At 34.3% G+C, this 72089-nt stretch overlaps 3 protein-coding genes across 5 annotated transcripts; 1 reads left to right on the forward strand and 2 right to left on the reverse strand.

Annotated features, from left to right (window-relative positions):
- Positions 1-16604: 16604 nt before the first annotated feature.
- LOC132308886 (expansin-B3) lies at positions 16605-19948 on the reverse strand. Of its 2 annotated transcripts, XM_059807163.1 has the most exons (5): positions 19580-19948; positions 19151-19451; positions 18532-18594; positions 18182-18311; positions 16605-17248 (listed from the first exon to the last, which is right to left on the reverse strand). In XM_059807163.1, exons 1-5 carry the CDS (start codon positions 19737-19739, stop codon positions 17051-17053), a joined length of 852 nt encoding a protein of 283 aa, XP_059663146.1. In that variant the 5' UTR covers positions 19740-19948; the 3' UTR covers positions 16605-17050. The 2 variants fall into 2 exon arrangements, with proteins under 2 accessions (XP_059663146.1, XP_059663148.1); XM_059807165.1 differs by lacking the exon at positions 18532-18594 and having other exon boundaries at positions 19580-19943.
- A 23703-nt stretch (positions 19949-43651) lies between these two features.
- LOC132310045 (protein ACCELERATED CELL DEATH 6-like) lies at positions 43652-46351 on the forward strand. The gene is made up of 3 exons (XM_059808286.1): positions 43652-44387; positions 44892-45424; positions 45737-46351. The coding sequence occupies exons 1-3, from the start codon at positions 43652-43654 to the stop codon at positions 46349-46351; spliced, it is 1884 nt and encodes a 627-aa protein (XP_059664269.1).
- A 1096-nt stretch (positions 46352-47447) lies between these two features.
- Positions 47448-50574, reverse strand: LOC132308887 (protein ACCELERATED CELL DEATH 6-like). 2 transcript variants are annotated; one of them, XM_059807167.1, is made up of 3 exons: positions 49704-50574; positions 48540-49135; positions 47448-48377 (listed from the first exon to the last, which is right to left on the reverse strand). In XM_059807167.1, exons 1-3 carry the CDS (start codon positions 50488-50490, stop codon positions 47751-47753), a joined length of 2010 nt encoding a protein of 669 aa, XP_059663150.1. In that variant the 5' UTR covers positions 50491-50574; the 3' UTR covers positions 47448-47750. The 2 variants fall into 2 exon arrangements, with proteins under 2 accessions (XP_059663150.1, XP_059663149.1); XM_059807166.1 differs by having other exon boundaries at positions 48540-49192.
- Positions 50575-72089: the final 21515 nt, after the last annotated feature.

Raw genomic sequence — 72089 nt, forward strand, 5'->3', positions numbered from 1 at the left:
TTGATTAGGCAAGTATAGGATTCAATAATGCACTTGTCTAAAATTTTTTATTTATTTATTTTTAACTTTTTCTCCCTTAATAAGGGATGCAGACTATGTTTACAATTACCCATTGAAGGTCACAGTTCAATTTTTCTTGATTTAAGTATTTCTCAATAAAATAAATGGAGTTAATTAAACACAAAAAGATTGCAATTGAACATGAATTCAGAACTATAATCATACTGATGATCATGGTATACATGTGGCGCAGTGTTAATATTCTACAAATTGATTCACTCCATCTTATTCTGAATGTTTTGAATTAGTGATTTTGGTAAACAAAGTGGGCATAATTATGCAGATGAGATTATTTATATCCACTGGAAGTTTAAAAAAGGGTTAAGTGCCAAAAAAAATCCCTGATAGATAAGATTTGTGCAAAATTTGTATCTATTTTTTAAAAATGTACATGTTAGTCTAAAAATAAAAATAAAAAAAAGTGCAAATAAGCCCTCTGATCATATTTTGACCAAAACTAAATATGAAAAAGGTGAACTATATTAAACCCTCCTTTTTTATCTGTGTTTTTCATTAAACCCTCTTTTTTTATTTTTTTGCCAAAAAAACCCTCCTCAACTATTTAAGGGGGTGATTTAACTAACGGAAGTTAGTTGAAAGAAAACTTAAATATAAAGGTTTTTTTTTTTTTGTTTTAATATTTTACTAAACTGACAAGTTCACATTAGTCACATAAAAGGAATTTTTTATTTTTTTATAAAAAAAAAATGATATTGAAATATAAAAAAATAAAAAGACGAAGAAGAAGGAGAAAACATGTTGGCATAAATATTAATATAAAAAAGAAAAAAATTAGGCATTATTTCTCTTAGTGTCCCTTTAATAAATCTATCTAAAATGAAAATTAATAATGCACAATATAATTCTTATATATATATATATATATATATATATATATATAGCAGATAAATTTCAAGAAAAAAACTTAAATTTATATTGGTCTGAAGACTGGATAGAAATGAAAATATAGTATAAATAATATTTAATGGTTCATATTATATATACCATTATATTATGATACAAATTATATATAATATTATAATGATGGAAGGGTACGTATTGTTGCAATGGTGGAAGATATGTGGCCTATCACTTAATGGAGTAGATATATATGTGAGTGTATATTAAAATAGGGTATATGAGAAACTAAATGCCCAAACAACTCCCTTTCAGCTAACTTCCGTTGTTAAACCACCCCCCTCTAATAGTTGTTGTTAAATCACCCCCTCTAATAGTTGAGGAGGGTTTATTGATAAAAAAATAAAAAAATGAGGAATTTAGTAAAAAACACATATAGAAAAAAGAGGTTTAATGTAATTCACCCATATGAAAATTCTATTTTATCCTTTTAATTTCCATTTTACCCCCTCTCTGTCTCTCCCTCTCTGGGGTAAAAAAATGGTTACGTGGTTAAGTGTGTCTTATGATATATGATATATATATTCCTCATACAAGTAATTTTTTTTTTAAATTTTTATCATTTCAATAGACGCATAAAATAAAATTATAATTATAATTATAATTTTTTTTTTTTTGGAATTTTGGAGTCTTCAACGTCTTGGCATCGACAAATTGAGCATTAAAGATCTCTGGAGGTTGGAGTGGCAAGTGTTGGAGGTGAAGATCAAACAGTGGATACGTGCAGCCAAGTTTTGTGTTCGAATTTTCTTTCCCAAAGAGAAGCAACTCTGTGAGCAAATCTTTGCAGGTCTTGAAACTGTTCTAGTTGATTTCTGTTTTATAATTAAAATTATGTTAGGGTAAACACAATGGAATACCCTAAATCGTGTGATTATGTGTGGGGACGGTGGTGGCGGTTTTGCAAAGCGATGGTGGTGGCCGGTTGTGCGTATATTGTTGATGGGTTTAGAGAGGAGAGGGATGGTTGTGGGCAGTGGGAGGAGGTGGGAGGAGGCGGCGGCCATGGTGGGGAGGAGGGAGAGATTGAGCAGCAACAGACCTGTGGATTAAGAAGTTGGTAATTTCCTCTTGTGGGTATGGCTTGACGCCTCTAAACGACGATTCTATGGTCATGAAAATCATTGATGGATGATGATGTTAGGGTTATCGGGCTTCGGAGAGGAAGGAAACCCAATTCTAGAAGAAACAGGGGCCGCCGATTTGCAATCTAACTTTCTGGGAAATTGTTGAAGTTGATGATGTAAACAATAGCCTGGTGAAAACACATTAGCCTCTGCCATGATTTTCATCATAAACCCTTCAATAAATCCGTACCTTTCTTTCAAATTTCAGATAAAATCCTCAGAAATTTACATGAAGGGAAGAACAAAAAAAAAAAAAAAAAACCCAGAGAAATTTCGAAATCTGATTCGCAGTCTTAAATTAGAAAATTCAACGCAGAGAGGGATTGGAAAAAGAAGTACCCGGAATTGCTTTTTCTGCGGCGTTGGGTTTTTATTTCAAAAGTTGAAAAGAGATTGGATTTCTCTCCGTTTGTTTGTTTTTTATTTTTTATTTTTAAATGTGACCAATAAAAAGAAGTTCATAATGTTGGTTTTAGAACGTGCCTGATTGTTGACCGTTGATTATAGTTATATGTGAATCCGTGGCTGGTATATATAGTTATTAATTTATGAGTATTATTGTTATTTTATGTCAAGGGACCTATTTACAGGAATTTTTTTTTTTTTTACACTTAACCCTTTAAAAAAAGAGTCTATTAAATCATAGGCTAAGATCTACTTTTATATATATATAAATGGCTTTTGAACTAGATCTACTGATCCTCATCAAAAAGAGAGAAAGATAAGAGTAATAAACAAAGAAAGGGTGGCCAAGGAATACGAGGAAACGGAAACAATATTACATAAAAGTTAATAAAAATTGTATAGTTTTGGCACTATATGAGATCTAAACAAAAGGAGAAAAAAGAATCAGGAATACACTTTTCAGGTCTAAATAGTGTGCAGTAAATAGTCCTAACTACAGATAAAAAGAAAGCATACTTATTCATAAGAAAGATATATATTAAATATACAAATTTAAACACAAAAATGAGATTGAAAATTACTCACCTTTTGTATATATATTTGATCTTCACTTGTAATAAGAACACACAAAGACAAAGAAAGAAAAAATGGCTGATGAGGATCTCAAACCTTTGTGTTAAAAGAGAGAGATCGAAGTACTCATCATTTAATAGTTATTTGTGAGTTATTAATTTATAGGCTGCTTAAATTTTATATAAGGAAATAAATTATGTAAAAAAAATTGCTATTTGCAATACATTAATTTTCTTTTCCTTTTTTTTATATGAGAATGTGTCTTGAAAGAAAAGTTTTACATGTTTATTGAGAGAATCTTCGAGTTTCTATATATAAAGATTTAAATTTCCAGATTAAGATTGAGAGAAGTGTTGGGCTTTAGGGATGATAACGAACAAGATGGGCTTGGATCTATCATGCACTTGCTTAGTATAGAAAAAGTATTGTAAATTTGAAATAAACAAGATGGGTTTTGGATCTATCATGGATTTGCATTTGCTTATTGCACACGGAGTTTTTTGAGGCCTAGTAGTAAATTTGAAATAACAAGATGGGCTTGGATCTATCATGGAGTTGGTTATTGTACAATAGTTTTTTGAGGCCCATCAAGTTTTAATTAATTAATTAAGAGCAAAAAAAATAAGTATTAATTAGGCAAGTATAGGATTCAATAATGCACTTGTCTATAATTTTTTATTTATTTATTTTCAACTTTTTCTCCCTTAATAAGGGATGCAGACTATATTTACAATTAGCCATGAAGGTCTCATTCTCACAGTTCAATAATTTTTCTTGATTTAAGTATTTCTCAATAAAATAAATGGAGTTAATTAAACACAAAAATTGCTTTATCTATTCAAAAAATTAATGAAGGGTGCAGTCGCGCTAGTTTGGTTGGTGGGCACGTGTAATTACGTGTCCCAAGACTTAATTACTTTGTTTCGTCAATTTTTATGGGGAATCTGATTAGTGGATAATTACTCTTTTATCCTATTACCAATTTAACACAAAAGCCAAATCTGTCTCTCGATTTCAATTTCTACCATGGAGATAACTAATCAACCAGTGAAAGAAGACCAAACACTAGTGGGAGTAGTGTCGCGGAACATGCTAAGGCCTTGTGAGACCAGCAAACAGCTCTTCTGATGGATTTTCAGATTCCGAACACACCATGATTCGACTCGTTCTGTCACATGTATGAACGCGTTTTTTTTTTTTTTTTTTTTCAGATCTGCTGATATTTGATTTGGGTTGAGACTTTGCATTTTTTTTTTTTTTTTGAATAATGGAGACTTTGGGTTTTTTTGAGTTTGTTTGTGTTAGATGTTTATGGTAATCATGGGGTGAATCTAATTGAAAATAGATGGTGGTGGTGACTCACCGAAGGGATGGATTTGCCGGTTGGTAGTGGTGATGGTGGTTGAAGAAGACAAATGGGTCTTTGGCTTTGTGTAAGCTTTGGTATCTTTACGTGGTGTTGAAGTTAATAATTTGGTGTGCGAGTTTTACATTTTGTCTGTAAATTGGTTCCGAATCTGCCGAATTTCACCATGGGTTAATCATCGGGAAAAAAAATTTACACTGAGGAAGGGTGAGGAGGGTTTGAGAGGGGGGAGATTTTAGAGAGAAAAATATATTTTGTTAATAGGATAAAAGAGTAATTATACACTAACTAGATTTCCCATAAAATGACAATAGAAATAATTAGGTATTGGGACACGCGGAACCTGGGCTACCACAGTCTGCGGCGTGATTAGCACCCCCTCAAAATGAATTGGGCATGAATTCAGAACTATAATCATTACTAATGATCATGGTTTACAGTGTTAATATTCTACAAATTAATTTACTCCATGTAAGTCTTATTAAGAAGAAAAATTGAATGTTTTGAATAAGTGATTTTGGCAAACAAGTGGGCATAATTATGCAGATACATGAAAAACTGAGATTATTTATATGCACTGGAAATTTTTAAAAAGTCTATTGAACCATAGACTAAGATCTACTTATATATGTTGAAAACAATAAATAAATAAATAAACGGTTTTTGAACTTGATCTACTGATCCTGAAAAGAGAGACAGAGAGAGTAATAAACAAAGAAAGGGTGGCAAAGGAATAAGAGGAAACGGAAACAATATTATATAGAAGTTAATAAAAATTGTATAGTTTTGACACAATATGATCTAAACAAAAGGAGAAAAAATAATCAGGAATACACTTTTCAGGTCTAAATAGTGTGCAGTAAATAGTCCTAACTACAGTCCTAACTAGTGAAGTGTTTTAGAAAAATTGTTACCAAATATATATTAAAAAAAAATTAGTTGTGAAAAGTATTTATTATAATATTTAATCAAACACCTAATATGTTTTTTTTATTGATGGTAATATTTACACACTATTGCTAAATTAAAATCATGACAATATTTACAAGAGTATTAATCTGGGTCAATCACAAAATACACATATACACAATCACAAATACACATATTCTTGGGTAAAGTGCAAAAAAACCCCTTGAACTATGAGGGTTTTGCAACTAACCATTTGGAGCTACAAGAAACCCCCTGAACTTTTAACTTGTTACAATTTATCCACTCAAGCCACCGAAAAAGAAAAAAGATGAAACTACCCTTCCAATATTCTTATAATATCAAACCAACCAATAATGGCTGATATTTATGTATTTTATAATTAATATATAATGGTTTCTGATTCTGTTTTGGCTTCCTCAAATTTGGCGTCTAATCTAACTCTAGTGAGCTCTCTTCGCGACATTGCCGGCAAACCAACTTGACTCATAGACCCACATGACTCATAGACCCAATCAGCAAGATAATCAAGTGCATAATCAATCTGGGTCTTGCTTACGGTGGTGGTGGTGCTGCGAAGCAGAGGGAGGCGAAACCAAATGAGGCATAGAAATTGACGAAATTGGTGAAATCGGTGAAATGGGTTTGGGAAAATGATGGTAATTTGGGCAAGTTCTGAAACAATTCTCGTTTTTTTGCAGAGATTTCACCGCCGGCCACCATCAAACCCAATCACGGTCGAGTTTCTTTATAACAGCCCATCACTAGGAATCAGCCGTCCGGAACCAGTCGTCTCCACCGGCCAAACACACCGCCATCCGTGTTCCGAGCACCGTCGTAACCTTACTGCCTACCTTTTTGTTCATCGTCGGTGAGGTTCATTTCGAGTCACATGTGCTCACCGTTGAATCCTTGCTTCCTCGCCGTTTCGAGTTCGCCGTAAGCCCTCTTTACTACCTTATTAGGCATCCTCACAAGCTCGCCGTCACTGTGGTCGCCGATCTATTTTTAGTGGCTTATTCATACCGTCTTCTCCACTATGCTTACCGGAGTCATTTCGTCAAGCTTGCTGCCATCGCCAACCACACCCAGCTCGCGTGCTCACCGATAAATCCTTGTGCCACCGTCCTCTGTCTTCGTCGGCGCTGTTTTTAGGTTCGTCAACAGCACAACGGGAAATTTGGTTAAAAGCCATGTTTGGCTTTGTTGCTAATTAAAGGCACTCTTGTCCTTTCATGCTTCTAAGGGCAGTATGGTCTTTTAAAATAGTTCAACAAATTTTAATGGCCAATTCTCACCGGATCATTGCCGGATGGGGTGATCTGCAACTTTTTTGCATAGTCCAGGGGTTTTCTGCAATTTTGATAGTTCAGGGGGTTAGTTGCAGATTTTTCCAAAGTTCAGGGGTTTTTTTTTGCACTTTACCCTATATTATTTAATTCACACTCTTTTTTATCTTTTCAACTTTTTAAACTAATAATTTAAGATGATACTATAAGATTAGACAATAAATATCACCTAAAGACTAATTATTCACTAGTGAGCAGGTAAGCATTGTTCTTAAAATTCAATCATTCACTTTGTCCATTTATTTTGACTATGAATATAAATATAATTGGCCCTGAATAATTCGTATTTTAGGAGAGGATATTGGATGATTTAAGTTGAATGATTAACTTCAACTAATGCCTTTTAATCCCTATCTCAATTAACTACAAGGCCAATCCTAAATTACCTTATTAATATTGAATTCTTTTTAAATTAATTAATTTAGGCTGTTCAACAGTCACAATTAATCAAGTTTAACATTTTTACCTTGAACCAAATGAGCAATAGCTCAGCTGGTATAAATTTGGCCTCCCCAAAGTAAGTGCAAACGAGCTTTCATGTAGACATGTGTGTGTGAGTTTGCTTTACTATCAAAATAATAATAACAATAATTTGCCTTGACATTATTGAGTGCAAGTGCATACAATTTTGGATATCTCATAAAACTTCATGAGATTTATTAATGAGTATAACCTCATATTGGAAGCAAATTTAGGAGAACATACTGTTCTCCGATGGTGTCGTCTGGAGATATGTCTGTAAGTTTACTTTATTATAACTAAAAAAAAAAAAAAAACAAGAAAAAAAAAAAGTTTTTTGCCTTGATAACATTGAGTGCAAGTGCATACAATTCTGGATATCTCATGCAAAGACGGTTCCTTAATGTGAGATATATATTTTGTAAGTGGCTTATTTCGTTGTCAAAATAAGTCCGATTAAGTTGTAATTTTTCGGTTCAAAGGTTGAAGATCGGATGCGAATTTAAAGAAAGTCAAGTGTTCATGATATACTATACTCTGAGATAATGAGAACGATGCTCTAAGAAGGTTGAGAGGTAGTGAGAACAGTTAGAAATGATTCTGGAAGGTTTGGAACAAGTTTAATTGTAACATTTCAAGACTGGTCATCTTGAACCGGTTCAAGAATCCGTGGGATTCCTTACTGGCTATCTTAAACAGGTTCAAGATGGCTGAACCGGTTCAAAAAGTCCTAGATGCATCAGGTTTCCAAGTTTCCATCTTCTAATGTTTCCTTTTTGATCACAGCTTTCTTCCAAATCCTATGCACGAAATTTATCATATTTTCTGAGGGATTAGGACTTTCAAAACTCTATATAAACCATGTCATATATATTGGTTTGAGGGACGGCTTTAGGGAAAATCAATTCTATATTTTGAGAAAGCCTTTAGAGAAAAAGAAATTCAGAAAATCAAATCTGATTATTCTAAATTTATTTTTGAGAGCACATATATTTGTTCATGAATAATTTAGTTGTGTTGTTCTCTATCTCATTAGAATTAGAGCTATATTAAAGATTCAGATATTCTAGATGAGAAGCAGGATTTAATTCTTCTACAATCGAATTCAGATCTTGAAGAACATAAGTAAATGTTATCACACTTTGAAAGGGTTGTCTGATCTACCTACTACTCTTTTACAAATATCAAGTGTAAGCCTGAGGTTAAGTTGCTGTTGGACGGGGAGTCGCAAAGCCAGAGGATCGTCAGCGGTTGGTGTGGTGTAGAATGATAGGATGTGAGGCAGAGTCAAAGTTCGGTATACTTTATTTCAAGCATAGTGGATTAGTTTACTTTGGACTGCACAGTTCACAAGATTTTTCCCATAACAGTTGACGTATTTTATCAACTGGAGTTTCCTCGCTAAAATTTTGGTGCAATCTCTCTAACTCTAACTTGCTTTATTTTTCATATATTTGTGATTGGGGATATTTAAATTGATCATGTAATTTAATCAATTATAAATTAAGCAAGTTGACCTAATAATCAGATCTAGGTCATTAAAGGAGTTAATCACAATTAAAATCAACTAGAGTTTCCACACTCTGCGTAACTCTTGTTTTCACACATAAAACTTCATAAGATTTATTAAAGAGTATAACTTCATATTGGAAACAAATCCAGGAGAACATACCATTCTCCAATGGTGTCGTCTTGTCAAAAAAAAGTTATACTTTACAATTTTAATTTGTAATTTTATCTTAAATAAGGTGGTTGTTTATTTCTCCGCTTATTTGGTTGTTTTATGTGTTTTAAAAGTAATTTTTTTAATATGAAAAAATATCTTAATATAGGAAAGAGAAATAAATAGTAAAGGACAATACTTTGAAGTTCATTCTCCCAACTAACTAATTGCCCAATACAATTTAGACACATTTTCAAAATTTGAAATTTTATAAAAATAGTCATTATTCAACTTGTTAAGGGTTAAAACAAAAACCCAAATTTTCTTTTTTCCCAATTTAAACTTTTTTAGAATCCTTCCTTCTAGTGTGACTCTTTTCTCTTTCTTCCTCCCCTTCATAAATCTCCATACTCAACCTCCATCTGAAATCCTAGTCTTTCTACGTTAATGAAATAATCATAATTTATTCAATATGTAAAATAATATACAAACCAATAGAAGTTCGTAATCAACACAAAACTACATTAATCCGAAGTTACAGTATTCACAAATTTTTGATATTTCAAATCATATTTTTCACCAATGAGAGACAAAGGAAAAAAATATTTACCAATTGTTGGCTCTATCAATTGAAGGTGTTGGGAATTTGGGACGAATGGAAAAGATACCTCTAACCAAAAAAATAGATCTACGAGAAAAGTTAAATTCAAATATAGGATAACATCAAATTCCTATACAATATTTTAAGCTCCTATTCAACACAGAAAATTTGATACAGGATAAATGAATAATTTTTTAATTTCAGAAAGAGGTTTGGTATGCGTGATTTTTTTGGAAAGAAAAAAATAATGGGTTTAAGTTTAAACCACTAAAGAAGATGGGTAATGACTACTTTTTAAAAAATTAAAATTTTAAACATGTGTTTAAATTGTATTGGGCCACGTTAGCTGAGATGATGAACTTCATCCTCTTAAGAGAGGACCCAAGTATTATCCAACAGCAAAATTTATTATTATGGAATTAAAAAACCCTCGTATAACTTAATAAATTCAATTCGTTTGGGAGATTCTTTTATTTAAATTTTCAAATAATTAAAATTAAAAGTTACAGTTTTTTTTACCATGAATGAGTAACCTCTTTTTCATGAATAAGAACTCTCTTTTATTAAATCATCAAATGATTAAAATTAGAAGCACCCAGGGGCATTGGCAGGGATCCGGGAAGTAAGTCATTGAGGTCTCCCTTTTGAATCGCACTCCTGACTTGAATGCTGTGTAATACCCCTAATTTTAAAAGGACAGTCCTGGTATTTTGGTTAATTATTTACTTGCATTTTTAATATTTTAAATTGCTTGTTTATGTGAATATTTGAGTTTGTTGTTTATTTGCCTAATAGTTGACTTAATGGTGTATTACTTGATTAAAATTTATTTAATTTTTTATTTGTCTATTTAATTATTTTGTTTAATTAAATTGTGTGATTGTATGTTTTTACGTGGTTTATGATAATAATTGTTTAATTAGGTAGTTAAGTTTAATAAGTTTTAAAAGTTTTAAATTACGTTCATTACTTAGGGTTGGTTTTGAAGTTACGTATTGGTAACCGACGGAAAGTATAACTTAGGTTTTCTATGGGCCGATTAGGATTCATTGTAGGGTTTGGATTGAATTTAGGTTTTGTATAAACCTATAAAATACGTAATAAGGTTCTACTTAGGGTTTTTAGAACCTAAACACGTCTGTGGAGGCAGAGAGAGAGAGAGCAGAGGAAGGTTTCCAGTAGTCGGAGTTCGCCGAAGAATTTAGGAAGCGACGGTGCAATGTTTCAAACTGAGACCTAAAGGCAAGTTCTAATCCTATCTCTTTTCCTTTGGCTCGTGTTCTTTGCATGTCTAATACAACTCTAGGGAAAGATTACAGATCAAAATTAAACTACGTTTTTATGTCTCTGTGTTTTAATACTACTCGTAGTCGTAAGATTTTGTATTGCTTGTTTTGAGGTTTTCTTGTATAACTTCTATTTCTAAATTCATGTAAATTGAAGTATGAAAGAGTTTATTAGATCTAAAACATGTTGGGAAACACTGGAATTAAGTTAGGTTGCAAGACTTTTGCTAAAACAGTTAATGTTAATGCATGATTAAATTACACGTATTTAATCATTTTTGCAAAACTCATGTTTAAACTAATTTTGGTAATTAAACAAAAAGGATTTTAATGGGTTCTGGAACATGTTGGAACCCAGTTTAGAGACTTAGAAGTCTTGGGAGTGGAGGACAGTTCATCAGAAACTCACCGGACGTGGAGAAGATGAAGGAACAGAGGGAGACAGCTCACGGTTTTGAGAGAGCAGGCTCTTGGAGCCAAAAAGCCGGCTCTAAGGGAATTGGAGCAGGCTCCAATGTTAGAAGAGCAGGCTCCAAGGTTAGTAGAGCAGGCTCTTCCCTCGGGTGTGCGTTTTTCAGTTTTTCTGCGACTGTGTGGGCTACAGAACTTGGATTTTGGAATTTTCAGTTTCTGTTGGAAGCTATATTGAGGTGTTTAGAAGTGGTCTAAGCTTGATTAAAATCCTTGAGAGAAGATTTATGTAAAATAGAGCGACTTTGTTTAATGCAACGGTAAGCAAAGACTAATTAAATCAATTTACTTTTCTGGATGAAAGGATTTCGAATTGCTTAAAGTTTAGGATAACAATTCTTAGTAATAAAATTTACAGTTAAATCTATCCCAGTGTTATAAAAATAAGCATGTGGATATATATAATATAGTATGCTTATCTGGAACATAGTTGGTTTACAGTTTTCAGAAAGAAATGATTTTATATTGCTTACTTTTATGATAGTAATTCTAATGGATGATTTGTTTTAAATTAAGTTCCAGTGTTATAAAAATAAGCCTGTGAACGTCTATATTCTGTTATGGTTGTTTTGAAATAATTGGTTTACATATATGACCTGTTGTATCAATTATTGGACATTGCGGAGTAGTATGGATTAAACTTGTTAACTGACAATCTTTTTATCATGCTTAATTTGGACCAATTGATGTTTGTACTTAATGTTTTATTATCAATTGTGGATTGTATGGATTAGTTGATAGTTATAATTTGTATTTATTCTATCAACTGCTGCATAGATTGGATTGTATGCGCCGGTATGAGACGGTGACATACCAGGAATGGTTTAGTTTCAAAATACTAAATCCAACCTGTATTGGAATAAGGGAATGGATTATGAATAAATCCTAATTATATTTATGCTAAGTCAAAGAAACTACACAAGCTGAATGACTAGCTGGATTACTTGTTATCTATGTTGAGTCAAAGAAGCTGCACAAGCTGAATGGCCAACTGGATTTCTTATGGATGGATAGGATATAATTTTAAATATATTTTTATGGTACCACGATATGAGCCTGAGTTTCAGAGTCGTTGGTTAGGGAGCGTATATGCATTGGGATGCATAGCTAGCTTTGATGATTGGATGTGTATCCTGCTAGGTCTAGGTAGTCATACCCACCTCAGGTGCATTTTGCATAGTGCCTACTAGTCAGGTTGAGACGAGCCTGTAGTCCAGCGAAAGTCCTGTAGTGTGAATATATATATATATATATATATATATATATATATATATGTACAGATTATTTAGTTATTGTTGAGTTGGTTAACATGTATATGCGTATCGAGTCTTTGCTTGGATTGTAGTAGGATAGAATTTGTTCGTGGGCCTGACCCACTCCTATTTTTTAGGTGTACGTTAGTTCCAGGCTGGAGCTTGTTCGTGTTGAGTAGAGACGGTCACTCATTCTTCCGACGATGTAAGATTTCTCTTTATGATTTAGATAGGGATTTCTTCAGTTGACATTTCAGTTTGGTTATTCTTATTAGGGGTCCACTAGAGATGGATTCCCGAGTTGTTTAAACTTTCTGTGGTTTTGGACTAATGGATTTTAAGCATTATATGGTTAAGGATTTTATTTTAGAATTCCTTCCGCTTTTATTTATTTATTTTCTTAATTCGTTTTGTAATCTGTGTTCGTTTAAATGTTAATTGTTTGATATTCCCTCGGGTTTGGGTATGGGCCTGATCAATCCGTGTCTCGGATCCAAAGGGTATCACATGGTGCATACGATGTGGGGCCAATACACGTGCACTAAGAAGGAAGGAAAAAAAAAAAAAAAAAAAAAAAAAAAAGATTAAGACTAAAAGTTACATTTTTTATTTTTATTTTTATTTTTTTTACCATGAATGAATGACATATTTCTCGTTAATAAAAATACTATTTTACATAATTCATCTAAATTTTTTTATAATTGTATTTTGATTTGGTGTTTTCAAACCTCACAGTGGAGGAAGTATGTGTGAGTCCCAATTAGGAAAAAAAAAAATTTAAAAGAGATACCTAACACTAACTGAAATATATAGAGTGCAAAGATGATTATATATACACACACACACACACTTGTATATATAATTACAAAATATTAGTAGATAAAAGCAAATTAGATCTACTGTAATTGTTCATTCTTTTTTTTTTTTTTTCAATTGACAATTTGTTTAGTTTGTTAAAATAAACAAATTCAAGATCAAATATTAAATTTTAATTTGAGAAGCGCTACAACTTAATAGTTCAAGTGTGTTTAATTATTTTGAATTATAACTTCCATAATAAATTTAAAAATTTTTATCCTTAGTTTTATCCTTTAAAAAATATATATATTAATATTAGTGAAATTACTCTTTGACTTGATCTCGAGCAATAATCATGTAAGTACCTCAAATGGGTCAGATCGGATCAAGATTTAAGACTATAAGGGTTAGTTTAGTTAGCATGAACTAGGAAGAAAAGAAAAGAAACAGTAATTTTAAAAAAATTTAATAGTTTGGTTAGCATAAAAAGGAAAGTTTTCAGAAAATTAAATTTCTCGTAACTTGTTGATTTTTCTGAAAATATTTCCTCCAAAAAACACGGAAATTTTTTAATTCTTATTAACTGTTTATTCATTCATTTCTTTCTTCGTCGATATATTAAAATTCTGTTATTACGTTACAACTTTATGATTCTTAAAATTAGGACTTTTCTCCACACTCACTAAAGAAGTAAGCTAATCTAATACTGTAGTTTAGTCCTAATATATATTGCAACCTTAATTTTTTTTTTTTAAAAAAAACTATTTAATGACCAAATTTGTAATTAGACAAATAAATAAATATATATTTATTCATAACCCAATTGTATATATATTGCTATGCTATGTATATTATTTATATTAAATTAATAAGGGTAGTTTTGGTATATAAAATCATTTTTTATTTTTATTTTTCTGCCATCCAAACTAATGAAACAATATTTTCTCGCAATTTTCTTTAAAAAAATTCATACTAACCAAATGCATAATTGAAACTAAATTTTCTTTTTCTCTATAGACCCTAAAACGAATATTAGGTTAGTTTAAAATTAAAATACTTAAGTCAGTTGTCAAATTCTTCAAATACTTCTTAAAGTCACTTGTCAAATTCTTGAAAAGCCCAGCCCCCGGGGCAAGCAACCATACATTTGCCTCTATGGCAACTTCGAGAAGGTATTTGATGTGTTCGGTGTATTGTTTATCAGAGTTGTTCGTGTTGTGCACCCGCACCTGCGAGAAATGACAGTTCTGATGGCACTAGTACACCGGATATACCGAATATATTCTCGACAACTTGAACCTTCATCATTTATTTTGAAAGGTGAAAGAATATTAGGAGATGCTAGTGCACAACAAGGTCTTTGATATTTTTTATTAACAATAAACAAATGTGAAAATGAACATTTCCGAATTAAAGAAAAGAAAAGGAAAAAAAATATTAAAGAAAAAAATGTTGAGTACTCTAATAGTACTAACTGATAACCAACTGGTTAGTGATTTAACGGTATTAGACTCTTACTTTCTAAAAAAAGGTAAGAAATTTGAACCTTGATGGAGGCATATGTGTGTAAATATCAAAAAAAAAAATATATATATATATATATATATATATATATATATATATATATATATATATATATATAGTACTAACTGATAACTGTATCCCAAGCATTCAAGCAATAAATAAATAGTCCTTATATCTCTTAATAATAAGAAATAATTATTTATTATTAATCAGAGTTACTAGCCAGAGTTTATTCCGCTTACAAATCATCAAGCTAGTTGTGGAAATTGGACCATGGGGTTTGATTTTTGGTCTAATATGGTTGGACGTTAGTCCTTTCATTGGACTACAAGTGGGCCTAAATTTCCACTTGAAATTGGACCTTAATTCAAAATTTATTCACTCTGAATTAGTTTGGATTACAGACAAATAATAAAGTAGTTGAGCGGCTTCATCCAGGCACAGGAATGCAAATAAACGGTTCACAGATAATTCATGTAAAGCTTTAACATATGTTTTAAACTCATTTAATAAATAAGTTTGAATAATTAATAGTTGGTCTCGTTAGGCTCGTAAATTTATTCACATAATTGACAATATTGGTGAACACAATTCGTTTAATTAAAAGTTATTTCGATTTATAGTTAATTTTTCTTTTTAACAACATTAATCTCATACTTGAAATGATCTCAAAATGGGATCAAAATTAATTATACAAGTTGAGCACCATCTCAAGAAGAAATGTTCAATCTTGGGTCTCGAGCTTGACAATCAAGCCTAAAATCAAATAGCCAAAAGCTTGTGTCTCAGTTTCGGTCTTTGGTTTCATTGTTCAGGCAAAGAAAAAAAATTTCGTTCTTTGGTAACCCTGGCCAAGCCTAGCATTTAATTTTTTAAGCACTATAAGAGGTAAAAGACCAAGAAGTTAATCAAAACTAACATAAAACAAAGTAATAAAAAATAATTTTTAAAAATAAAATTTAATAGAAAAAATTGCTTACCATAAAAAAGAATGAAAGACATAATTCATCTAGTCGATCAATGGTCATAGAAATAAAATGCAATGATGACGAGGATTATGATGAAAGTAGAGTTAACGGTCTAGTAGTACCAAGTTTTTATTATTTAAAAAAAGATCAAGGGTTCAAGTCTCAATGAACACCCTCAGTGAAGATATGAATGTGTAAGTTACCAACTAAGAAAATAATAATAATAATAATAATAATAACTTTGAATATATATATAATTTATTAAGTTTTTAGACACAAAATAAATGGTGAGAGTTCAAATTTTCAAAATAATAAAGTTTGTGTGAGTGATATAGTTTCTTGCCAATTGAAAAAGTTGTTGGACTCTAACTGTATCTCATCTTTGTTTCAAATAGGCGACTGATCAGATAAGGGTTAGGACGTAAGAGTCCCGTGGCCATGCTAATCTCAGCAAAATTTGCATGAAAAATTGGATTATTGCTGCTCGATCCCACCATCAACAAATAACTCTCCATGGCCCACAATCTAGCTATAAAACCTCACATCCTCTAAAGTATTCAGCATTTTTTGTGTCTTATCCGTGAATGGTCAATTTGTTATGAGGGACCATTCTAGTGGGAAAAAGCCAATGTCTCCTTTGTCCATTAACAACTGGTCCAATCTGAACTTATCTTTCTTGCATATTTATGTTTTATTTCCAATCCAATTGGAAATTTGTAATCCCAGATGAGAACAGAGGAAGGAGAAGAAGGACTTTGATCCATAAACAAAATAAATTAGAAACAGAACATGTCTTGAAGCCAAAAAAAAAAAAATTCGGAAAATATCTTGAAGCCAAATTGCAGTGACACTAGACTTAAAATCAGAAAGATTGCATTAATATTATAAGGTCCCACATCGGCCCAATATGTTATCACATCAACAAACAAGTTGGCATTCATTGGTCCAAACTCTGTCTTAAAAAGCACATGGCCCCTCAAAAACTCAACTCACATGGTTTCACAGAACACTCCATAAATAACGCTCTCTCTCCTTTGGAGAGGGCTACAACTACAGGTAGTACTACACCAACATACACACACTACTTCGCACGCTAAAAGTACATACATATATGATATATATAAAGAGAGAAGCATTGGATGCTTCTGTTCTGTGCGCTCCAACGGCTACTTTTCTCTCATAATATAGTTCTGGAAAAGGAAAGGAACCGACAACAGCTACTTTTTTGGTGTCACGGAGAGAAGAATAGAAAAGGGCTTTTATTTCTTCATTGTCAAAGCGTAAGTAAGTGGCCACTTACACTTAGGAGAAGAAGTTGAGGCGTGAGGTGTAAGTGGCCTTTGGAGACCAACTTCTTGGAATGACATCTCTTGCAGATAGAGTTGTTGCTGTTGATAGTGTTGTCAACTTTACCGAAAATGGGCCTCTTAAGGGTCCCCCAATTATGCACCAATTTGCACCCCATAGATGACTCATCTCTAGCCATTCACTTGAGCTTGCCTGCCAGACCATTACAAATCATCGCAACCTTTTATCATTAATAAAAAAAACACACAAAACAGAACCAATTGATATTTGTTGTTTGTTGTTTGTTGTAACAATCTAGTGATGTCCATCAAAACCATTTTATATTTTATAATTGTTTCAAACATTCTGCTTTTAAGCACGGTATGGGACATAAAAGTGCGGTTTGTATATTAAGCACTTATAAAGACTACGTCAAAAATAAAATAAAAAAATAAAAAGTTGAAAAGAAAAGATGTTAAAAGGTGCTTTTGACCACATTAAAACACCTTGGCACCAGTAGTAGACCATTAGAATATTGAATCCATAAAGAAGGTAGAAGATAGTTTGTGTGAAGTGATTTGGGGAAATGCTACTCAAAGTTGCAGGACCACGTGATTCCCGGACAGTTTCACATCTCGTCTCATCCGCAATATTGGGAATTGTCTACTTCTTTTGCGGTGGAAACTTCTAAATTACCGAACTAACCCATTTTATGTACTCACTAATTAATTACCATTTTCGTCTTCTTACGTCTTTGTTGTGACATATTTTGTCACGGTCACGAAGCTCCTTTTGGGTCACCGTGAAAGTTTTAACTTCTTTTGCAAATGGAAAATGAGTGTATATGACCATTCTAAACTTAGATCTGATTCACAACTTTCGAGTATGTTTGTATTGCAACCCAGGAATTCCAAAACATATACTACTATATAAAAGGTTAAAATAAGTTAAATTTGAAAAAAGAAAAAACTCAAAATAAGTCAAAATTCTAGTTGGTTGCATTTTTTTTTTTTTTTTTTTTTTTAACCATTTGCATCACTACTCTTTACAAAATACATGTGGGTATTATTCAAAAGTAATTTTCAAGATGATATATAATTGCATGAAAATACACGGTGATTATATATATATATAAAATTTACTTACCTCTCTTATATGCATTGATCCAACATCGCCATCACCATCCTCAAATTCCACTAGAAGAGAAAGCCAGTAATTTGTTGATCCTTCATTGACTTGGAAGGCAATGTTTTTCCCGGGATATTTACATGGGGTCCTTCAATTATGAATACAATATCACATAATATTAAATATAGCCAAAATAGCAAATATTTATTTACTAATTCTTAAGTTTGGTTTAATTATATGCAACCAAGCCACTCATAAATATAATCATTGGCTATAAAATGTGAACCCTATCTCATCTGACTACTAAACATTGCGCCCTTAAAATAGAAAAGAGAGAAGGTTTTCTTGTCTTATATGGAAATGCATACCCACTATATAAAAATAATTGGAGTCTGATCAAAGTATATTTGAGATATGCAAATATCAATGTTCTGTTAAAAAAAAAAAAAAAAATCAATATTCTGTATGTCAGATTTATTTATGAGAATTCACTGAAACAATTATAATGTAAACACATAAGAGGATAAAATATTACTCCGTACAAAACAATTTTAAAAATATAATGGCACCCATAAAAGAAAAAAAATTCTTCCTCCGCCAAATTAAAAATCATTTACAAAAATTTAACTTTTTAATAGAATGAGTTTTAATAATTTTTTATTATAATGATAGACAGGTAGTGAGTGAATTACCTAAATGTTTATATTGGGTTCACAAAAAAAAAAAAAAATAATGATATTTTAACTTTTTAAATGTGACATTTATTTTAGATCAGTAAAAAATAAAAAGTTAAATTTTTTTTTTTCTTCTTCTTTGAGAGAGGTGCTTTAGTCGTACGTTCCCATTGCTAGTTGGCTGTCGGACAGTAAAAAATTGTATAAAGAAAAAATAATGAATAAACAAAGTAATAAGCAGAAACTGACAAAACGCTAAAAGCTGAACGAAGACCACAGTAAATATATAATACTGTATATATGTATATATTACCGGCGGAAAATGACGGAGAGCTCGCCTCGATCACGGAGGTGGTTGCTGTTACCGGCGACGGCCATGCGACCAAAGGCGGCCCCACTGAGATCGAAGTGAGGGCGGCTTCCTGAACAACCTGGACATTCGTCCGTTATAATGACGGTGACTGCCCTTCTGGAGCATATCGACTTGTCCAGGCACTTCACTTTGTAGCACGCACCACAACCCTCCCCTCCTTTGAACAGCACCGGACTCACCGCCCCAACTCGCGCCCTAAATGGCTTCACGTCCACCATCGATCCGTACCCACATGCCCCACCTAAGTACACACCATACATTATACATACGCACAATTAATGAGTCATGAGTGGCTGCGTGTGTGTGTGTGAAATAGAGCTTCATGAAAGAGCATTTAGTTAATTCATGGGGACGTAGTGAGAGACCTACCATCGCTTCCATCTCCATTAGGGTCACCGTACCAAGTAGCGGTGGCAGGGTGCCAATGTGGGTCAGACAAGCGGTGGAGAGGCTTGGGGGAGACGGCTACCACCACCACAACCAGTAAGCAGAGGCTGAAAAGTAGGCCAAAGGGGCGGTGACCCTCCATTTGAGTGGGTCAGATGGGGAAAGCTAGCGCTACCACTTCAGTGAGGTGGTGTCGTCAGATTTCAGTCCGGCGGGGAAACCGAGGAACCGTTAAGGAAGTATGGAGAAGGGTTGTGCCGACAGTTTTTCTTAGACTTGCAGTGGTGTTAGTACTTGGGAGTTGGGAGTCTCAGCCTTGTTTTGTTGCTCCGCTCATATATACAACTTCGTTGGAAAGATGTGTGTATAAAAGTATTTTTGCTTGGATCTCCATGTGACCCATTTTGATTTCCTTTATTCACGATACTGCCACTTTTTTTTTTGGGCCCCAGTAACCGTTAAAGCGTTAATTCCGCATGAACACACCCCGTCAGTTGAATGTTAATGAGTCAAGGACATTTTAGTCATTATCTCTATTGATCATTCTACCGTTAATCTAATCTTGTATACTTAGATTTACATGTGTACAACCTAATATATACTATATATAGAGAGAGAGAGAAGAGAGAGGGCGTGCCATGTGAAAGAGGAATTTGATTCCATCCCATGTGAATAGAAGAATCAAAAGATTATACACAGGTAGAAATGATCAGCCGATCATGTTGACTTGATGTCTTCATCCTTTGTTTTGTTCAATTAATAGTCGGTTCCAATATTTATACTCCTAGAATGAACATTCCTCTTCCATTAGAAACGTGACATTATGAATTCAGTGCTCTTCAAGTTGTTAGGTAATTAATATATAGGACAAGAAATTATATGTAATGCAGTATACCAATTATATAAGGGGTAAATTTTTTTAAAAATATTATTATATATAAAATGTGCAGAAAAAACTCATCTGATATATATAAAAAAAAAAATTCCACCATTTTTAAAATTGAGCAAATAAAAATATTTTCTTAATTGAAAAACTGACAATTGAAATTTGATGGACTTACAGCAAATTGGTGGATTGTGGTTAAAATGTTGTGTCACACCTATAGCACATTAGCAATTTAGCACATGGATTGCAAGCACTAGCCCTGAATTGACATCCACAAGAGCACAAGAGTCACAATGGTTATGATTTGCATTCAAAATGGCAATTGTTGATGGATGGATCAACGCCCCCATAATTCGTCATAATTTGGTAGAAGATGTTATTGAATGTCACAAAAGGGACACCAAATGAGTGATATATATCTCTAAATAGCTAGTGTTACATGAATAGTATAATTCATCTTATTAGCGTCTGAAACTGCTAAGGGGACTTGAAACCAATGTGAGCTAAAGTAGTGGAATAATTGATTTTTTTTTGGTGGGCCATTGAGGACAAAACTGTCTGGTCCTTGTATCTCACCCATCCAATAAATGGACCTAATCAAGAGATTCATCATTAATATGTGTGGTCTATATACGATGTAACACTCCTTATCCACAGTTCTTTATCACTAACATAGCCTAAGTTGCCTAGCTAACACCTAAAAAATAATCAGATGATTGATTATTTGATATTGGAAATTCAATTATTAAGGTTAGTGATCGCGAATTGACTATGCAATTAACAGATAATTTTTAGCTTAAAACAGCGGCATTGAACAAATTAATACCATTCCGCTAATGTTCTTAAAAAGGAGATCCAAATGGAAGTGTTAAAAGTTTGCAAATCTGAAAGGCTTCTAGGGGGGTCTTTAAACTTGAAGTAATAAATAATAGAAGAGCGTGTCTTAACACTCTGTGTCATAAATTGATTAATTAAATTAAACTATCTATGAATTTTATCTTCTTATGCAGAGTGGAGCAGCATGAAGTGAATTCAATAAATGTTTAATAGAGACCACGATACGTCGTTGGAAGAGCACGTTAAGGCTTTTCTTTATATAATATGTAAACAGAGCACGTTAAGATTTTTATATATGATAAAGTATAATTAAGGTGGTAGTTAAAGACATAAAGTAAAGTAGCTATATATGCAATTGAAAAAAAGGTATTTATGATTTCATTTCCATTCAGCTTAATACAGTTACTGGTCTCGGTTGTTATATTGAATTGAATCTAATTAACTTAGACATATATTTGAATTAAGAATTTATGTTGACTAATTTTAAGGTATGGGTATAAAGTGAGAAATCCTGTTTTAGAAAGGCTACATGATGAAGCTGAGTCTGAACAGCTTGCATAGTTTTTTTTATTTTTATTTATTTATTTATTTTTTTATTTTCTACCATTTAACTTTTCTTTTATTTATTTTGCATTTTTTATTTGGTTTTCTTTTCTTGTGCTGTGGTAGACTAATCAAATTTCTTTGTGGCATGCTCAAATCTGTGCCATAATGTTTTTTATTTTTATTTTTTATATTTTGGGTAAGTAAGAGTATAATGACAAAAAGAAAATAATAATACAAAGTATACTTGGGGTCCGTTTGGTTAGACGGAAAGTTACGATGGAAAGTGAAACTGAAAGAAAGTTAAAGAAAGAAAAAGGAAATCAAGTTTCCATCATGCATTTGGTTAGCGAGAATTTTTTTCAAAAAAGTTGTGAGAAAATATTATTTTGTGAGTTTGGAAAGTATGAAAGTGAAAAGAAAGTGATTGTAGTTACCAAAACTACCCTTTTAGTTATAAGATTACTTTGTACTCTTTTGAGACATTACCTATCTTTTGAATCATGAACAAAATTAAAATTTTAAGTTCAAAATGAAACAATGAAACTGATATTTAATGATTTTATATATGTGATTATAGATACAAGTTTAATTAATAAAAAAATTTGTTCCGAAAAATATTTAGGAAAAAAGATTGAAGTTAATATATATATATTTTTAGTCATAGAAAAAAAAAAAAAAGTTGAGTCTAAACAAAATACAATTGTTCAACTATATTAGTTTGATACATCTAATATATGTAGAATTAAAATTAAATTAGTTTGGTATATCTAATTACCTAGAGTCCAAAAATCGAGAAAAGTCTATGTATAAAAAGTACATGTACGAATTAAATTGTAAATTATATGGGTGGAGACACTAATCCTAATTTTTTACCTAACACTCTGCTCTTAAATATTCTGATATATATATATATATATATATATATATATATCACTTTAAATCATTATTAACTATAAAAAGAAAAAAATATAATAAAATTTTAATTTTGTATGCACATATAAAACTATATACAATTAAAATAGTATTACATTATTATATAAACAATTTACAATAGAAGGGAATTGTGATACCCCTCGATTCTAGAACCACGAGTGATTAAGTCCGAGCACAGATCCGAGGAATATTAGACAATTAATATGTAACCAAACAAGAATAAAGCTGAATTAAGAATAAAATAATAATGAGCTGAAAGAAACTAAAATGAAAATCCTCGAATCTTAAATAATAAATTAATATAATTTAAATCCGTACAACTCGGGAATTCACCTAGTGGACCCCTAATTCCAAAACTTAAATAAATTTACATAATTAAAATCCAAAACTAAAATAGAAAGGAAATCCTATGTAACTGGAAGAGTGAGTATCTGTATCTACATCAACACGATCAAACTCTAAGCTGGAATTGGCGAAATACCTGAAAAATAGGAGTGGGTCAGGCCCACATGCAAGTTCCAATCTACTACAATCCGTACATAAACTCGATATGCAGATAGCTCGGCAATATCTACAATAGTCCATAGATATATAAATACACACTATAGGATGCTCACTAGCCTATAACATAGTTCAGCCTGGGTAGAAGGTGACATATAAAACACGCTTTTCAGCGGCCAAGTACCTAGACCTACCAGGGAACATTAGCTATATCCAACTACTCAACCTTTGCGATATACGCACCCTAACCGTGATCAAGAGACTCAAGCTCGTATCACGGTACCATAAATATATATATATAAATTCCTTCCTAGTACAGAAAAATAAAACAAATATCCATTATGTCGTTCAACTGTTTTAGTTGATAGGACATGCATCCATGTAGGATTTAACTGTTTTAGTTAATCCATTCCTTATGTATGAAGGGGTAGGACTTAGTTTTTTGATCTAATCCATCCCTGATATGTCACCGTCCCATACTAGTACATATAATGCAAATGATCCTTGAATGATGCAACATTTTCAACAGTTCATCAAATCATACCCACGTAATCCAAATAGTTGATATACAGAGTTTAAACAGTTCATCAACTTGCAATCCAGAATCCATCCATGTAATTAACGAGACAAAATTTAATAATTCATCAAGTTAAGATCCAGTATCCATCGATGTCATTGACAATTTAATTCATTTAATTAAATTTCAACTAACCAATAGTACAGTCTAGCAGTTGACAATATTAACAATAGTAAGAGTCAATTATAAAGCTGAGAATGCCAAACTATAACACAAAAAAATCCACAGTACTAACCAATAGTTGCTGAAACATAAAGAACAGTTTAACCATTAAAATAATAATCTCCATTTAATTAATGGAACCTAATTTATTAGTTCCTTAATTAAAATTCAACCTATGCACAAATAAGGTCTAATAAATACATGACCCTATTCTGTATCTAACATAGATTTTAGAACCATCCTCCAGTCATCTAAGTTGCTAAATTAAATTTACACAACTAGATACTTTACTATCGCCAACAATGTGCGTCATTACTTGAAAACTCCCACACTGTGAAAACCCTTAGCATATTAGGATAAATTATTCATGATGAGTTCTAATAAAGCATAATATCATATTTAGATTCCATGCAATAGTCCGTTAAATTTTTAAAACAAGACTTAGCGAATTAGACCTTCCCATCCGTTAACAGCGTACAAAGTCGCATATTTTTACCTTGTACCGTTGTATACTTCCCTACAGTTAATTCCATGAGTACTAAGACATTAATTTATTAGAAGTGGCTCTAATATAGCATGGTGTAATGTTTGGAATCCATGTTCCAACTCTTTTAATTGCTAGACACAGTTTAAACAATTAAACCTTTACAATCCGTTATGTCCGTAAACAGTCTGCGACTTGTCTTAGAATTTCCCACCGTTTAATACATTAGCATATAAATAAATTAATGCATCCTAGGGCTCTAATATTTCATGAATTAATATATAACTTCACTCCCATGTACGAGTTCAACTAGCTACAAAATCCGACTATCGCCTCCAAACCGTGAGCACTCATTACCAAAAGAGAACATGGTTCTCCAATGTATCCTTACATAAAGTCAAGGTCTTATTAGATAACCTCGCTTTCATGTTGGACCAACCAGTAAGAGATCGACACAACCTGACTAACTAAAAATCCCAAACATTGTCGCACGAACCTCCTTGTGCCAACAATAGCACAGATAATATCTGAAACGGTAAGTAATGTTTTCAATTACCCATGCCAACCTAGGATATATATCCTAAGCATATTTGCCATGATTAAATAGAATATCACGATCCCATTTCCCGTCTAGAGATGCGAAGCATAGTTGTTGCTCCAACACCTTCAGAAAGCTCCTTTGACATAGCACCGGTTATCTTCCATATTGAATAACCATATGCTATAACTCCGTTATCAGCGCAATGTACAACTGATAAGAAACGCCAAAGTAAACCCCACTAAAGTGTAGTCCACAAGCGAACTTGCTCTATCCACTACTCTTAAACCATATGGAATTAAAATTCCAACAAATGTTAGTAATTTCTACCAACCATCCCCTCCTGATTAGTCCTACTCCCATTTCGATATAAGAAAGGACTAAAACCTCCAGTGATATCCAAGTATCAATTTTCCACCTTACTAACAGATGATACTCTTGGAGACAGTTATGTACATGTCCCTATCTGTATCGCACCAAAACTAACATTGTATGTCGGGATGCAAACCATAACCAGTTGACTGCACCGTAAAATTTATGAATTTTACAGCTCAGTCACTCCGACCTTTCTAAAAGCAGAAAGATAACTACCAATCTTCCTTTAGTACCTTAAACTCATCTGAGTAAGGTATTACCTCCTGTGGGGTCAGCTCAAATATTCTAAGTTAACCACTTCCATTTCCCTGGTAACAGCAGGTGTTATAATTTCCATATGTTAAACGACACGGATTGTGCAATAACCACCGAAGGTTCAATTACCATACCGGTTGATAAGATCATCATCTTCCCTATTACTTCCACCAGACGAAGCTTAATGCAAAGTGTGAATCACCACATCTATCCATCTAAGCCGTCTCGTGATCCGCGCTATTCGTAGGAACTGATATCTTACTAGTTCCCAAAATAGACAAAATGAAACTGATTTAATTTTATCAGTCAACGATCTCCCAACCAGAATCCTGACCCTTATGTAGAATCAGTAATCTCTCATCTAAATCCGTGGAAACTACTCTGTCAGTCCCGCTCTAGCATGAGAAGTAGCCGCAAGGATCTAATGATTTCTGACGGTCCGTCTAGATTATTTACCAAACATCAAACTTGAGACAGATATTAGATGTTCGGTCTCATCTTCAAGTCTTTGACATTTTACTTTTCTAACAGAAGTGTCTATTAGACATCCCGTTTAACTGCAACCGCATATGGAAATCTTTTCATCCTCTAAATAGTCAAAAAAATTTCAAGCAACAACTACTTGTTGCGAACGATAACCTAAAAAATTTCCATATTATTTGTGCAAATGAGTGACTCTGCCTCCTCCTTGATATGCATTGCCAGCACCTCCTCCTAATGACACCCCCTGATGAGAATAAAATTCTTGATTAAGAATTGACTGATGACTAGTAGATTCGTCTACTATCCTCAGTCGGTGTCATTCCAACAAGTTCTTAAACCAGTACCAAAATCTTTTTACTGACTTAGGAACACCTGTTTAAAATTTTCCTAGAAGATATTCAGCCAAGCTAGTTCCTTCGATAAACCAGCATGACGTTACAGCTTATCCAATGAATCTATATCTTTTGACTCAAAATTGCTGGTTTTTCTTACCCCATCCTGAACACATACTACAACCACGCATGTCTAGGTTTATTTGATTGACTAAAGTTAGATATACTAACCAAATCCTATGATCACATGCCTACAATCCTAGCGTATTTAACGCTATTCCTCCAAAACGGTAATTAACTGATACTTGACGAAAAAGAAACACATAAAGTACACACAATAAAACACAATAAACTCCTACGTAAAACATCGTTCCTCCTAGCAAAGAAAATCTCTTTTAGAAATCAACTTTACCCGATTGGTTCACAATCTCCTTTCTACAGTTTCGGAGGTAATCATCCAACCTCGAAACATAGCTCAAAACAAACTCCATTTGCCTCAGCAAATGCCAAAGGCTTAACCTTCATCCTCCTTATACACAGGATACAAACTGTTTAATGTAGCTATATAAAGCAACTTAGATCGTCAAAACCTAATCCCTATACTCCCTGGAACGTGCTATATAATCTTTGCTTCATTCTGAGAAGAACTTCATCCGATTCCCAAACCCCTGAAGAGTTCCCTTTATCTACCTCATTTAAAGGTAATACACAAGGTTAACTATCCACCTCAACTCTATGAGTATCGTTCACTATACTATTAGCGAACAAGATCACTTTCACGTGATCCTTGATTTTCAACATTTAATACCCTTTTTCTTGGGTTTGTAGAAATCTCCTCCACTAGAATCCCCTTTGGACTCTTATTCCTCGGTTGTCTCCTTTATGAGAATAACTAAAATCGTGTTAGTCCCTTTATATGGGGACCTAAAACACACTCCTACATCCCTCATTGGCTTATACTTCTAAAAGTAGTGCCAACCGGAACTAAACCTTAAATCCCAAGTTCTACTTTTGATAGAGAACTCGATAATGTACTCTTCTACTCCTTTGGTCTGATTTGCTGTCGCCGCAGACCCCATCCTCTTTCTGGTGTCAACCATTCCATAATTATGGAATATAATTGACATCAGGAGCTCCTCCTCATGAACCGTAAAAGAGTACAACGAATCCTAATATGGCTCTAAGTTTTTAAGAGACGCAACGCGGAAGACTTCTAACAAAAGACACTCCTAAGGACACTAGAACCTGGAGCGCTCTGATACCAACTGTGATACCTCTCGATTCTAGAGCCACGGGTGATCAAGTCCGAGCACAGATCCGAGGGATATCAGACAATTAATATGTAACCAAGCAAGAATAAAGCTGAATTACGAATAAAATAATAATGAGCTGAAAGAAACTAAAATGAAAATCCTCGAACCTTAAATAATAAATTAATATAATTTAAATCCGTACAACTTGGAAATCCACCTAGTGGACCCCTAATTCCAAAACTTAAATAAATTTACAGAATTAAAATCGAAAACCAAAATAGAAAGGAAATCCTATGTAACCGGAAGAGTGAGTGTTTGTATCTGCATCAACACGATCAAACTCTAAGCTGGAACTGGCGAAATACCTAAAAAATAGAAGTGGGTCAGGCCCACATGTAAGTTCCAATCTACTACATCCGTACATAAACCCGATACGCAGATACATCCTAAATAGCTCGGCAATATCTACAATAGTCCATAGATATATAAATACACATTATAGGATGCTCACTATCCTATAACATAGTTCAGCCTGGGTAGAAGATGACATATAAAACACGCTTTCCAGCAGCCAAGTACCTAGACCTACCAGGGAACATTAGCTATATCCAGCTACTCAACCTTTGCGATATACGCACCCTAACCGTGATCAGGAGACTCAAGCTCGTATCACGGTACCATAAATATATATATAAATTCTTTCCTAGTGCAGAAAGATAAAACAAATATCCATTATGTCGTTCAACTGTTTTAGTTGACAGGACATGCATCCATGTAGGATTTAACTGTTTTAGTTAATCCATTCCTTATGTATGAAGGGGTAGGACTTAACTTTTTGATCTAATCTATCCCTGATATGTCACCGTCCCATACCGGTACATATAATGCAAATGATCCTTGAATTATTCCACTTTTCAACAGTTCATCAAATCATACCCACGTAATCCAAATAGTTAATATACAGAGTTTAAACAGTTCATCAACTTGCAATCTAGAATCCATCCATGTAATTAACGAGACAAAATTTAATAATTCATCAAGTTAAGATTCAGTATCCATCGATGTCATTGACAATTTAATTCATTTAATTAAATTTCAACTAACCAATAGTACAGTCCAGCAGTTGACAATATTAACAATAGTAAGAGTCAATTATAAAGCTGAGAATGCCAAACTATAACACAGAAAAATCCACAGTACTAACCAATAGTTGCTGAAACATAAAGAACAGTTTAACCATTAAAATAACAATCTCCATTTAATTAATGGAACCTAATTTATTAGTTCCTTAATTAAAATTCAACCTATGCACAAATAAGGTCTAATAAATACATGACCCTATTCTGTATCTAACATAGATTTTAGAACCATCCTTCAGTCATCTAAGTTGTTAAATTAAATTTACACAACTAGATACTTTACAACAGCCAACAATGTGCGTCATTGCTTAAAAACTCCCACACTGTGAAAACCCTTAGCATATTAGGATAAATTATTCATGATGAGTTCTAATAAAACATAATATCATATTTAGATTCCATGCAATAGTCCGTTAAAATTTTAAAACAAGACTTAGCGAATTAGTCCTTCCCATCCGTTAACAGCGTACAAAGTCGCATATTTTTACTTTGTACCGTTGTATACTTCCCTACAGTTAATTCCATGAGTACTAAGACATTAATTTATTAGAAGTGGCTCTAATATAGCATGGTGTAATGTTTGGAATCCATGTTCCAACTCTTTTAATTGCTAGACACAGTTTAAACAATTAAACCTTTACAATCCGTTATGTCCGTAAACAGTCTGCGACTTGTCTTAGAATTTCCCACCGTTTAATACATTAGCATATAAAATAAATTAATGCATCTTAGGGCTCTAATATTTCATGAATTAATATATAACTTCATCTACCTAGCCCAAACACAGCTCAGAAAAATCACCAACGAGCCAAACAACGCACAAACCACTCCAGTAAGTACATAGAATCACAGAGCCTGCTCTTAGAAACATAGAGCAGGCTTTAACCTGCATAGAGCTGGCTCCCATAACCCTTGGAGCCGGCTCTAATAGAGGGGGATCCGGCTCTTTGCTTCCTAAAGCTGGCTCTCTCTCTTTGAGAGCCTCCTTTGCTTCGTTCTGCTTCGTCCGGTTGTCGTCTGTGATTCCGGCGACGTCCAGTGTCTTATTCCAGACCTTTTTAAGATTATTAGGGTTCCACTAAAGCTCTTAAACCCCTAGAGACTCCTCCTATTCCAGTGTGAACCAATTGACAAAAAAACTTAAACTACACACAACATCTTATACAAGAATAAGTTTGAACGTTAAAAAAACACAGAACAGATTATCGAAATCATCTAGCATGCATAAAGTCCATTTTTAAACGTTTAATTAAGTTCCTGGAGTCTATATAAGATGCACAGAACACAAGTTTACAAGAGAGGAATAGACTGAAACTTGCCTTCAGATTTCGGTGTGAAACCTTAAGCGTTGTCTCTAAATTTAAGTTTCAGAATTCTCTAAGTCTGTTTCCCCTCTGCTCTGCACACAGTTCCTTTCCTCTATTGCTTCTTGGTTCCATCCAGAAGCAGCCCCTCTGTTCTTCCCCAGTCTTCCTCCTTTAGCCTCACAGATTATATTCCGAGACTCTCTCTGTTTTCCTCTAAAAGAAACTATTTCGTGAATAGGGTTTTTTTTTTCCTAACAAACGTAAAAGAACATAAATATATATAGCCGTCTATAAAACCCTAACCCTAATTCCAATCCTAACATGTGACGGCTAAAACTCACAAAAGAAAAGCCCTAAATTTACACTATATATAAAACCAAATAAAACAAATAATCAATTTAAACCATAAATTAATCAAATAATTAAATTAACTTACAAATAAAACAATTACAGTAAAACCACAAACTAATCAGATAATTTAAATTAAAACAATTTCAATTCAACAATGAAATTAAACACATAAATTATAATTAAGCAATTAAGCAAATACACATAAAATAATTTCACCAATTAAAACAATTAATTTAAACAACTAAGTCATATAATTAAATACAAATGAAATCAAAATCAAAATCTAAAATTTAAATTCCCATTTTATCCTTTTGAAAATTAGGGGTATTACAGGAATTGATCTATTAATGAAGTTTGTGGAGAAAGTGACATGGGCATAATAAGAAATTAAGATATAAAGGCACCACTTTGACGGGAAAGTAAAATTTCCTCGTGTTTTTTGCGAGAAACATTTTGAGGAAAATTAAGCGGTTGCGAGAAATTTATTTCCTAAAAATTTTATCTTTCACGCTAACCAAACTCCTAACAAATTTAAAATTTTTTTATTTCTTTTCCTTTCTATCTATTTCATGCTAACCAAACGAACCCTTGAGGAATTTTCCCAAGGGCCGAACAAAGACAAGCTGGCCCAACGGGCAAAGGGCAAATCAAACAACCAAAAGAATAATCTGAAAACAAAAGAGGTTAACACAGCCCCAAACAAAAAAGTCCAAGAACAGGCCCAACCCAACACATAAAACCTGAATTGTATAAGAACCACCACAGTATATATATATATACATATATTATCTAAAGTAACAATAGATTAAGAAGTAAAACAAATACAATCTGGAAGTAGGGCGTTTAATAGCCACTGGGGTCATACCCTCCACTCCAAATCACCACATTTGGCTATTAGAGCCTTTTTACCGAGCGAATGAGCCACCCCATTGCCTTCGTAAGGCACCCAAGCCAAAGAAGTCCCCTTAGAGCATTTTCAATGGTAAAATGCTAAATTCGGATGCCAAATCTATATTTTAACAGCGCCACAGTGTTAAAATGTTACATTTTAACAATTTTGTTCCAATGCTGCATTTTATGCAAAATGCTATTTTTTGACACAACCACTATTCTTTTTCAACTACCATTCCCACCATTCATATTTGCATCAGCAATGTTAATATTAGGCACATTCCAAATCAAGTTGTAGACATTAGAAGGATACTAAAATTAAACTTAATTAAAAATCTAAAATATATTGTAAAAAAAGGTCCCAAAAAAAATATATATATATGTATAAATTTTTATATTTGATTATATTATTATATATATATTTTTTCTTTTTCAAATTTATATATATATATATATATATGTATATTATATATATTTGATTATATTATTATTAAAAATATATATACATATATATTTAGGGCAAATCATTTCAGCCTCCCCAATCGCCTCCATCTCTATTCTCGTTTTCAACTCTGAAATTGCCCCCTCCCCCTCTCTCTCTCTGCAACTGCAAACTACAAAATCAACAAGAATTAGAAGTTCAAAACCCATATCCTTTAGTTTCCATCACCTGCTGTTCTAGTTCGGGTTCGCCGTTCACAAGCTTCAGCCGCCATCTCTCAACTCTCAAGCTTGTCCCTCTCTTTCTCTGCAACTGCTAACTTGTACATATGGGTTTTGTTTTATTTTTTATTTTTCTAAATCAAATAATCAATGTCTTTAATTCTTGTTTTGCAAACTAAATCCTATGGTGAAATTTTTTATGATTTTTTTTAAAACCGATCTGAGAAGAAAGATACACACACACACACACACATGAGGATGAGAGGGGAAGAGAAAAAGAGAGACGGATAGGATTGAGAGATATAGAAATAGCTGTTGCTATAAGTTTTGCTAAATTTGGCACAAAAAATAGAAAAGGCAATTTTTGGTAGGTGAAATAACAGCTCATTGGAGGACCTAATTTTAACCCACCTGCTATATTTTGAATTGGCAGCTCATATAACAGGTGGGTTGGAGATGCTCTTACAAGCTTTAACAATAGAAATAACATCATTAAAAATTACACTTAAAGCCACAGCATAGGGTAAGAGACGCTTCACTGGCTGAGAATCCCCTTCTACCACAACATTTTCTTAACCCCACACTTTGAGAAGAGAAAGGCATTCCCAAAGAATAAAGCTTTCAGCAATGGATGGGCCACTCACATGGGAGAAAAAGAAAGAGGCCACCCGGATGGGTCGACCCACATCATTTCGTAATATCAGACCTCCTCCACAGAGCAGCCAAGAGGAATCAAAGCGGCATCAAAATTCAGCTTAAGACAGCCTCTTGCTAGAGCACCCCACTTCAAAAAAATAGGAGCCACAGAAGGAGAGGGAAGAGATAGAAGACGAGATTGACGCGAAATCTCTTGGAATTCAATAAAGTTGCGATGTGCCTTTTGAGCGGCTTCAAAAGGATCCCATTGACGATTAGCAAAGAAAAGATCATTGCGACATTTCCAAATAGTCCAACAAATGAATGAAGCAAAATTCATACATTCCTGTATATTCTCAGGCCGAGACCACTGGTCTGTAAGCGCCACCCACCTCTTAGGGCAAAAGGCTCTTATTGATTGGGCTCGGCATCGTCCCAATTCTAAGGTTCGAATTGGTCAAGTTGAATTTTCTCTTCGCAATTTAAAGGAACGGACGACGAATTATGATCATTCTTTGGTTCTCCAGACCAAAGCCATGCTTAATCAATGTTGGTTAGATGAGGAGCTTTATTGGAAACAAAAATCGCGGAACAGTGGTTACAGCTTGGAGATAAAAATACTCAATTTTTTCATATTGCAACCCGAAAACGTAGAACTCAAAATGGTATATCTGGGGTGATGAATGAGAGGGGTGTGTGGTCTAAGGACGTCAGTCATATTCAAGATATTTTCCTGTGATATTTTCAATAGCTTTTTCAGTCTCAACAACCTTCCAAAGTTGATCAATTTTTGCGCCATATTCCCTGTCGCATTTCTTATGAGATGAATCAGTCTTTACTTCTACCACCAACTGAATTGGAAATTAAGCAAGCGGTGTTTGATATGGAACCCCTTAAAGCGCCTAGGCCAGATGGTATGACACCCTTATTTTATCAAAAATATTATGAGGTGGGTTAAATCCGATGTGGTGGTGGCTGTTTCTAGTTTTTTCCAACACGAGTATATGCTTTCCTCTTTAAATCATACTAATATTATTTTTATTCCTAAAATTGCTTCCCCTACTTTGGTCTCGCACTACCGCCCTATTGCCTTATGTAATGTGTCTTATCGAATAATTGCTAAGGTAATGACTAATAAATTGAAGGGTGTTGTTGATCAAGTTGTTAACAACTCCCAATCGGCGTTTGTTGAAGGTCGTCACATAACGGACAATATTCTTATATCTCACGAGATTTTACACTATCTGAAAAATAAACGTCGAGGTTGGAAAGCTTTCTTGGCGCTTAAATTGGATATGAGTAAAGCTTATCACCGTATCGAATGGGTTTTTTTGTTAACTATGCTCAAAAAATTGGGTTTGAATTCTCATTGGATTCAAATGATTTCTTCCTGTGTATCTACTGTTTCTTACTCTCTTATTATTAATGGCACGTTTGTTGGTTTTTTTCAGCCGTCCAGAGGGTTGCGTCAAGGTGATCCGTTGTCGCCATATCTATTTATTCTCTGTGTTGAAGCCTTCTCTATGGCTATTCAGAGAGCTCAACTAGCGAAGCTTCTCACCGGCGTGAGGATTTGTAGGGGGCGCCGTCTGTTTTTCATTTATTTTTTGCTGAAGATTCTATTGTTTTTTGTCAGGCTGTTGTTCCAGAGATCGACACTTTAAAGTAAATTCTTCATGCATATTGTGATACCCCCGGATTCCCGGATGTAGGTTGGCCAGGTCCACGCCCGATTACCTGAGGATATCAAACCAATAAGCAATAAACGAACACAGAATACAATTAAGATAAACATGAATAAATAAAACTACTGAAAAGAAACTAAGAAGATAATCCAAAACTGAAACCTCAGAATAAAATTTTATAAATAAGAAAATTATTCTGATACATCCAACTTCTCCATTTTTAATACAACTCGGGAATCTATCTAGTGGACCCCTAATAAACTCCAATACTGAAAAACAACAACTGAAGAACTCCAATGCTAAATCATGAAGAAACTTTTATATCGCCGGAAGAATGAGTAGCCGTCTCTGCTCAGCACGAACAAGCTCTAAGATCTAGAACCGTCCGTTACCTGAAAAAAATAATAGTGGGTCAAGCCCACGAACAAGTTCTATCCTAACTACAATCCAAACAGAGACCCGATACGCAGATACATCCTAGATGTCTCAACCATATTTATATAGTCCGTAAATATATATATATATATATATATATATACACACACACACACACACACACTACCTCACTGGACTATGATGAGGGTCTCAACCTAAATAGAAGGCAACATGCAAAACGCACCTGAGTGGGCATGACTACCTAAGCCTAACAGGATATACCTCAACTATCATAGCCAGCTACGCATCCTACTGCATATACGCTTCTTAACCGACGATCCTGAGACTCAAGCTCATATCGCGGTACCATACATATATATATAAAGTCCGATCCTATCCAACCATAAGAAAACCAGTTAGTTGTTCAGCTTGTTCAGCCGCACAGACTAACATAAATTATATGTATATAAATTCCGTTCAACTACAATGTTGAGCCGGTCAACTATTCGTCGCTAAAACACAACATATAATTAGGATTTAAATGCTTAAATTAAATCCCTATCATTCCTATTACAGAAATATCAACAACCATCAAATATGTCGTTCAACTGTTTTAGTTGACAGGACATAAAATCATGTAGGATTTAACTGTTTTAGTTAATCCGTTCCGTATGTATGAATGGGTAAGAATTAGCGTTGTGACCTAATTTGTCATTCCGTAAGCCACCGTCCCATACCGGTGCATACCATTCAAATAATCCTTAAATGATGCAACATTTTAAGCAATACATCAAATTAAGTCCACATAATCCATATAGTTGATAAATACAGAATTTAAACAATTCATCAACTCACAATCCACAATAAAATTCATGGAATTGACGAAACAATGCTTGATCGTTCTTCAATTTAAAATCCAGACCAACCTCCATGCAATTGACAAAAAATATATAATTAATTCTTCAATTAAATCCAAGCCAACATCCATATGGTTGACATAACCTAAGTGTTAGTTCAACAATTTAAGTCCAAACCATAATTCAAATAATTGCAGAATAGTGCTTAATATTACAGCAATTAAAATCCAAGCTTAAATCCATGTATTGCAGAAAAGAATTTTGTATTTCAACAATTAACATTCAAGGTATGCACAGATCAAACTTGATAAATAAATGACTCTAGCACACAACCAAAATAAGATTTATAATTATACAAATATTCCGTTAATTTGCTAAAACTAAATTAGGTAACTAAACTCCTTCCATCCGTTAACCCCCTGCACCGTTCTATACTTTCCTACGGTTAAATCCATGAGCCAAAGACATTAATTTATTTAATGCGGCTCTAATATAGCATAATATCATATTTAGAGTCCATGCGACAATCCGTTATATTTTTAAAACAAGATTTAGCAATTTAGCCCTTTCTATCCGTTAGCAGCGTAGAATGTTTAATAATTTTATACTGTTTGTCCCGTTTCCTTAGAAGTAAACTTTAATCAATGAAAGGTCTTATTAACACTCAAGATTGACTTTTTAATCACTCTGTGAAGTCCCAGACTCAATCCAAACAGTTCACAACTTCTACAGTCTCAAAATTGTTCGGAAAAAAAAAATTCAGCAAACTATAATTGAGAGGAGCCTGCTCCAGACTTTGGAAGCAGGCTCTTTGTGCATGGAGCAGCCTCCCTACATGGGAGAGCAGATTCTTAAGAGCTAGGAGTCGGCTCTTGACTCCCCAGAGCCGGCTCTGCACTTTGAGGGAGTTGGCCCCCTCTTTTATGGAGCTATCTTTCTCCCTCTCTGAACCTTGTTCCGTTTCCGCTTCGTCTTCTTCGTTTTCGGCTGATTCCAACCCCTCCGTTCTTTATTTTTATTGACCTTAGGAGTCTAATATGCATCCAGTAATATCACAGTTATTCATTCCAACGAGTTTGCATTAAAAAGAATCATAAAAACCCTTGCCGATTTAATTACGTTTTAACAACCGGCAGCATATTTCAACTTCCAAAAACCATTACAGTTTAATCTAAAGACATATAAACGAGTAATTAATCATTTGTTAAGCATGTAATATTCCATTAATATCCAATTATCAACCCAGTCCTTTGTTTACCATAATTTGTATTAACAGAATAACCAAAACAATTACGGTTTCAAAATGCTTAAAGATTTAAAAGTGAAACCAAACTTGCAAGAACGATTTCAGTTTAATTTCAACTTACAGATAATTAATTTAATCTATACTAAGCATGCATGATCCGTTTAATATCCGTTTAAGATCCTAGAGAACATCTAAGAATGCACAGAACACAGGCCAAAGGAAGAGAGACAGAGTAGAACTTGCCTTTACAGTTTTGGATTCAAAACCATGTTGCCATCTTCCTAAGCTTTCTGATAACATCTGAGTACTGTCAACTCCACTTCCTACTGCTCAGCCTTCCCTTCTCCTAAGTTCGACCCCTAATCCGCAGCCGAAACCCTCACCTAGGTTACTCTGTTTTCTTCAAACCCTCTCTCTGTTTTCACTCTAAAAGCTCTCTGTAAAATAAACCCTTATATACGTGAATAGGGTCTGTTTTTATTTTTCAAAACCCTAAGACGACCTATTGTTGTATTTATATAGGCTTAAAGAAAACCTAATTCTAATTATGAGAGAGATGGGAAAAAAAATAAAATCATACTAAGTCGGCTAACTCGTGAGATTAAACGAAATCCTAAAATTATAATATTCATTTGAATAATAATTAATTCTAATTTAATTATTAATAATTCCTAATAATTAAATTAACCCAAAAATACATATATCCCCATAAATACATGAATATAAAATCATGAGTATTAACCGTACCCATGTAATCTAACCCATCCAATCGGATAAAACAAAAATAAAGCAACTAACCACAATTAAATTAAATAGACTAATTAATCAAATACGGCAAATTCAAATATACAATGAATAATTAAATCAAATAAAAATAAAATAATTAAACACAAACACATAAAGACACAAAATCAATTAAGCAAATAGACACACAATCAATTAAAAATGCACAAAAATAAACTTCAAAATCCAATCTTATCCTTTTGGAAAATAGGGGTATTACACATATGAGTTGGCGTCGGGACAATAGGTGAATTTTGCGAAATCTGCTATTTTCTTTTCTAAGAATGCTCCTATGCCCTTACGGCGCATGTTAAGTCACATGTTGGGATTGTCTGAAAATGGCTTTTAAACTATAAATTTAGGGATGCCGGCGCTCATTGGTCGTTCAAAATCTGAAGTTTTTCAGTTTTTGTTAACTAGAATGAAGGAACGGCTTACGTCTTGGAGACAACATACTCTCTTGGAATGTGGTAAGGAAGTTCTGATTAAGGCAGTGTTAAATGCTCTTCCTACTTATATTATGTCTGTTTTTAGATTACCCCGTACACTGTGCTTGGAGCTAATGAAACAGATACGGAATTTTTGGTGGACGAAGCATGGTCAGCGCAGATCAGTTCACTAGGCTTCCTGGAATTTACTTTGTCGGAGTAAGCCGAACGGTGGTTTAGGATTCCGTGATCTTGAAGCATTTAATTTGGCCTTGCTAGCGAAGCATGCTTGGCGTTTCCAGGTCTCTCATACTGGGGTGGTGTTTCAATTGTTTAAAGCCAAATATTTTCCCTCCTGTTCTTTTCTTGAGGCGCCGTTGGGATCAAATCCATCTTGGGCATGGCGTAGTATTTAGTCCTCACAGGCATTGCTTCGGAGTGGATTACGACCCGGACCTCGTCCGGATTCTCACATATGGGTGGTGGACCCCTCAGGGAAGTTTAGTGTGAAATCAGCCTATACCTTAATTGTGACGCTCTCTCCAAATTCCACTCCTCGTGCCTTACACCGGGTAGACAATCAGCTGATAGCTAGAGCACGGTGGAGTGCCTTGTGGTCCCTTCAATTGCCTTCTAAAATTAAACATTTTCTTTGGAAATGTTGCTATGGGATTCTCCCTACTGGTGCTGCTCTTGTTAGTCGTGGTTATTTGGTAAATCCGATTTGTCCTCGATGTGGGTTGGAGGTGGAGGATGTGCTTCATATTTTTTTCCGTTGTTATTTTTCTCTTCAGGTGTGGAAATTATCCCCCCTCCGTTGGGATTTTCGAGTTCGTCCTCTTTCTTATTTTCTTGAATGGTGGATTGATATTCAGGGTGGATCATTTTTGTCTAAGGAGGATAAATCTTTTACGTTGGGCATATCATCTTTTTGTTTATTGGCAATCTGAAAGGTTAGGAATAAATTAATTTTTGATCAACTTGATTGGAGTCCGGTTTTGGTGGCAAATTGGGCTTCCACTCGCTTTTGGGAATTTGTCTCGGTGCAACGGAAATGTCAGCTGAATCATCAGCCCCCTCGCGTTGGATTCGCCCAATGCATGGTGTTGTTAAATGTAATGTTGATGAATCGTTTTTGAATCTTGCTCAACGAGGCGGCCGTGGTGCGGTGTTCAGAGACTCTTCTTGTGTGGTTCTTCAAGCGGTCATTTTTAAACCTTTTGAGTCATCCTCTGTGTTTCATTCAGAAGTGTTGTGTTTTAGACGTGCAGTTTTTTGGGCGCAACAATTTCATTTTCAGGTGGTCTGGTTTGAATTGGATTGTAAGAGCGTGGTGGAGGCTATTGAGGGTATTGCTCATCTGGATGCTTCACTTGTTTCTTTGGTTACTGAGATTAGACGGGAGATGCAATCTCTTACGGGGTTTTCTATTTCGCATGTTCGAAGGGAAGGCAACAAAGTGGCGCATGCTCTTGCCAAGCTTTCACAGCGGGAGTTGACTATGGATACGGTGCTTCACTCTCTATCCTTGTCTGTCTTTTAACTTTTGGAGTTGGATGTTGTAATTAGTGAGTGTAATTATTGTGTGCTTGTGGGTTGGTGTTGCTGGGACGAGAAAAAAAACAGAAAGAAAAAAAGAAAAAACAGAAACATATGAACCAACAACATGAACAGGGACATAAATATACTAAATAGTTTTGTATTTGAATAAACTAGCTTGCTCAGATGCATTTCAACAGGGACATAATAGTGCTGTGCTGTACATGTTGCCATCCCTAGCTAGCTACTATCTGTCTCGCATCTTCTGCATACATAGATGGTGGTTTGATCTACATGTCACATATATTATTATATTTCAAAAAAATTTCTTCAAGCAACGGGTTTCATGCGTTGACTGCATTCGGCTAATGGCTATATATATATTATATTATATAAATAGTGTCACTTTCTCTCGAAGTACAATTCTCATATCATTGCAGGGGCTTTGTCAAAAATTTCTGCTAATTATTTATAATAGATCAGCAACAACTCATCCCATTGTAATTCTTTATTGTTTTGGTAATTATTTATATTTATATTATGATAATCAACAACTCACCCTCCTTCCTTGCTTCTCTTTTCTCCTTTCTCTTTTCTGCAATTAAGAATTTGTTTGATTTATAACTATAAAAATAATTTGTTGTTGTTAAAAAACTAAAAATAAAAAATTATACAAAAAATTATATTTAGTTCAATTTTTGAAAACTCAGCTATAAAAATATTTATTTTCAAGTAACATTTATAGTTCTTTTAAAACTATTCTCTATTTTTTAAATTTCTGATAATTATTTTTAAAGTTCCAAACCAAATATGCTCTAATTTTCTTTAATTTCACACTGTCCTTTCCCCTTCCCTTAGAAACTTTTTTTTTTAGTTAAAACCCTTAGAAACTTCTATAAGCATTCTTAATTAATTATCTTTATATTGTTCAAGTCAATAATGCTCAAAGAATATAATTTATCTCTCTCAATTTCCTTACAAACTCAATTAATTTAAGTTTTATTATTTATATTTTAATGTTTTATGTTGTTCACCTATTATAATTTAAAATTTTGTTTAATTGCTTAAAATATGAATTATAATAACTTTTTAAAGTTAGTATTTATATCTAAAAATTATTTAAATGAAAAATTATAAATCTTTAAATTTTAAACTTTACTCTTAAAATATTATTTTTTACTAATGAATGTAGGACAACATATTTGATTTCATAAATATTTAAAATTTTAATTATTCAAAACAAGTTTTTAATAATTATTTGTAAAAGGGATTTGTTTTTGTAATGGTTCTATATAAAAATATGTAATTAAGATTATAAATTAATTTTTGAATTTTGACCTCGTGAATTACACGTGTTTTTTTACTAGTATTAAAAAAGAATAATTACATATACATGGATTTTTGAATTTTTATTTACTATTTCATGAAATTAAAGTCATTTAATTTCAAGATAACGAATTTGACCAAAATGTCAAGCGAACATGAAAAAATATCAGATATGAACATTCATATCTGATTTTAAACTAAACTAGGGTCACTTTCTAGAACAATAAAGAGGATAGTCTGGGCATTAGCAGGAGAATAGTTTAGGCATCAGCTTAAAATAAAGAATGTTATTTAATATTCACATCTGTATTTTTATTAAATCTATTATTTCAAAATTACACAACTGATTAATAAAGATACAAAAATTCATATACAAGTAACTCTATCTTTATTTAAAAAGCGCCACGTTCTCTCCCATCACAATTCTTTATAATATATTGTAGGTTCTCTATCTTTGTCAAATTATTTAAAAAGCGTCACGTTCTCTACCTTTGTCAAAATTAAGATGCTGGCTTTATAAAAATTCTTCATTCATCTCATAATTATTTATGATCTGAACCACAATTAGTCACCCCGGCCTCGTTGCAATTCACTTACCCACAATATTCGGAAGTCTCTCTTTTATGTATATAATTCTTTATGGTACTGTCAGTGGCTTCATCGTATCAAAGATTCTTAAGCAATCAAAATTCTTTATTATATATATATATATATATATATATATATATATATATATATATATTCTGATCAACAACTCACCCGGCCTCATCCTTGCCTCAATTCTCCACACTAATTTTCCTTTCACACTGTCGTTTCCCACTCTCCCGGAAGAGAATTAAAAAAAGTTCGGGAAACCCAATTACTGGTTACACCTAATTCTAGTAGTAGTTGTCGTTTCACATCTAGATTGGAGACGTGACAACAATTACAATCTATTATATAATTTTCAATTTTCAATTTTCAAGTGTCACCAATTAAGATTCCAAGACGATACAATGCTTTTCTTTATGATGTTCCATCGCTGCTCTCTAGAAAAATTTCACAAAATTGGCTCTTAAAAAAATTCATAGTTTTAATGCAAAAAACCGTAAAACTCCAAGTGAAAAAACATATATTTAGACTTTTGAAAATCTAATTATACTTTTAAAATAAGTCAATTTCATGCATAATTAATATAACAATAGTCTATCCTGAAAACAAATGTCTATCTGTTGAGTGCAATTAACCAGTGCCATACGGTGGAACCGGTTTCACTTTGCCAGTATAGATTTTGTTTTAAAGACTTTTAGAAACTTCAATGTGCAACCCGTACCAGCCCCATGTGGAACCGGTTCCACTTAGACAGTTTGAAAAATATGAAGTGATACTTAATTTTTTTTTCCAAAACACCTAAACCCAAAACCATACATGTGTACACACTCACTTACCTTACTGATGCATTGTTCATATCATAACAGAGTGTACTAACATGCGGACACCATCAATCTTCAATTTCGCTTCCGATCTTGAGATTTGAAAATCGAACTGAGAGTTTACAATTCAATCAGACTTATTTTGACAACTATATTTGCGAAATTATAAAATTATATTTCACACGAGTTTCATACGTTGAATTAATGCATTAGATCAGATATCTATATATATAGTTATATATATAAATAAATGTTGTGTTCACGAAATTAAGTCTCTCCCGGCCATCACAATTCTTTATATATAGTATTATTGTAGCCTGCAGGTGGGCTACATCAATGTGAAAGATGCTTAGTCACAACTAGCTGTTTGTTTATAATATGATCAACTACATAACTCACACCATGTTGTTTCTCTTCGATCTCCAGTCTCACAGTTTTCGGAAGTCTTCTTTTCCCATTACAATTCTTAATTTAGTCCGTCATCCAAGATGCATATACATTATTATTTAGTTTTTTTGCTAACTATATATATTCTTTATCAACAACTCACCCCTCGAAAAAAAGAAAAAGAATCCATCCTCCAACGCTGTTCTCCCGACCTGTTCAACATGCGTTGAATTACTGCTTTAGATCGGATACATACATACATATATATATACATACATACATACATATATATATATATATATATATATATAAATGTTATGTTCATGAAATTAAGTCTCTGATCTCTCCCGGCCATTACAATTCTTTATAGTATTATTGTAGCCTGTGTAGGTGGCTTCATCAATGTCAAAGATGCTTAGTCACTACTATCTGTTTGTTTATAATTATAATATGATCAACTACATAACTCCCACATGCTGCTTCTCTTCGATTTCCACAGTCCACAGTTTTCGGAAGTCTCCTTTTCCCAGTACAATTCTTAATTTATTCCGTCATACAAGATGCATATACACAATTATTTAGTTGTTTTGGTAACTATATATATTCTTATTAACAACTCACCCCTCGAACCATTCACACACTAAAAAAAAAAAACTCACCCCTCGTACTTAGCTTCTCTTCCATCTCCACATTTTCCTATCACATTCCATACCTCTCTCCTGATCTGCAGCTGGAAATAAAGTGGGGGCCGTTTTCCAAAACACAAACTGGTTGCACCACCATCTTCATTCTGCACTGTATTTATCTATATATCTATATATTTTGTAAAAAGTAGTGCAGAAAATTCTTTTGCTTTTTTTACTGACAATGTCAACTATTAGTGGTTGTTCAACAGTATCACAGGCACAAAACTATTGTTTGAGGATTGATATGCCAATCGTAATGGATATCAACAAGGTGGCTCAAGCAGAGGATGGAATTCACATAATGAATTCTCAACTTTATGGAGCCGTAACAAGTGGGGATCCTGTTAGGTGGAGATCGGAACTAGAATCAAACAATTTGGAGCAACTGAGCCCTCAAGGGAACACGGTTCTTCACCTTGCCATCAGTTTAGGCCATCACCAGCTTGTGGAATCCATCCTCCAACGCTGCTCTCCCAACCTGTTCAGCACTAAAAACTCCGCCGGGAAACTTGCTCTCCATTTGGCTGCTGCTTCTGGGAATCTATCCACACTTGAGTCTCTGCTTCGTCATGCCGCCAAACTGCAGCTTGAGGGCTACAACACTACTACTTGTGTAAATGGGGACCAATATTTTAATCAGTACCTACAAGCAGTACTCATGGAAAAAGATTCCGAAATGAATACTGCACTGCATGTGGCCATGAAATATCAACACTACAAATTGGCTATATTGTTAGTTGAAAAGAACCCACAAGTGTCCACATGTCCAAATAAAGAAAAAATGTCCCCCCTGTATATGGCTGCCGAAGCAGGACAACTGAAGCTTGTTGAGCTGATGATGCAAAATGGAGCAGTTGACATAAGAGCCCTGCAAGGCAAGTCAGTTGTGCACGCTGCCATCAAAGCAAGAAACAAAGGTATATATGGCCGGTTAGCCAATACTATTTTCGATTCTAACATATATATACCTTCTTCTTTTTTCTTTTTTCAAACCACTAAGAGTTGTAATTCACTTATATTTTTTCAACTTCTCAAAATAAATAATTTGAGAGTTGCAACTCTTATTATAAGAAGAAAAGAAAAGAAAAAAATGTTTACTCCACAGACTTAGTTGACCAACTCAAGTATAATTGTAGCATAATCAAAGCTAATTTATTATTATTTATTTTTTCTGGTTAACTTCGGTTTAGTTTTGAAGCTTAGAGATAGGGTTGAAATTTCATTTAATGATAAAGTTAAAGGATTCTATATACTTCAAATGAAACTTGGGTTGGTCTGTTAATTAGAGAAATAATTGCAATAATTTACTTTATACTAGCTATCAAAAAGTGTTCTCATTTGATGTCCTAAAATTATATGATTTTTTAATTTATTTTATTAATTATTCCGTTCTACTAAAAATATATTTACCAAAATACCAGATGTCCTAAAGGCTGTGTTGAAGCACGAATCAACATACTTTTCTGCATATGATGAAGATGGGAGGACTCCTCTTTCCTTTGCATCATCAATAGGTTACTTTAAAGGGGTTCGCTGCTTTCTAAAGAAATGGCGTGAAGCTATATACATAAGAGATGCGGATGGGTCATTACCCATTCATTTGGCATCGATGAGGGGGCATGTCAAGATTATAAAAAAGTTCCTCAAGTATAGCCCCGATTCAAGGGAGTTGGTCAACAAAGATGGTCAGAACATTCTTCATGTGGCTGCTATGAACGGGAAAGCCAATGTAGTCTCTTATGTCCTTAAAAAGCACGAGCTTGCAATGCTCATCAATCAAAGAGATGAAAAAGACGGAAACACTCCATTGCATTTGGCCAGCAAAGGAGAGCATGCTCGGATTGTGCATATTCTGACGTGGGACAAGAGAGTTAACTTAGAGATCACAAATGATATTGGCTTAACGGCTCTTGATGTTGCAACAGATGATCCTCGGGATACCACATTTCAAAAGGTAAATTACTAATTCTTTATAATTATTAATGATATATAGAAGCTAATGTAAATATTATAATTGAATAATTTACTAGATAATGTCATCATTTTCACTTAATTTGTCCGGTTGATATATAATATTATAAACTGAATTAAACTAACCAAACATTATTGCTTGCATATTTGCATGGTGGCAGTAAACTGTATGTACAGGTTAATTTGTGTGTGTGTGAGAGAGAGAGCAGATCTGGAATATTTCTCTTTCATTACTAATTGTTGTTACATATATGTGTATATATAATATGTGATGATATATATGTTTTGCATTCAGCGGTTGACATGGCTATCCTTGAGATATGCTGGTGCACCACAAACAGAGGCGCAGAAGACAAGAAGAAGTACAGCAGATCATGAGTTTGATAATATCAATGCTGGTGAGAGTCCTAGGGTAAACACTCTTTTGTTGGTGGCGACGCTAGTAGCCACCGTGACCTTTGCAGCTGGTTTTACCGTGCCAGGTGGGAATTACGGTACTGATGATCCATACCAAGCTGGCATGGCAACTCTGGTGAAAAGGCACATGTTTCATTTTTTCCTGATAACAAACACAATATCTTTGTATAGTTCGGTCATCGTAGCCATTTGTCTCATTTGGGCAATGTTGAATAATATACATTTGAGCCTTTATTCACTAAAATGGGCAATTCCGTTGGGGCTGGGAATCTCTCTTTTAATGGTCTCCTTGGCATTCATGGCAGCTGTATTTCTGGTGGTGAGGAATATTACTTGGCTTGCCGCTCTTGTTCTTATAATAGGTTCAATCTCAACCCTCAGCCTTTGGTTAGTATTTGTTCCGCTTTCCTTTCCCAATTCCTTGAAGAATCGTGTCGCTCGAAACATCTTTCGCTATCCACTTTATCTTATGGCATTAGTAACCGAAGAATAGAAAAAATTTGATGGCAGACCATGCACAACAATTACTCTACTATATATTTCCAAACTATTGGATTGTTGGCTGGCCAATTGCACGTGTACGTTCGTTCTAATGCCTTCAATTTTCCTCTTCCAAATGATCGATCAAGTTGTTTGCTGGTTAGGACTTGTCCTCTTGTTGAGGGACTGACGGCGGCTACATTGGTCTAGACCTTCACTGAGTACTCTGCTTTTTCTAGCTGGTGTGGTGAGGAGACTAGATATATATATATATATATATATACATATTGGAATTCTGTTTCTTCCAATGACTTGTTGTTGGGCCTTTTGTTTGTCCGTTTCCTTCGTGCGTTCTGAGCTAGCTAGCTCGTTTAGTAGTAATATTTTGTTTGGAGTTGTTGCCATTTTGAGTTTTGTTGGTCTTGCTTTCCTTGTACACTCTTTTATTCTTCTAATAAATTTCCAATTACTAAATATATATATCTATATACACATATATATTTGTGCATAGATACGATTTGGAAATGAATTTGAATTGCTCGTTCCCACGACCATCTTACGGTAAGATAGTGAAGAGGGACTACTATTTTAGCCTTTATTGCTGAAATGTTATTCGATTCAATATATAAATGTATTCATCCAACTCTTATGTATTTATATTTTGGACACTTCAAATGCAATAAAAACCTAAATGAAAAAAAAAAATGTCATTTAATACAACACTTAAACTTTCAAAAATATTAAAGAAGAAATTTTCAATTTATTATAATAATACTCAAATTAAGTAGCAATTTCACAATAACTGGGTGAGATACTAACTAATACGTAACACAAGCTAAATCCCTTCCTTTTAGTTGTTTAATTAAAATAAAATAATGTTACATAGATGGTGTTACTCACATCGGTTAGCATCGGCCCACGAGAAACAAGGTAGGCTAGGGCCTCACAAAACTTTGGGTACACATGCCCCTTGTTTCTTTTTAACCCAAGCCCAACTAGCTTGGCTATTTGTATTTGATAATTTATCAATGTTCTCTTTCACAAATAAATGAAAGTTGGGGAAAGCCAACTCAACCTGAAAATCATTTTTGGTTAGATATTAAAGCCTATAGACAAAACCCAGAAAATCATTATTGATAGATGTCATTCCAATTAATCATGTCGGCATCACTACAACACAAGGCATTTATAAATAAAAACTAAACAACAGAAAGAGTAAAAGGGATTAGAACAATCCCATTTCCGAACACACGTACACAAACCACACACACACAAACTGCCAATGCAAATACTCTTAACGAACAAGGACACCAATCCAACCTTCCAAGACTAAAAAGCACAGCAACAGGGCCACCCAACAGATGAGTTCTTAGGTCATACAACCAAAGTTTGCATTGAGGGCATGCATCTGATTATTTCTTGGTATTGATTCTTTCAATTACTAAAATCAAAAGATAAAAGGGATAGCGGATGATGTAGCGAGGGATGCGATGGTTCAAGGAATAAGGGAAGGCGAGTGGAACAATTAGTACCAAAAGGGTAAGGAGAGAGAGTGAGCCTATTATTAGAACAAGAATGGAAAGCCAAGTAAGGTTGCTCACTACCAGACAAATAGCTGCCATAAAAGCCAAGGAGACTAGCGAAAGAGATAGTCCCAACAATGGCACTGCTAATTTGAGGCAAGCAAGACCCAATCTTATATCATTCAACATTGCCCATAACAGAAGAATGGCAACAATGATGGAACTATACATAGCTATGGTATTACTTATGAGGAAGACGTGGAACATAGGCTTTTTAACCAGAATTGCCATGCCTTGGCGCGAATCTTGATCAGAACTGTTATATCCTCCAGGCATTGTGAAACCGGCCGCAAAGGTCACGGTGACCACCAGTGTCGCCACCAACAACAGTGTGTTCACCCTGTCTTTATAACTTTCCATGTTTGGTGGCGCATGACGCTGCCTGATCGTCACTGTACTACCATGCTGCTTAGCTCGTGGTGCGCCAGCATATCTCAAGGCTAACCACGTCAGCCGCTGAAAGTCATATGTGATCATATAAACAATATAATTGATTAATGAGATAAATCTATATATATATTAATTAGCAATTTACTTCCATATATTAATCAAGAACGAGTATACATCTCTGATTGTGAAAGGATTTGTAGTTGGAGAAATTAAAACATATGCATGTACCTTTTGATATGAGGGTGTTGTCTCAGGGTGATTCTCTGCAACATCCAAAGCCGTCAGGCCTTGAGCATTTACAAGCTCCAAGTTTACTCTCTTGTCCCATGTCATGATACTAACAACCCGAGCATGCCCATTCCTAGTGGCCAAATGCAGTGGGGTGTCTCCATTTTTATCTCTCTCATTAATTAGCATGGTAAGCTCGGATGTCTCAAGAATGTATCTTACAACATTCGATTTCCCACTCTCAGCAGCCACATGAAGAATATTTTTACCTTTTCTGTCCAGCAATTCCCTTGAGTCAGGGCAGCGTCGGATAAACTCCTCTATAATCTTGACATAGCCTCCCATGGATGCCCTATGAATGGGATATGAGCCATCCATGTCTGTTGTGTATGATGCATCAGAAGTTTTGTGTAAGAAGTAGCAAACACCTTCAAGGTAACCAATGGAGGATGCAAAGGAAAGAGGAGTTCTCAATTCTTCATCAAGTAGAACGATACAAAATGAAGTCTTCACTCCATCATCGAATGAAATACAGTAAGAAGCCCTTCGATTCATGAACCTAACCGTGTAAGTTGCTTGGTGATTCATTATCATATCTAAGACATTTGTTGGCAAGTTAGATGATTGGTACTTCATTATGGCATCTAAGACATCTGGTATTTATGATAAAAGAGTTAATATTTCACACCACAGAAAAATTAAGGACGGGAACAGAGGAATAACAAGAAACTATGTCGAGGGTGCACAGACAGTAGTAACTAACAACATTCTTAGTATCTTTTATTTATAAATTAAAACAAAAGTGTCCTGATCAATAGTATTATTTCATCAAATAAATAAAATAAAAATTTGACTAATCACCTTTTAATTAATTCGTGCGATCATATGATTAATAATATTCCTAACTTTTTTGTTTTCCAAAATCATTAGTAAGTTATTTATTTGTGAATATATATATTATTAATAATTTGAAGCTCAATCTTTTGTTAACATATTACTTTACTTGTGAATATTACTACTGATCTAGTGCGTGAATTGAGGGCTAGCAATTAATATTCTTGAAATGATGTTGATGTATATTAATTAAAATATTGTTGAAAAAATTAAAGCAGATGAAATATAGAGAGGCAGAGTAAGTGTAGGTTAAAAGTTTTAATTACGTACCTTTGTTCCTTGCTTTAATGGCAGCATGAACAAGTGACTTGCCTTTGAAGACTCCCATATCATGAGCTGGTCTACTGTTGAGCATAAGGTTCACAAGCTCCACATGGCCTGCTTCAGCGGCCATATACAAGGGAGAAACTTCTTCCCGGTTTAGTTGTATGGTGGCTTCTGAATTCATCTGAACTAAGGAAATAGCCAACCTGTAGTGATGATTTTTCATGGCAAGATGCAATGCAGTATTTTTCTCCTCATTTTCTTGGACAAGTATATCCAGCACCTGCGAAGGAGCGGGATGCACTTTTGCGTGACGAACCAGAGTCTCGACAATAGCCTGATGGCCAGCAGCAGCAGCCAAATGGAGAGGAAGGTCGCCAGAGGGGTTTTTGTTGAAGATGAGGTTTGGACAGCGGCGGAGTATGAGTTCCACGAGGCTGGAATGGCCTAAACTGGCTGCTACATGGAGACTTGTGTTCCCACGGCCACTCATCATCATTAATTTATTGTATGTTGCATCTTCTTCTTCAACTTGGAATCCATCCGTATTTCCCATTGTGATGGCTCTATACATTTCGGGTTTCATGTGTTTGAATTGTGGTGTTGGAACAAAGATTATTTCATAATCTTCACTTTGGATACAGAAAACCCCACCCTCTTCTTCAGAGCTGGGTTCTGCTGATTCAACAGGAGGAATTGGCAGTCCCCTGTCTTCATGAAATTCAGTAAAAAGGGTCCGTGGACCTACTGGTGCCCGTGCATCGTCCCTCTCACCTGCATTAATATCGGCCATTATAAATTCCTTCGATCAAATTTTAGGTACACACCTTATTTATATACAATAGGAACCCTGTACGTGAAACATCAGCTTAATTTGCAAGTAAAAGTATTCCTCCGGGCCACGGTGAACATTACCCTTCTTTATTTATTTATTTTTTTTTAAAAGCTGGGCGAGCAAGTAAATTATATATTCCTCACTGATTAATAATCAATGGTTGTGAGAGTAATACGTAATACATGGCATTACGACCCAACCCCACCAACAGCCACCAGCGCTCTGCCCCTCTGGATTTTTTTACTTTTATTTTAGATTTTATTTTTTTTAGAATTTATGAAGATGCTTTCACTAACATTACAAATCGCCACCACTTAATTTTTTTTTTTTTACATTTTATACTTTAAAATTTTGAGAATTTATGAACACGCTCTCACTAAAATTACAATTTTCCCTATTGAATTATATTTTTTACATTTTATATTTTAAATTTTTAACAAATTTATGAAAAAAACTTCATTGAAATTACAAAAATAGACCCATCATATAAGTTTATCCCAGAAATTAAAAGGTTGTCCATCTCACAAACTTTTTTTTGGTCTGTCACTGACTGCCGCCATCCCCACGCACAACCACCTTCACTGTCATCCCATAGCCTACAACCACCGCCCCCATCCCATAGCCGACAACCACCGCCCCCATTCCATAGCCGACGGTGATTGATTTGGAGGAGAGAAAACGTTGAGAAAGAGAGAGATCGGGTAATTTGGAGTATTAATTGGGGAGCTTTTGCTATAAATAAAATTACATTACTACCCATATATTTTTTTTATGATGTGGCATATTCTGTTGTGACTATTCTTTTTCAAAAAAAAAACTAGGGACTAGCTTATCATCCCCCTAATGGGATGTTAGCTTTAGGAATAGAGGAATTTGGTCCTTTAATTATTTTGATATTTAATTAAAATTAAAATTAAAATTAATTAAATAATGAAGGATAAAGATTTTCACATGTTTTTGGGTTTTGTTAAAAAATAGGTTAACTTGTATATGGTTCTCCTTATATCAAATCTCGGGAGTTGTCAGTGTACTCTATCCTATATAATTTGAGGGTTTGGAGGAAAAATATAAAAATAACTTTTGTAATATATTAATATTAAGTAACATTTAGCAATATTATTTTAATAATCTTTTCTTTTCTTTTTTTTTTTTTTCTTTTCTTTTTTTTTACAGTATTATTTTGACATACAAAGTTACTAACAATGTAAAGCAATAATATTTTTAGATGTGTTCCTATTAAGCAACTATTTATGGACATTAATTAAATATATATTATATTATACACGAGGGACTTAACCTTGATGCCATCCAACTTTAATTTCTTCTTCTGAGATGCCATCCAACTTTAACCACTTGCAGCAAGGCTTGCTTGCTTGCTTGCAAATTTAAGTATCCTAACCTTGATGCCACGCGTGCGGTACGTGCGTGAATACTAGGAATATATTCTCTTTACTTGCTTGATTGCTTGCAAAGTAAAGTAAATATATTCTCTTTGCTATTAAAAAAAGAAAGGGGGTAAATATTCCTCTCTAACATTAACGCTAGCTTGTCCCTCCTCCCATAGTACTACTTCAACTAAAGAGTACTAAGGAAAAAAACTAAAGAGAATTCCCCCAATACGCCCACAAGAACTTCCTCCCTCCAATAGGCGGGCCCAACATATATATATATATATATATATATATATATATATATATATATGCCTCCTCAGTTAGCCAATTGGATTAAGTGCAAAAAAAATCCCTCTACTCCTCAGCTAACCAATTGGGTTAAGTACAAAAAAATCCCTCTACTATTAATATAGTGCAAAATAATTCAAATTCGAATTTGAGTAGAAAATTATGTGTAATGTAAAACACTCCTATACTATTGATTTGGTACAAATAGCCTCCTGGAGACTTAAAATGACAATAATATCCTCATTTCAACAGAATAAATTAATAAATATAAATACAGGCCATGCAAAATGATTATTTTTTCCAATATGGATAGGGAAATGACTTTTAATGTGAAAAGTCAATTATGCCCTTTATATTATAATAATATCAAGGGTAAAGTGCAAAAAACCCCCTTGAACTATGAGCGTTTTGCAAATAACCCCCTGAACTACAAAAAACCCCCTTGAACTATCAATTTGTTGCAATTGAGGACAATCCGGCAATTGGGTTGATCGAAAAAATCAAAAGACAATTGTACCCTTCACTAAAACTACGTTGTTTTGGTATTTATCCACTTACTTGTATAATATGGCAACTGTAATCTCAATGACCAATTACAACTTGACACCTCAGATTCATTAAACATTAATCCGGTCAAAACCCGATCTCCCATTCTCTCTCTACAAACATCGCTTCTTCCATATTATCTCCCTACAAACATAATCTAAACAAAACCCAATCTTTCTGATCAAAACCCAATCTTTCCCATATGTATGTGTATATACATATATATATATATATACACATATATATATTAGTAATATCTACAAACATCGCTTCTTCCATATTATCTCTCTACAAACATAATCTAAACAAAACCCAATCTTTCCCATATGTATGTGTGTGTATATAGACACTAACAAACCAAACAAAATGTAACATGAATTGAAGAAAGCAAAAAGAAATGAATTCCAATCCCGGTAGTCGAGCTTTTAAGGGTCTCTGTTCTTAGCCCGCGGTTGACGACGTTCGGTTGGTGTGAGACATCAGATCATTTTCTGGCCCTTTATAGGGATAGGGATGAAGTAGTCTCAAGCGGATATTCTTTTAGGTCTCATCCAGCTTCCTCTTGCCTTTTTTAGGAAGTGGATGAAGGGGTGGGGTTTGATGTGCCTTATTTTATGTGATACCCTCGGATTTTCGGATGCGGGTTGGCTAGGCCCATGCCCGAATACCCGAGGATATAAAAAACAAATCGGCAATTAACGAACATAGAGTACAAAAGAATAAATAGGAATAAATAATTTGCTGAAGGTTAACTAAAAGAATAATCCAATAATAAAACCTCTTAATAAATTCCATTAAAATAATAAACTATTTTGGTACAAACTAATCCTCCAAATAATATAATTCGGGAATCCATACTGTGTGGACTCTTAGAAAATCCAAACCGTAAAAGTGACAGCAACAACTGTCTACAACTGAATAATGAAATATAAAGAAACTCCTATGTAGATAATCCGGAATAATGAAGTAAACGAGCCCTGCTTAGCACGAACAATCCCTACTCCTGACGAACACCTGAAAAATAATTGTGCGTCAGGTTCACAAACAAGTTCTACTCTACTACAGTCCAAGCAGAGACTCGATACGCAGATACATCCTAGACAACTCAACAATAGCTAAATAGTCCATATATGTATAAATACACACTATAGGACGCTCACTAGTCCATAAGTCTGTCTCAACCTGAATAGAAGATAACATGCAAATCGCACATAAAGTGAGAATGTATACCTAGACCTACCGAGGTACACAATATCTACTATGTCCAGTTATCCATCCTATGCGATATACGCACCCTAACCATGATCCTGAGACTCAAGCTCATATCATCACTCATAACTATATATCAAGCTCATATATGTGTGTGTGTGTGTGTGTGTGTGTGTGTGTGTGTGTGTGTATAATCCATCATAATACAGAACATAAAATAAACATCCAATATGTCATTCAACTGTTTTAGTTGACATGACATGAATCCATGTAGGATTTAACTTTTTAGTTAATCCATTCCGTTATGTATGAATAGGTAGGCATTAGCGTTTTGATCTAATCCATCCCTAATACCGGTGCATATCATCCACAAATCCAATAATTGATGCAATAAATGATAAATTTAAACATCAATTAAAATCCAGAGCATGATGTAATGATAATCAGAAATATAAACTGAGCACATTATACTGAAATACTCAAAAGAAATTTCATAATAATCCATTTAATTTGCTAGAATAACAACAAGCAATTAAACTTTCCTTAATCCTTGACAGCATGCAAATCCGTAATAAAATTTCATGATGTCCAATAACTTAGCTTAATAGCCTAGATTAACCATTTTGGGATTTTAACATAATTATTTGAATCATTTAAAACCCCCCTATTTAAGTCCAAAAACCCATTTTTACCCCCTCAAGTTCCAAAAACCCAAAAATACACCCGTAGGTGTGTTTACAGCAGTAAAGCCGCCTTTCCCAAAGAGGGAGCCGGCTCCCCCCCTTGTGGAGCCGGATCTCCCCCTTGGAGAGCCCGCTCTACACCTTGTGGAGCCAGTTCTCCCCTTTGGAGAGCCGGTTTTCTTTCTCCTAGAGCCGACTCCCTCATTTGGAAAGCCGGCTCTCTCTCCCTGAGAGCAGTATACTAATTCCCGATCATCCTCTTCGCCTCCAGAGATGCTGCAGAACCCTCTGTAATGTTTAGTAAGGTTCCTAGGGTTCAATTTATGTCCCAAAATTATCCAGAAAACATATAAACAAAGTATGCATTACTAACAGAAATTTAAAACATATATGCTGAAACAAATGACACGATGAATCAAATTTAATTTGTAACACATAATCAGTTTAAACTCTTAATTAATATGCATACAAGATCAGTTTTAAAATTCGATTACATCCTGGAGATTATTTAGGCATGCACAGAACACAAGTCTAAGGGAAATAGTTAAAGATAGAACTTGCCTCTAGGTTTCGAATTGAAACCTTAATTCCTTCTTCCAAATTTTTTCGGCGATTGTGACTACCGTCAAGGACTCCTCTACTCTTGTTCTAACCCTCGAATAACCCTCAACCTTCCTCCTTGGTCCGGCCTAATTCTTTGGCCTAAACCTTCTCTTTTGTCTCTCGGTTTCTCTTTCCTCCTCTCTATTCTCTCTCTTAATTCTCTGCTACCACTCTCGTCTATAAGGTGGCGTGAATAGGGTTTTATAAACCCTAAGGCAGACAACACTATATTTATATATAGGTTTATACCAACCCTAATCCCAACCTGATACGAAGTCGGCTAATCATAAAAGAAAAGAAAAGAAAATTAAAATATAATTACATATATATATAAACCAAATATATATACATAATTTATAATTATATATATATATATATATATATATATATATATATATATATCCTACTAACATAACATTGCTATTATTAACATTAAAATAAATAATTAATAATAATAATACTCTATCCTCTTAAATATATATACTCAAGTATATATATACAACCAACCATATACGGGTAATTATCCGTACCCATAATCAACCTCTATTTAAGTAGTCCATGAGACCTAACTGTTGGTCCATTACTACTATCCAAATCCCTCATTTTTAAACTAAAAATAAAATAAAACACATATTTAAACAAGCAACTAAAATTACTTTTAAATCAACACATCATTTTTTAACAAATAATCTCATACAACAATTAATTTAAAAAACCCTTAAGCACACAGTTATAATTAAACAATTAATTCATTTAAACATATAACATGAAGTCACATAAACACATAGCCACGTAAACAACTAAAAATACACAAGAAATAAAAATTTAAATTCTAATTATATCATTTTGAAAACTGGTGGTATTACATTCTTCCCCCCTAACAAAAGGAATTCCATCCTCAGAATTCACAAAACTCTGAATTATTTTTGTTAAAATTCATTTCCGTTTCGTTGTGAATTCTGCCTCTGTGTATGAGGCGTCAGAAGTTGAAGAGTTGACTTAAATTAGTAAGTCTTCCATTATTCTGGTAAATAACGGTTCAGTATTGAACATTATTCCAGTCAATGTCATGTGCATGCTTGGAAATGGTGATAATGGTAAATAGAGTTGGAAAAAGCTCTTTTGTTTAACTTTTAAGCAGCTGTTATATTACGCCAATTTTCTGCTTTGTAGATGAGGTGAAAAATTGAACTATTAACTTTACATCCAATAAACTTGACCTCCATTAATAACAAAGTAATTTTGAATTGTATTAATAACTAAATAATTCAAGATTTTTTACATTCAAATGAACATTTAATAGCATTTTTTCTCCACTGCTGGAAGAGATGAATTGTATTAATAACTAAATAATTCAAGATTTTTTACCTTCAAATGAACCTTTAATGGCATTTTTTCTCCACTGCTAGAAGAGAGATCTCTCTTTCTCTAACATATCTCTCTAACAAACATAAACTAATTAAAAAGTTAAAGTAACAGTTATATTTAAATATATATCAATTGCAAATTTGCATTTCACTTTCAATTTCATTTGTGTTGCATTTGAAAATATCAATTGCGAATTTGCATTTCATTTGGGTTGCATTTAAGTCTTATATATATAAGGGCATTTTGGTCACTTTAAACCAAATCTATGACAAAAAGTACTACTTTTTGTACAGAGGGGAGGTCTTTACAAAATTGGACAAACCTCGGAGGGACAAGCTACAACAAAATTGCAAACCTCAAGTTTAGTTGCAATTATGTCAAACCTCAGGGGAGGTCATTGCAGTTTACCCAATAATAAATTGAAGGAGATTAAGAGGAAAGAAACTTAGGTAGAGAGGACTAGGGAAGTGAATCCACTACCAACCCTATAAACATACTAAATTATGATTACTTGGGGAAACAACATATATAAGTGGCCATGATATGTTGCAACACAAGATTACTACACTATCTTCAAGAATTTCATGAAATCAAAAAGCAAGAATAACCTATCAAAGTTTCACATGCTTGAACTACCTAAACTAGGGTGTAGTCTTAGACATGCTCACTAAGTTAGAGATTATCAAGCCCTCAATCAAATGATAAAAGCACATGAAGTCAAGAATCAAAATTAATCCATCAAAGGGAGGTCCTAAGTTATGGACTAACAAGTTTCTCATAAAACATGCCATTAAAACCATTCCACAATCTTATTTTCATTGTCATCATAAAAAAGCAAGCCATACTACCATGAGAACATACAATCTAAGACAAGATAATAGATTCAACATGATCATTTAAATCAATTTAGGTTCATTACATCAAGTGCAAGCTCTAGATTATGAAACAACCACATATATATACATCATTCCCCAAAATAAACCAAAACTAAGGCATGCTTACAAAGAGGAGCTTCATCACCTCCCTAGAGAGAGAGTTAGTTACCCATGGATGCAAAGGATGAGGAGATTGAAGTGAACTCACCCTCCATTTTAGCACCTAAGACAAGTTCCAACCCAAAAACCCCTCTAGAACAATATTTCTCTCTCTAGAAATATCCTCTAATGTGTGATATGTCTATTACATTGAATCAAGCTCTTAATAATCAACCATAGCCATCCAACAACTCCATTATCGTGGCCCAAAACTCCTAGACAAGTGCAGAGCAATCCCCCTAATTAAGGGGATAACATTAGGTGAGAAAAGGAAGCCCATGCTTTGATGTCTGCAGATTGGCGAGCGCCCGTAGCGCAGGGCGGGCGCCCGCGCTGTGTCATGAAGGTGAGGGAACGGTTGGTGGTCGGTGCGCAAGGAATGGCGAGCGCCCGCAAAATCATGAGCATTCTGCCCCATTTGGCGGGCGCTCGCCATACTTCTAAGCACTTCACTTGCTCCTTGAGCTGCTTTTGGCTCGGTCCGCTCTGGCAAGCATCCTCCTTAATGTTTTGTTTTTTTTTTTTTTTTTTTTTTTTTTTTTTTTTGCAGGGAAAACATGAGATCAATGGGACACTGGCTTGGCCAAAATGAAGGTCCCCAGCAACGGCATGCTTTGATTCTTCAAAAACTCAATAAAGTAGCGCTATTAACTATCTTTAGGGTACCAACCTGAAAGTGAACAAAAACACGCAAATGAAGCTGATATGTATAATATGATCAACGAATGCACTGAACTAATGCAAATAAGGGCGCTTGAATATGCAATATTCGACGCTTATCACCTTGAAAGCTTTGAAGCAAACAGGTCATTTAGACCTCTGTACAAATGAGAGAGCATAAGGGGAGCCAGTGCCAAATCTCCATTTCTGGCTAAGGAAATTGCCACTTCATTTGTGGCTTGACCAGATGGAACACACAATAAATGGCCAGAAAGCCAACAGATCAAGAAAGCAATGTGTTCATCTTCTTGAACTGGGCCTATTTTCTTATAGTGTTTGATGACAAGAAGGTGAAAGGAGATAAATTTCTTACTTTCAGTGGTTTTGGTAGGAAAAAGGAATTGCTCAATGAAGAGGGTTGCACTTACATCATCTCCATGGGGTTTAAGACCTGTAATGCAACAAATATCTCTCAAAGTGGGGGACATCATTCCACATTTAAGGTGGAAGGAATTGGTGATTAAAGACCAAAAGAAGAGAGCCGGAAAGAGGAGGTTTGGATTAAACATAATGAAAGACTTACTAATTTGAATGATGTCAAAGATGCCTTATTTTTTCCATTGTAAAGAAATCTTTTCATCTTTGGAAAGACGACTCACCCAAGAAGACCACGATGAACGGTATGTTGGCCAATTTTTTATGCTAAAAGAGGGTTTCACTTTCTTTCCTTTCTTTGAGATAAGAGGAAATTTTGAATCAAAGGGGAATAAAGACTTACCAGAAGGATAAAATTCAGCCAATTCAGAAGGAGCTGCGTTAGTAAAATCTGGACCCAGTCCAATTGAAGAATCTTTAAAGTGACCAGAGGCTCAAGATGAAGCCTAGCGGGTCTAAAGACTTCAAGAGTATTTGAACTTGGTAGCTATGGCTTCGGATCTTGACTTTAGTTTGAATGGAAAGGGCTGGCAGAAATGAGCTAGTGGTTTGTTTGGAGGGTTTCTTATGAGCCATAGTTCGTTATTTTCGCATATTGAGATTTCTTTTCCTTTAGGGTTTTTGGTTGGAGAGAAAGAAAGAAGAAAAGAGAGGAAAGGGTTTTGCGGGAAAACGATAAGGATGGAAGGTGTATATATATAGGAAAAATATTAAGAGAGGCGTTAAAGTTTAGGAACACCTTTTGAGGGTCGGTGGTTGAAGAATTTCAAAATTCAAAAAGGGAAATAACGAGGATTGGGAAGTTTGGCAATTCTAAGCCATAAATAGATAGGACTCCTATTGGAATACGGAATCAATGGTAGAAGAGATTGTTGAAGAGGAAGCCCAGGGAGTAGCCACGTGTCATAAAGAAACTTTCCCTTAATGATTATCTTGAGTTTTCAAGAATCCAATGACGTGTTTAGAGGAGGTTAGTTAGAATTTTGAAATTCAAAATAAAGAAGTAATGAGATTTTCTTTGGTTGGGAGCCATAAATGGATAAGATTCGTTTGGGATACACGTCACGTTTGAAATTGGCAGCAGAAGAAAATTAGTATGGTAGGAACTGTAATACCCTTAATTTTAAAAGGATGGTCTCGGTATTTCATTTTATGGTTTTTGTGCATTTTTAAATTTATTACTTGATTATTTGTCTATTTGTTTAATTGTTAATTGTTTACTTGTTTAAATTGAGTTATTTGTTTATTTTAAATTATATGCTTATGTGGTTGTTAGTTGTTAATTAAATATTTAAATTAAATGTTTAGTTCTGTTTTTATTTTACTAGAGTTAGGCTTGGACAGTAGTAATGGACTAACTGTTTGGGTCGCATGGACTACTTGGATAGGAAGTTAAATGGGTACAACTAATTACTCATGGATAGTGATACATACATACATATATATATACATACATATATATATACATATATATATATACATATATATATACATATTTGGGTATATATGTATATAGGGTTATTATATTTATTATCTATCGTTAGTAATTAATATTAATAATAACTCTAAGTAAATATATATATATATATATATATATATATATATAAAACATACTAAGTTACAAATAATACGACTAAAAGAACTACCGTAAATATACCAATATATATTCTATATAATATTACAAATATATATATATAATTAATATTAATAATAACTCTATGTATATAGGGTTATTATATTTATTATCTATCGTTAGTAATTAATATTAATAATAACTCTAAGTAAATATATATATATATAAATATATATATATATATATATATATATATATATATATAAAACATACTAAGTTACAAATAATACGACTAAAAGAACTACCGTAAATATACCAATATATATTCTATATAATATTACAAATATATATATATATATATAAGGTAGCAGACTTGGAATACGTATAGGACTAGGTTAAATTGTGTAAAGCCTATATATATATGTTATTCGGGTCTGTAAAATGAGGTTAAATTGTATACGTAATATATATTTCATATACAGAGAGTTTTAGAGAGAAACTGAGAGGGAGGGAACTGGGGGTTTTGGTCAAGAACAAGGACTGAACCAAGAAGGAGTTGTTGAAGCTTGCTCGTGGATTGAACCAGGGGCAACGGAGAGTTTTGACTGCAACCCAAGAATCGCCAGAAAAACCTAAGAAGAAGATGGTTAAAGGTTTCAATTCAAAACCTTAGAGGCAAGTTCTATATCTTTCTCATTCTCGTTGACCTGTGTTCTGTGCGTGCCTAGATAATCTTCAGGATTAATCAAACTGTAAAACAGAACTTGTATGCATATTAATTCAGAGGTTTAACTATATTATGTGTTGTTGCTTAAAACTGTCTTATTTTATTAATTATTTCATTTGTTTATCTTAAATTGTTGTTAATAATGCATGCTGGGTTATTATAAGTTTCTGGGGTTATCTGGGACTTAGTTAGGATGGTTAGAGGTTTTAACAAAGAGGATCGGAATGATTGGAAGTCGCTGGAGCTTCGGGTTAGGGATGCCTTCGGACCACAGATGGCTTCGGACGCATGGCTTCTGACGTATGACTTCAGACATATGACTTCGGATGTATGGCTTTGGACGTATGACTTCGGACGTATAACTTCGAACGTATGTGTAACGACCCGAACCCGGAGGCCTGGACCGCTACACGGGTCCTTACTCGAACCCGAGGTCGTTAAACCCAAACCTATCATTTCGAGAGTCGAAATGTCATCATTTCACTAGGATCAAACTTCTAAACAAGATCATGGACACTTAGAACGTATGAAGTGATGAATACCCAAAGAGAAGAATGGAGCAACAACATTCAGCTTCATTTCGGTTGATCGAAGTGGAGTTTCGGTCGTCCGAAATGAGCTCCTGAGCTTCGGTCGTCTAAAGTTCTATTTCGGTTGACCGAAGGGTAGATACCGAGAATAGCAAAATTGCTTCAGTCGACCGAACCTCATTTCGGTCGACCAAAGTGAGATCCTGAGAGTGAAGAATTTAATTTCGGTCGACCGATGCACCATTTCAGTCGACCGAAATGGAGATCCCGAGACTTGAATCTGAGGCTGACCTGCTTTACTAAGAGAATAGAGGGGAAACTGAAAAGAATACTTGGAAATGATCCAAACTCAATATAGATCATCTATCCTGAGTCATGCTGTGATTAGAAATGAACAAATTAACCCGTGCTCACATTACAACCTCATTGATCAAATTTCATAGAATTATGTATAAACACTATACTTTCAACATTTTCATTTACATTAACAAGAGTAAGTTCCTTTCTTAATTTACAAGGCCATAAACATATATACAACTTCGTTTACATTCTCAAAACTATACCTACACAAACGATTGGCCTAGGTGCAAAAGTAACAAAAAGAATCTTCCTGTGTCTTTCAAGCTTGAGGTGGATTGTCTGCGACGTTCCCGATTTTTACCATTTTTAATTTTTCTGGAATTTTGTCGCCGTAAGGGCATTCTTGTATTTTCTCTTAGTTGGGTCCATTTGCATTTTGTGCATGCTAATTCATGTGAGTAATATAGTATTTATGTGGTAGTATATTTAAATGTGTACAAATAAAAGCAAAAGAAAAAGGTATAAGAAAATAAAATGCATGGGACCCACCACCACCAACTTAAAGGTCTTGAGACCACATTTTGGTCTCTATCTTTCCTCTCCCGCTGGTTCTCCTTCTTCCCTCTCTTACTTGCGTTTTTCTTTTTCTTTGGGAAGCTAACTTTAATCTTTGATAACTCTCTCAATCCTTGGAAACTTTGAGTGTCGTTTGAGGCAAAACGGAGAGCACAACGAGCTCTACGCATTGATACCAACAATTTCAGATTTAGTGCTTCCTTTATGTAATACCCCTAATTTAAAAGGATGGTCTCGGCATTTATTTATTATTTTTGTTGTATTTTTGCAGGATTATTTGGTTTAATTATTTTATTTAATTGTTTACCTGTGTGATGTGTATTTAATTGGTATCTATTTATTTGTTTAAATTGCATTTTTATTTTATTAAATTGATTATTAAAGGTTTTAATTTAGGAAGTAATTTAGGAAGTATTTTAATTAACTATTTTTCATAATTGAGGGTTTAGTTTCGTTAGCCGACACAGGATTTAATTAAGTTCTACGGGCCGGTTAGGATTTAGTTAGGGCTTTAATTAATTTAGGGTTTTGGTATAACTCTATAAATATATGGGTATACGTCTGCCGAGGGTTTCTAAAACCCTATTCACCATATTCCCGTATACAGTAAAGAGAGAAGTTGAGAGAACAGAGCATCGTAACGGTCTGTCAAAGAGAATAACAGAGAGGACCAAGGGAGGTGTTTGGTGGATTAGATCAGAACCAGAGGAGGCTAGAAGGTAGTCAGTGGTTGCCGGAAAGCTTAGAACAACGGCGACAAGGTTCTGTTTATAAAACTGTACATGCAAGTTCTTCTCTCTCCTTCCCTTTGGCTCGTGTTCTGTGCACCTAGATAGTCTCTAGGGATTAACTAATTAGTAAATGAAACTTATGTGTTTAATGTATGCTTGTTGATGATTCGTTTGCATTGAATTCAAGTCTGTTTTCAGTTCGTGTATTGTTGCTCCCAGTTCTGTTCATTAAAGCATATTATAATCTGTTGAGATCTTAGTTACGATTCTTGCTTCTATCTTCTGTACACCAACCCTAGGGATGTTAATGGGATGTTATAAGACTCCTAAGGTCAGTTTGTGAAGAGAAACAGAGAGGTTGGAATACAATTATAATTTCAGTTTTGTTCCTAATGCGGGTTAGTTGGGTAGCAAAGTTAATCTCGGTAATTGATTTTAATGGTTGTTATCAAGCCATTGGGAGGCTACTGGGTATCAATATGAGACCTAAGTTTGGTTTTAAAAACTAACAGAGTGTTAGGAATAAGCCGGAGAAGGAGCACAAGAGCTGGAACAACGCAACGAGGACGAAGGCTCTCAAAGGAGGTGAGAGCCGGCTCCATAGAAGTGGGAGCCGGCTCCCACAACAAAGTAGAGCCGGCTCTAGGGAGTCCTAGAGCCGGCTCTAGGTTGGAAATAGAGCCTGCTCCAAATTTTGGAGCAGGCTCCCTTTCTATTTTTGATTTATTTTAAGTTTTTTTAATTTTCTACGTTTTATGCGCACTGTTGGAGCATGGAGACTACTGAAATGAATTTGGAACTTTACCGAGGGATTAAGGAATGAAGTTTGAGTGTTATTAAGACTCTAAATTGAGTAAAGTTTAATTCTAAGTTGTCGGGACAAACAGTGTAAAAATTAAGGCACTTAACAAATGGAATTGAATTAGTTGTTGAATTAAAATTCAGCAATTTGATGGAACATAATGTGTTTATAAAACTTGTATTAGAATGCATTCAAGTGCATGATAAGGTCATTTAATTATTAATGTTGATCTATGCATGCTTAGGAGGCTAGTTACGGAATTATTAAATTGTTTACTGCAACTATATGGTTAATGCTTGGATTTAAACTGCTGAAATATTTAAACAATCTTCTGAATTGTTTTAGCAATTTATTGGTTAATAATAGGATTATTTACCCTATTCACATGCATGATGGAGTCCCTGACATATTAAATTTGGTCTATGCATGCTCTGGATGTTAGTTGTTGATTTGTTAAATCGTCTCCTGCAACTATATGGTTAAATGCTTGGATTTAAATTGCTGAAGCTTTAAATATTTTTCTGCAATTGTTTGGATGGTAGTTTTTGGTCTGTAAATTATTGAACTGTTATATATGTTGTAATTTACATGGATATGGAGGATGGTATGTACCGGTATGGGACGGTGACGTACTAGGGACGGTTTAGCTCAAAACGCATAAACCTAACCTAATGGATTAATGGAATGGATTGAAAGATATCGAATCCTAATTGTGGCTAAGTCAGATCAGCTGTAAATAAGTTGGATGACTTCCTGGATTAACGGATGGTAGTTAAGTCATATCAACTGAAAAAGTTGAATGACTAACTAGTTGGTTTATTGTATGACAGTTTAATAAATAGTTGAACTGCATACCCTGGATTTGGTCGGACTTTATATATATGGTTATGGTACCACGAGTTGAGCTTGAGTCTTAGACTCGTTGGTTAGGGTGCGTATATGCAGTGGATGCGTAGCTGGTTATAATAGGTTGAGGTGTACCCTGTTAGGTCTAGGTACTCATGCCCACCTTTGGGTGCGTATTCACATGTTGCATTCTATTCAGGTTGAGACCCCTATTATAGACTGGTGAATGTCCCTTAGTGTGGATATATTTATACGTATGGACTAGATAGATATTGTGAGGTGTCTACGGTGTATCTGCGTATCGGGTCACTGTATGGATTGCAGTTAGATTAGAACTTGCTTGTGGGTCTGACCCACTCCTTTATTATTCTTTTCAGGTACAGGACGGTTCCAGCCTTAGAGCTTGATCGTGCTTGTCGAGGACAGTCTCACTTTCATCTGATTACGTAGGACTTCTCTCGATGTTTCTAGTATTATCTATTTTCAGTTTCATTCTCAGTTGAACTTTTAGTTAGGGGTCCATCAGTGGATTCCCAAGTTGTAACTTTGAAGTTTTGGAGGATTGGAGTTTCAATTTTCAGTTGTATATGGAGGATTTTATAATTAATGTTTATTTCAGTTTTATTCTATATTTATTGTTCTTTTTTGTCATCTGTGTTCGTTTTAAAATACTTTAATTGTTTGATATTCCCTCGGGTTTGGGCCTGGGCCTGATCAACTCGTGTCCCGGATTCGAGGGATATCACACTTTAGCCTTCGAATTTCTTGACCATTTTAAGGGTTTTGCTCCAATTTGAGGTAGGGGCTCTTAATCCACAATTTTCTTGCTCTCATGTGAATTACATCTTCTAAATTGTTGCAAGACATGCTTATTTGTGCTAGTTGTAGTTTAAAAATAGTTAGAACATGTATATGTGGTTATATGAGAGCTTGTATTAAATGTTTTATGTGGAAAACGTTCCTACGTGATGATTTGTATATGTTTGTTATGCTAGATGTATTGTTGTATGAGAGCATGTTGAAATTTCTTGGGAAATTCTTGCAAAATTATGCATTGCTTACTTAAATTGAGTTGGTTATGGAATGATGAGTATTAGCATGACATAAATGCATCTATACATTTACATTGGGCAAGAAATGGGAAAAATTGACTTTGAAATGAAAAAGGGGAGTTTTGGGAAAGAATGTATTGATGAAAGTGTTTTGATAAAACCTGGTCGCTGCGGAGTCACCAACGGGCCGGTAAGTTAATGTAACTTAGAGGGAACTATGGAGATTGCCCTAGCGTGGTTAAGCTATCTGGGCCCCATAATGATGCTACGGAGTCACCAAAGGTCAGGGACAGTAGCCAATCCTTCTCTCGGCGCTGCGGAGTCACCAAAGGGGGTTACATTAACGGTTTAAAAGTGATGGTTTCGAAAATGGGAAACGACATTGGCATGCATTGCATCCCATAGCATTCTATTGTTTATAATGAGACTTGTTGTTATGTTGTGTTATTCCGAAAATGTATGGTCCCCATTCCTATTGTCCTATTCTTTGGTTGGATTCACAGGGACACAAGAGACATGTCTTAAGTGTTACCTACTGAGCAATTTGGTCACCCCACATAATTAATATTTTTCAGGTCATGGCAAGGAATTGGCGGATGATAATCCACCACAGAGCTAAGGGAACTTAACACATTTTTGAATGTATTTTGTGGGACTTAAACTATTCTTGTAAAGTGCATGACACAAAATGTATTATTTTTGCAATATGTAAAACATTTGGATTTATCATGTGTATGGCCATTTGGGTAATGAATTAAATTCATATCATGTTAATTCCCGTATATCATAACGTGTTGTAAATTACGTTATCAACGTGGTGGTTATTATTGTAATTAAATGTTGAAATGTATCTTAGTTTATGTACGTAAGTGTAGTGGCACAGTGTTTGGGTGAGGATAACCCAAACCAGTCGAAGTGTAGCTTCCTATACGTCGACCGGTGTCCTGACAGTAAGCATTTTGAACGTGAATGACCCAAACCGGTCGACATATGGCTCCCCATACGTCGACCGGTATCTTACAGTGTGGTAATCTTGTACACGTTCCAAACCAGTCGACGTATGGCATCCCATACGTCGACCGGTATCATGTCCCAAACCAGTCGACGTATGGCGTATCTTGGCAGTGGGTTTTCCCACTGTTCATATCCAAACCAGTCGACGTATGGTATGGATATGTCGACCGGTTTCTATCACTTATGTAATATGTGTTTAATTTCCCAAAATTACACCTTGACATCCATTTGAAGTTGCACGTAATTATTTTATGACCCAATAAAATGACATAATTATATTTTAACTCCCGAAAGGACTATATTGCCCCGAACCTTATTTTATTTGCTATGTGATACAAGTTAACAACCGTTGTACCCTTGAGTCTCCATTTATTGAATTGTAACAAATTACCATTTTGCCCCTTTGGACCTTGTTATTTAAATTTAATGTGAAAAGATCGTTTTACCCTCGGATAATTTTAGGTCGGGTAAGGACCCGTTTAATGATCCGGATCCATGAGGATTTGAGTCGTTACATTGTCGCCCACCGGTTCTTTCCCAAAACCTGAAAAAAAAAGTTGTATATAGTAGGGTGAGCATAAAGCTCAGCAGGTGACACTTAAGACACATATCTTGTGTCTTTGTGAATCCAAGCAAAGCATAGGCCAATGGGAAATGGGGATCATGCTATGTGGGGATAGAACAACATACACTTCAATTTCAAGTATAGACAATGCAATGCAATGTGATGCAATGCATGCCAATGTCGCTCCCCATTTCCATTTCTCAAAACCATATTTTCAAACTATTAATACAGCCCACCCTTTAGTAACCCCACCGCGACACGAGAGGAGGATTGGCTAGTGTCCCTGACAGTAACCCCGCGGCGTCATTATGGGGCCCAGCTAGCTCAACCACGCTAGGGTGACTCCCTAGTCCCCTCTAGGCTATATTAACCTCCGGCCCATTGGTAACCCCGCAGCGACCGAATTTTTCCAAAACACTTTCGTCAAAACACTTCTCCCAAAACTCCCCTTTTTGTTCCAAAACAAATTCTCCCATTTCATGCCTAATGTAAGTACATGAGTGTATCAATATCATGATTATAATCATCATTTCAAAACCAACTCACTTAAAATAAGTAAAGCATAAATTCTCAAGAAAATTCAACATGCTTTAATACAACACCACATCTGGCATAAGAAACATATATAAATCATCACATAGACATGTTTTCCACATAAAACATTTAATACACTTTCTCACATAATCACAAATACTTGCTCAAATTTCTTTAAACTATAACTAGTACCAATAAACATTTCTTGCAACAGTTTAGAAGATATAATTCACCTAGGAGCAAGAAAATTGTAGATTAAGAGCCCATACCTCAAGTTTGCACCAAAACCCTTAAAATGGGTCCACAAATTTGAACTCCAAGAAGGGTACCAAATCTGGAATTTCAGGTATGGATGCATAGAGCTCGTTGTGCTCTTCGTTTTGCCTCAAACGGCACCTTAATCCGACAATGATCGAGAGAGAAATCAAATGTCAAAGCTTAAAACCAAATGAGAAGAAAATGAAGAGAAGAAGAAGAGAGGGAGAGAATTACGTGGAGAGAGAGAGGAAGTGAGAAAGTGAGGTGGTCTCTAGACCACTTGTGCATAGTGGTGGGTCCCACCACTTTTTTTTTTTTTTTTTTTTTTTGCATTAAATCAACACCACTCAAATATATACCACTTTAAAATGCTGCATCATCACATAAATTAAAATGCACCAAATGCACATGAGCTCAACTAAATTCCCACACGCAACATGCGAAATGACCAAAATACCCTTGCGGCAACAAAATTCCAAAAAAATGGAAAATGGCTGAAAAATGGAAACATCACAGTATGACTTCGGATGTATGGCTTCGGACAACGGATAGCTTCAGCCCACGGATTGTAATACTCCTAATTTTCAAAAGGATATAATTGAAATTTAATTAATTGTTTTAGGTGCATTTTAAATTACTTAATTGATTATGTGTTTAATGTGATTCATGTTTATGTTTTATTGACCTAATTATTTGATTATGTGCGTAATTAAGTGTTTTATTTACATAGGTGTTAAATGGAATTAATTGTTATTTGATTTTGGATGTTTACTTTAATAAATTGATTCCTTGTTTTATTTCTTTTAATTGCATTTTTGTTTGTTTAATTGTATTTTATAACCTGTAATTGAATTATTAGTTTTAATTGTTTAAATGTTTTATTAGCCTTTTTAAATGGAATTAGTTGGATTAACGTAGTATTTCTAATTGTAATGTTAAAATAGGATTCTAGTCTTTTATGTCTCATGCCGACTAGACTGGAAATTAATTAGGTTTTTCATCGCTGATTAGAATTAGGCTTAGGGTTTTATTGGTGCCTATATATATACTGTTGTATGTAATACCTCTAATATTTAAAAAGGATATGGTTAGAATTTAAAGTAAGTTTTCTTTGATTTTTATTTCATTTTTATTTAATGATGTGGATTATTTGGTTTATGTACATTTAAATATGATTATTTGGTTTTGTGCTTAATTCTAATTGTCTATTTGTTTTAATTTAATTGTTTTTTATTTTTTTTATGTGTCGTATATTTAATTTAGTTGTTTAATTGAAATTGTTTTAATTTGGTTATGGGTTAATTTAACTATTTGATAAATGATGTTTAATTGACGTGTATTTGGTAGATTATATTTGGTAGCTTTTATAATTTGTTTGTGTCGTAGGGTTTTATTGTTTTATATAATTTGGTCGCCGACTTGTATTAGGGTTTAATTAAAGCCTATAGAGATATGGGTATAATCAGACTTAAGATTGGGATGCCTATATATATATATCCTGATACGTCTACTAGGGTTGGGAAAAACCCTATTCACGTAATAAAGTTTTGAAAGAAGCTCTTGAGAGGAAAACCGAAAAAAAGCTTGAGGGGAAACAGAGAGGGTCTTGAGAGATAACTTGTGAGGCTAAAGGAGAAGGAAGGGGTTGCTTCGGGATGGAACCAAGAAGCAACAGAGGACTAGAATAGTGATCAGAGGAAGGAACAATTTTGGAGAATTCTGAAACTTAGAGACGACGCTTAAGGTTTCAAACAGAAATTTAAAGGGAAGTTTCATTCTCTCCTTCCTGTAAACTTGTGTTCTGTGCATTCTTTATAGTCTCCAGGGACTAATTCCACTTTTAAAATTAATGGTTGACGCATAATGTATCAGACTGTAATTTGTTTATGTTTTATTTCACTGAAATTGGTTCTTGCTTAAAACTGTGTTGGTTATGGTTTCAAACTTCTGTGAATTAATTCATAAGGGAATCCAAGGAGTTTTTAGGATGGTTTGGACTATAATTTAACACTGAAAACTTAAAAACAGAAATTTGATACAAGATTATCAGACTGTAAATTTGTTTTTGTTTGAAGAACTGAAACTTGTTTTCTGTATAAACTATGTTGTTTTTTGTTTCAATTTCTGTCAATTGTTTTTCATTGGAGTATGAGGGGTTCTAGAACTATAAGAACTTAAATAGGATCCTAGGAATCCTACAAAGGTTTGGGATAGGACACTGGACTTCGCCGGAAGCACAGATGACAACCGGACGAAGCAGAGGCGAAGCAGTGGAACAGAGACGGCTCTCAGGGGGGGAGAGCCGGCTCCCTAAGTGAGGGAGCTGGCTCCCATGAAGGTAGAGCCGGCTCTCCATGAGGGAGAGCCTGCTCTGGAAGATGAAGAGCCGGCTCCCATGGTGGGGAGCCAACTCCCTTGAACAGAAACCCCTACGGGGGTATTTTTGGTAATTTTTCGAGACTTCCAGGGCTGAAGAGTAATTCTGGAGTTTCATGGGGGTTCTTAAATGGTGTACAGAGCATGTTTAAGACCTAGTATTTATTGGTTTAAGTCGTGGGAATGGACAACATAAATTTTAAAATATAAATGTTCAATGCTGTCAAGAAGGAATAAGAACTGAATCGCTGGTTGGCTAGCAAATTAAATGAACTGCTATAAAAGTAAGTGCTAGGATTTTATATCAATGATATAATTGACATGTTTCAGTTCCAAGAAGGTTGGTTATGATGTGGTTAGAGTCGTCATGTAATTCTAACGAATAGGTTGCATGCCGACAGGAGTTGTAGGAGTTTTAGTTGCTAGCTTTATTTTAGCGAACTGAATGGACTTGTATGGGAATACTTTTGGGGTTTCATAAGATGTACTCTGTGTAGATTTCTGAGTGTTATTATATCAAACACAAGATTTATAGTGAGGATTAAAAGGGACGTCGTGTAATTTAAGCATTAATTGACATGCCGTCGCGAATGGTGCAGGTTTTGGCTACTAGTGTTATTTTAGTAAACTAACTGTACAAGTATGGAGGTATTTTTGGCATTCTAGTATAATGTGCTCAGTTATAATTCTGTTTATCATTATATTGTGCTATGGATGTTAATTGATGAACTATTTTAATTTATGTTCGATCAATTATATAGATGTGGAAAATTTAAGTTGTTTATCACTACTTTAACAATTTAAAAGGAGGATTTATGATTATAATCATATACGGAATACATAATGAAATCTTGCATATATCTGATTTTTGTTATGATTGGTTATAGATGGATTTGATGTTCAAATGAGTACGCATCATTTTATGGATCATTTGCATGTATGCACCGGTATAGGACGGTGGCATACGGAGGGATGGATTAGGTCACAAAACTAATCCCTACCCATTCATACATAAGGAGTGGATTAACTAAAATAGTTAAATCCTACATGGATGCATGTCCTGTCAACTAAAACAGTTGAACGACATAACAGATAATTGCTTTACTTTTCAGTATTATGAAGGAATTTATATATATACTTATGGTACCGTGGTACGAGCTTGAGTCTCCTGATCACAGTTAGGGTGCATATATCGCATGGAGGGATAACTGGACCTAAAGACGCTCCCTGGTAGGGTTGGGTGTGCATGACGACGCGACGACGTTTTTGCGTGTTACCTTCTACTCAGGTGTGATGACTGTAGGTTAGTGAGTATCCTATAGTGTGTGTGTGTGTGTGTATATATATGTGGACTGTAATACCCCGTAATTTTAAAGAATGTATTTAAATTAATTTTGTGTTAGGTTAATTAATTTTATTTATTTGTGCATACTACATTATTTTATTAAATTCATTT

The sequence above is a fragment of the Cornus florida genome, unplaced genomic scaffold (assembly GCF_030987335.1).
Source record: "Cornus florida cultivar Cherokee Brave unplaced genomic scaffold, ASM3098733v1 CherokeeBrave_3.0.0_Hap2_Chr05, whole genome shotgun sequence".
Lineage (NCBI taxonomy): Eukaryota > Viridiplantae > Streptophyta > Magnoliopsida > Cornales > Cornaceae > Cornus > Cornus florida.

Excerpts from the sequence above, each read along its gene's own strand:
- LOC132308886 (XM_059807163.1), bottom strand. The coding sequence starts at position 19,739 with ATGGAGGGTCACCGCCCCTTTGGCCTACTTTTCAGCCTCTGCTTACTG. Across the intron at positions 19,452-19,579 it reads TAATGGAGATGGAAGCGATG|GTGGGGCATGTGGGTACGGA; the intron begins GTAGGTCTCTCA and ends GTGTGTACTTAG. Across the intron at positions 17,249-18,181 it reads GATCAATGCATATAAGAGAG|GCAAGCTCAAGTGAATGGCT; the intron begins GTAAGTAAATTT and ends ATGGTCTGGCAG.
- LOC132310045 (XM_059808286.1), top strand. The coding sequence starts at position 43,652 with ATGTCAACTATTAGTGGTTGTTCAACAGTATCACAGGCACAAAACTAT. Across the intron at positions 44,388-44,891 it reads CATCAAAGCAAGAAACAAAG|ATGTCCTAAAGGCTGTGTTG; the intron begins GTATATATGGCC and ends CCAAAATACCAG. Across the intron at positions 45,425-45,736 it reads GGGATACCACATTTCAAAAG|CGGTTGACATGGCTATCCTT; the intron begins GTAAATTACTAA and ends TTTTGCATTCAG.
- LOC132308887 (XM_059807166.1), bottom strand. The coding sequence starts at position 50,490 with ATGGCCGATATTAATGCAGGTGAGAGGGACGATGCACGGGCACCAGTA. Across the intron at positions 49,193-49,703 it reads CATTAAAGCAAGGAACAAAG|ATGTCTTAGATGCCATAATG; the intron begins GTACGTAATTAA and ends CATAAATACCAG. Across the intron at positions 48,378-48,539 it reads CAACACCCTCATATCAAAAG|CGGCTGACGTGGTTAGCCTT; the intron begins GTACATGCATAT and ends TATGACTTTCAG.